Genomic DNA, 72089 nt, shown 5'->3' with positions numbered 1-72089 from the left:
GACTTTTAAAAATCTCATTTCTTCTAAATGAAGCAAGAACTCCTTTTAATAACTGGTGGCTGAAACAGTTGTTGTGGTTACTCGAATTAAAACTGTCATGCCACCATTCCTTCTGTAAATGTATGGAAGTGAATGTGTTATTCATTTCTAGTATTTAGTTTCCCACCATCACATAACTGGTTACTTAAAATATGGAAGCCTATATATGTGCTTGTGTATATATACATGCCTGCCCTCCATTCTCAGGCTCAAATTAGAACTTCAATGTATGTAATATATCGATTGTATCTATTACTCTACCTAACTATCCTCCTTATTCCTTAGCATTCCTTCCTAATGTGCCTCCACTGGGTGTGATGAGGGGGTAATTGAATGCGGTGGTAAGATGGGCATGATAACATACATTAATGTTTTTTTCTGTGCCAAATCTTTTGAAGTAGTCCCTGTCCTTGGCACTTCATCCACATATCAATGCCCCATTTTCTCTTTTAAGAAAAAACCCCAAAACTATTTTGTTTCATCACACGGCTACAAAACCAGTTATATTGTCACAGGTGAAGAGCGTGTTAAGTTTGGTAACAAATGTGTAAGAGGACGTAGAGCAGAAGGAGAAACGGGGGTTTCACTAGAACCATGACTGAAGAAAAGCAGAATATAAGCAACTGTGCTTCAAGAGTTATTACTTACAGGGAAATTGCTGTTTATTCAGAGTTGGGGGGGGGGGTGGGGGGGGAGAGAAGTCCTGAGGATCAGAATCACCTTTACAGTGTGACAAGACAGCAAATTGTGTATCAGTGCTATTGCTGGGGAGCTCGATGCCACTGATGGAAAGGTGAGGTCTGTAAACGAAATGCCCTTTGTGATGAGGTTGTGAAACAGCTCCTGACAAAGACACGCCGCCTGGTCAGGGCTGCTCTGGGTGCGACAAGCGAAAGAGCCACAGTCAGAAGTTGTTACGCGTGATTTGCGGTATTATTGCCAAAGTATCGATCGTCCGGGGGGGGTTGGCAGGAGGGAAAGGAGCTCTCCCGCTAGAAGCTGAGCAAGCTCGGTGAGAACACAAGCGGAAGAGTTTCCAGCGTGGGCACGAAACCCCCCGGCCCCCGTGGGCGCTGGGGCTGGCTGGTGGTCCTGGCGCGCCCCCTGCCGGAGCAGCGCCGCGCTCGCCTCCTGCCCGGGCCGCGCCCGCTCCGCGCCGCCCTGGGAACTGATGTAATTACCGCTTGTTCGGGCCTCGCCGGTAAGGAAGTAAAACCGGTTTGGCGTAGATGTTGTTCTTGCTGGTTTGTTTTTCTTTTCTCGTTATTGCTGGCGCGATTCGGCGAAGGTTTCAGTGCTTAACGTGCCTCGAACCTGCGGGGCTCGGTCTTCCTGCTCGGTTCTTTTGCGAGAAAGGGAAAAGAAACTAAAACTCTACTTTTATTGAAATGAGCGGGTCCCCACCCCACAAAAGAAAACAAACACACACCCCCCCAAAAAAAAACAAAACAAAACAAACCCCAACCCTCCACCCAAAACATGAAAAAACAAACGAACAAAAGAACACAAACAAAATCCCAAATCCCCACACAAACCAACCAAAAACCAAACTAAACCAAAACCTGGCCAAAACAAACACACATGCACACCCCACAATGCACACACACCCCCCTCCCCCCCCCCAAATAACAACAAGCCCCCCCAACAACAACAAAAAACCAAACCTAAACTTTGCTTTATTATGGTAGAGACTACAGGTAGGTGCAAAGTGTTTGCGACTGTCAGCAATATCTTCCATGTCAAACTAACAAGAGGGGAAGTCTGATAACCTCCAGGTAAAAGCCCTTTGATTTTTATTTTAAATTCTGATAAAATTTTAGAGGTCTTGTTTGAGGCAGGATTGTTTGTGGAATATGACATCTCTGTCTCTACTTTCTGTCTTAATGCCTTGTCATAGTTCTTGATGTCTGCCTGTCAGCACAGCAAGAGGGATTTTTTCATGTCTGAATAGTCACCTTAATGATAGCAGATGGAAACACCACAGGGGGTCCAAGCCCATCACACTGTCATTGTCACAGACTGCCCTGACCTGCTTCCACTCCGCTATTTTTTTGTCCCTTTTAAAAGGAGAAATGGATGGTAATTGAAAAGGATCTTAAGCAAGACTTACGAAGCTGCAGACAACATGATTCCCCGCTATCTCTCTCTGTTTTCACAAATAAAGTCTTAACCTCTTAAGCACCAATAAGAGTAGAAAGAAAGCTAAATTGGTAAAGCTTTATAAGGACTGGCCTACCAAAGCTTTTTCTTTCCCCTTCTCAGGAGCATCCAAGCTGTGTTACATCCTCATCATGGTTGGCGGGTGTTTAATTCCTTAGATACATTGGGTTTTGAATAGAATTATTGATCTCCTAATGAAAACTGTGCATGCGCTATTAATTCACGGCTGTGTGATGTGTTTTGATTGTTATAATACGAAGATATGATTATCAACAGGAAACTTCTAGACTCAAGTCTAAAACTAGTTGTGATGATTCAAATTCATTGTTGTTTGCATTGGCATTTTAGGGTTTTTTTTATTAAGATTCTCTAATATGACTTAAGAAAACTGCATTAAATCACAACCAGTTAGAAATTAGGTTTGGGTGTTCTGATAAATTTTGATTTAAAAACAAACTCTTAAAACCATTACAACTTTTTAGGAAGTGATATATCAATGGAATAGTGAAAGAGAATTTTAATTGTGTGTAGGCTTTTGTTTAATATCGCATAATACTTAAATATCCTTCATATCCATAGAGGGAAAATCAAAAGCTATCAGTATTACTGGGTCATAAATAACTTCAGAAAGTTAGGACTGTGGTGTTTTACAGTGAAAGTAGGAGTTCTGAAGTACCGACAGCTCATGGATTTGAATGTCCTTTCTGCTATATAGAAATAATATTATTCCAATTTTTGTTAGAATAGGTTTAAACTATTTTTTTTAGCACAAATACTTCTAATAATTCTATTTTCTTAAATTTTGGCTGGAATATAGAAAATACATTCTTAAGTCAGAATAGCATAATATACTAATTATCTCCATGTTACTTGGAAGCTATTAAATAAAAATGAAGAATAGGATGAAAGCTGGGTTAATTTCTTAAAATTGTGGATGATAACAGATTTAGGATGCAGAGGAAATAGTGAAGTAAGTTAAATAATTTTGTAGAGTATTCCATTTAAATCAAAGTGACACACTGACAATTAAATGCTTTTAGGTACTGAAAGGTGAGATCAGACACTTGCTGTGTTTGATTTGCTGTTTTTGTTTGTGGGTTTTTTGTGTATTTTTTAATTTTTTTAGAATTACCTTGAAATGCTCACATTTGACAAAATTTAGTGTATTAAGTGACTGTGCACTTTTGGAAAAGCTGCTGAGGCACCTGTCTAAATCCTTAGGCAATGAGTTACCTTTAAAAGCCTGGCTGTGATCTGGATGTTTGACTGCACCAGTGATCAAGTTAATTGATTTCTTTTTATTTATTTATTTATTTTAAACCAACGCTAAATCTATGTTCAGTAACATTCTAAGTAGTTTCAGAGTAAATTAAAATTGCAAAGTAAGTTTAAAAAAAAAAAACCATTAGTGGCAAATCTTCCTGTCATTGTTCAGAAAAGATTCTAACTGAAGCATTAATCTTTTTATTTTAGTTTACTCTTATAAGCCAATTTTAGTGTTTTATGCATTAGAAAGGGATTGCTTTGGCTATCATATCTATGTACAAATGGTTAAATTTAAACCAATAAAACATACTAATTCATAACTTAATGGAATTACATATTACATGACTATTAATAACGAATAGCAATAGTAGTCTGACTTCAAAAATAGTTTTACTCTTTTTTTCCCTGCCTGCCCCCATCAATCTAAGATTGATTTCCTTAAAAGTACAGTAATGTATTGTGTGAATAACTTATACATTATTGTATAGTTTTCTTAACATATTTTGGTGTGCATTTCTTTTTTTTTTTTTTTACTGCGTTAGGAAGTTGTATTTCAGTCCATTAAAGGGTTTTGATTATAAAGTTAAACTGACAAACAATACTGGCCGATTTCACCAGAATGAATCAAGCGGGTTTGTTTGTTTGTTTTGAGCTGCCTTGTCAATATCCCTGCAGTAAAACAGAACAATAAACCCAGGGGAAAAATAGGATTTAAAAACAAACAGCTCCCCAAAAAACCCCAAGAAGCCACCAAACCATTAACCTTGATTTTTGATTATCTGCCTGAAATACCTAAATAGACAACAGCAAGATAAATGCCGGTGTAGTGGAAACCATTTATGTGCAAAGTACTGTAAAGTGTACACAGTGGAAAATGTTTTCTAATTTATTTGAATAATACTTATCCTAGCTGTGACTTATATCTGAAAATAATGAATTTTTAACATGTGTCTTACCATATCCTTTATTAAAAAGAACATACTTTGTTGCTGTTTTTATTTTCTAACAGATTGAATGCTTTCAGATATATAACTGTGTAATAGGTCATCTGTCGGTAACAGTCTTTGATGGGTATGTAATCATTGTAGTTCAGGTAAATAATGTCAAAATAAGCATGATTTCCTAATATTTTATCTAAAGACATGTATAATGCTTGTAAATCATAAACAGTAACCAGCAACCACCTTTATCAGATACTTCAAATATCTTTCTTTTCAAGCAGTTCTGATTTGTGCTGTTATAAAAGCTAGCGCTAAGATACCGATTGCATTGGACTATTCCCTGTTAACTATATGTTAAAAAATGTAAAAAGCTGGCTGCTGAGAGAGTTTAGTATCTGAGTAGAAGCAGCTGAACTGATACCAGAAAGTGGCTGTTAGGTTGTTAGTTTTCTGTCCAGCGTATAAGAATGTAATATAGTTGTTAGTATTGCCTTTCTTGATCACTCTGCAGAACATCTATTGCTATGTTTTCTGCCAATGTGTATCTATAACCTCATTACTGGCTTTGCAGCAGTTTGATTTTTACTCAAAGATCAGCTTTGAGGTTATTTCTATTTCCAGGTCTCCCTTAAATTGTGTTCTGAGGTTGATGTTTGCCAGAGTGACCACAGCTGAAAACAGTGGTATTACAGTTTATTTAGAACACTTTTCTGGATTCTAATGTTTATCTGCTGTTTGGATGTGACAAGTGCGTTAATTCCTGCTTTGTCAAAGTTCTGGGAAATAGTAAAATAGTTGGGCTTAGAGTGGGAATAGAGACTTTAAAACAAACAAAACAACTTTGGAAAGCTGGCCTTGTGAATCTCCTTAGACGTGCTGATTGATAACAATGTAGTTCAACATTATCACCAGTTCTTTGTGGTTTCAATAGGTACAACAATTAATTTATTACATCTTTCTTATAACGAGATGTGTCCCATGACAAATGTGAATGCTATCTCCTTTCCTGCCTGCAAAAGTTTAAGAGGTTATTTCAGTTTGATCCTCACTGGAAATTGAAATAAAAAATAAAGAACACTTGTTTTGACATTTGCTGAAATGTATCATAGGTAAAAATTGTCAATATGCTAAACCAGAAGCTGTTTAGGTTTCTTAATGCCTTATGTGCCCTTTTGTCCGTTGTGTTATGTTGATCCTGTAAGGGCCTGCACATCCAAGTTCCCAGTGGTCAACGTGAAGTGTACAAGCAGCTTCGTTCAATTTAAGGAGAACACGTATGTGGTCAACACAGGCAGACATCTTTGCGTTTTGTAGAATTAAGATCTATTTTTTCATTATTGCATGTGTGCATTGATTTTTAAGTACTAACCAAGGAAGTCAGTCATCTACAACAATAGTAGTCTAAATTTGTCTTCCGGAAGTCTTTCATTGCTCTTGCTCACTGACTGGCTTTTTGAAGGATGGTAGAGGTTTGCACAAGCAAGCTCTGTGTGTTGTTCTTTTTATTATTATTATCATTATTTATTTAACGCAATGCTCATGTGCATCTCTAGCAAGTAGTCATGACACTTGCTTACATGTAGTTTTTCCTATTCCATTATCTCTCCCATGCCCAGTTTTCCCAAGGTGCCCTAGATAAGGTTTGCAGGACTTGGCTGTGAATGCCCACATTTGTCTCCAGGGCAACTCGTGTGTGGCTACAGAATCCAAGTTTATTCTCTAATGAAGGAAACCTCGGGAATATATCTGTCAGGATGAACTTTAATTTTGCTTCTATATTGGTATGGGATAAAATGAACTTTTCACAGGGAAAAAGTATCAGCTTCAGGAAATAGAACGTACACCAACTGATGTTGGTTACAGATGCTGGAGGCAAACCTGCCCATCAGTGAAGTTCATGGCAAAATTCCAAGCCTGCAGGAAACCTTGTATTCCCCTGGATATGTGGTGCCAGAAAACTGTTTCACTGTCATTATCTTCCTCTCTAGAGCTTTCAATTTGGAGCACATGTTAGAAGCTGAGAGAGAAAATATGTCTGGACATCACTATATTCATAATCCCTGGAGTCAGTATCGCTGTGGTTGTTTGGAATAGTTGAGTACTGTTTTATCCACCATCTGTGGTCAGCAAAATGGAATTAGATGATAATTTATTTCTTCTTTATTCCAGTTTAACTGGAAGGATGGCATGGAACTTGTCTGTTTTCTATGGTTTCAGTTTACTTCCGCTTTATGCTGATTACTGCTATGCTATTATAAAACACTAGTTATGTCTTATTGGTACACTTCATTCTTTTTTTTTCTGAAGAGTAATGAGGCCCAAATGGAAATCTCATAAGAGAAAACACTAGTTCAAGAAAAAACATCCTTGCCAAAGTTCTAAAAATCAATATTTTTGCTGTTGTTTACCCTGAGTTGAGACTCCCACCAAATGTCCAGTGTACAGACTGACATGCGTTTCAACAGCTTGACCAGGATTGGCATGAAAAGCTGTTATATCCAGTAGAATGTCAGTATATTAATTTTTGTTGCAACATAATAAAACTAATGTTACTTAAGAGTTATTTTATGTATCTGATTCTTGCTTCCTGCTTTTTTACAATCTAAGAGCTTAAGTTTTCCTTGTATGGCCTGTGGATCATCAGGATCCTGTTGCAGTTATGTTAGTTTTTACAAAAGTACCGTAAATTCACATCCTTCAAGGATTAAGGACTTTTTTTTTTTTGTTTTGTGTTCCTTTTTTTTTTTTTTTTTTTTTTACAGTATTTGTTTTCGTATCATGTTTGGCAGTGACTATCTATAGGAGAAGATACAGGAAGCATGTCTTTGTATTTATGTAAGATTATAGGATATTATTCTGAAACCATAATTTTCTTACATAAAGAGTCTCAATGCAGAAGTAATTAGCTTATGAAATCAAGTGTATTAATAACTGAATACTTAAGTATTTAGGTACAAATTAAACGTTTTACTCATGTGAAGTGAAGAGACAATTTATCCCAAAGAAGCAGGTACTGAACTAGGATTGATAACCCATGTGATATAAACTAGTTAGCTAGACTGCAGTTAATTCAGGTGAATACACATTTTTAAAGAGCTATTAATTTAATCGTGAAGTAAATTTCCAGACTTCCTGAATTACATCCCGTTGGTACTTATTTCTCATCATTGGCTGTGAAGCTGGATTGGCCCAGATGTAGCTATTGGAAGTGACCTGAGATGAACCTCATTTCTATGGCTATTCCTGACTCAGCAATGGACAAGTGTGTTGGCTTATTTTAGAAGAATTTCAATAGTTTTGGTTAGGAGGTCTTTACACAGCAGTTTGCCATAAGGATCACTGCAAAACAATGATTTTTGGATCAGTTCCGATCTGATTCCACTACTGTGTACAGCTCAGTAGGCAGCACTGGACCAGTTGGTTCCATTTCTTGATGGGACGCAAGAAGAGCACAGGCAAAAGAAGCAAGAATTAATGCTCCCCCAACTTGAGGACCTGAGTTTTGCTCAATTTCATTTTCACAACAGAACTGTAATATGCTTAGTATTTTTTTAAATAGTCTAATTAAACAGTGTTTATTTTTTATGCAGTCATTTTATATTTGATCAGCTCAGTAGTCTGTCTCTGAAAGCCGTTTTATGATCAGAAACATTTGGATATTCCCAGTTGAAATATATTATAAAATGAAAGAGGCAGCTAATGCAAACTTAAAATCAGAAATTCTGCTTATCTGTTGTGCCTTTTGATATTAGAAATCAGGATGAAAGAATTCTATAGTCAAACATCTGGAGTGAACGCTGTATTATAAATTGTAAGGTGGTAGCTTCAAAAGGGACCTTTAAACGCTAAATTCAGGGTAAAGGTGCCAGATACAGTATTCTTATTTTCAGAAGCTTATAATTCAGTGAGGTACAGAAAGCACTAAGAGGATTACACTAAGAGGAAAAAGACTCAAATGCATGTTCTGTATGTATATACTTCAAAAATGTCACCAGGTTTAGGTATTAGAGCAGAGCCCCTGGCTGTTAATCTTTTGTTGCCAGATAGAACCTCTCCAGCAGAGGAGAATTCAGGAGGTATAATCCTTGTGCGTAAACCTGGGATTGTAGCGAACCTTGGCAATTACAGCCTGTTGTTCTTTTATCACTGTTGAGAAAGATCATCTATAAACCAGCAAGTTGGGATAGACAACCATCAACTGACAGAATCTCGGCAATTTAGCAGCTGTTTGGGTTTTTTGGTGAGGGAGCTGGGAAGAGACTTGTTGGGGTTGTGTGTTTGTTGTTTGGTGGTATTTGTGTTTGGTGGGTTGGTTGGTTGTGTTTTTGACAAGGGCTGCCTTTGTAGTGTTCAACAGTCTGTTTTGGTGAAGAGTTATCCTGCCCCCTTCTGTGTTGATCTGTTGTAGAATGTGGAACAACTTAACTTTCTCTGTAAAGGTTACTCATTTATTTCATTCGTAGTGGGAAATTGTCAGTGTTTTATGCATTATTCAAGTCTGACTTTTTGTCATGCCATTGCATGTTTTACATTACCATCCAATTAAGGTATTTTTGGATGAAAGAAAGCATAGCAGGTGAAAATAATTGAGACCCATTTATGAATTAAACACCTTCAGCAGAGCTTTAGCACTTTGTCAAACAATAGTTATTAAAATAGATGTTTGTCATTATAAAAAAAGTATAAGAGGAAAAAGCTTGTGTTACCTACAGTATTGGTTTGCTGTACTGGCATTATTTATTGAAGTCTTTTTCTCCTCTAATATATATATTTTTTTTAATATTACAGACTTTCATTTAGCTGACTAATGAACAAACCCTTCTTATGATCCTATTTACACTTTTTGTTTTATTCTGTAGGCTGTTGTTAGATGTATTGTACTCTTGTATGTATTTCTAAGTTTTATAACTTTATTAAAGGAGAATTTAGGGATTTTTTTGTCTTAGGAATTTTCTTTAAGCATTCATAAGTGTGAAGAAGACACCCTGTGTAAAAAGTGTGATAGTTTTTTGTGCACAATGAATAATCAGTATAATTTTTCTTGCCGTTTGTAGACTTCACAAGCTCTTTCAACTTTGACTGTGATTGTTCTAGCTCAGCTAATTCCTCTGTAACTGATTGTCATGGGCTGGTAGTCTAGAACAAAATGTAAAATACATTGAAACAGTTTAAGTCCCTCAAAAGAAAGTTAATGGCCACTCATTCCTATAGATGTTCTTGCTTCTGCATTTTTAAACATTGAGGTGGTATAAGAAGAGCATGATGTTGACTCTTTATGTGCTGTCATAATGATGATGCTTCTTTGTATTCCTGGGAGTTGGTCTGTGATTTGCCACTAAATGAAATATTGGAAGGTTAAAGCCTTTAACCTAAAATTAATTCATTAATATTACTATGCCTCACAGATTTTTTTCTTCATACCCTATACAAATAGGCCATTTTATAACTTCTGTATTAAAAAAAGGTTATATGCACAGAAAGGTAGCTTTGCATTGTAAGTCCAAAGTGCAGTTTGTAATAATAGATGTACTGTGTTGTTAACAAATTGTGAGTGTAATAACATTAATTTATCTTGATAGGTTTAGGTGCTTTGTACCTTTGCCACAGAGAACGTGATGATGGCATTTCCCAGAGAAAATGCTCTTGGAAGCTATCAGTACTCTCGGCGTTCTGGCCAACGTATAGCTGATCTCTACATATAGTACCCATAGCCTGTGATGCTTTTGTGGCAACACGGAAAATCAGCCGTAAACAAACTCTGTGGGAATCTGAACTGGGCTCTGCAGTCTGGCCATCTAGCTGAAAACTTGTAATCTTTCCGTGAAAAAGGCTTGAAAATAATACTCATTGTCCTCATCAATATGCTGTAAATAACTCTAAGGAATAGGAAAAACAACTGAATATCAGATAATTCCTGAAAATCAGGAGGAAGCTTTCTGTTTGAAGTTGTTACCACTCCTATCTAATTTGAAATTTTATTTACTTAAAATACCTTTCCAATTATTTGGATGCTCTGGTGAACTGCTTGGTGTTGAGTAAGTTTACCTAGAGAAAGCATAATTCAGTGTGAAGTTCACTTGGTTCTAGGCTTTTATTCCGACTAACTCTTGTTCAAAATCAGATTTTTAGAAGTGAAATATAATAATCAAGTTTTTCCCTCTGTGATTCATCCCTATGTTCCTCTCATATTTCAGTGGAAAACACAATAAATGTTAGATTTTTTTACATTGTCACATCATTTAATAGAACTCTTTCTGATTTTCAGTCCAGAATTTTCCTAACTAGGAAAGTGATGTTTTGAAATTTCGGTAACAATAATTTGTTCTCAGCAGGAAACAAGTTATCTGTATGGTTTTAATCACACATTTTACAGCATTAAGATCAGCTAGTTAACAATAAATATTATGGACTTAAATGGAATTTTTTTATAAAAGCTTTAGAAAAATACGATAGAGGCTACATAGTTAACATTTGCTTCTTGCATATTGGATTTTTTTAGTGTATTTGTTTGTTTTGGTTTTTTGTTTCCTCCATATGTTTTCACTGCAGGGCTGTGTGGGACTTTTACTGTTCATAGGATTTTCTGTATATGCACTTACAGTACAAAAAAGACCAGTATAGGGGAGAAGTTGGTAAACTCGTGTGAGTCCAAATGGCCACAAAACTGGTCAGGGGGCTGGAGTGAGATGCTATGAAAAGCATCTGTGGGAAGTCAGCTTGTTTAGCCTGGACTAGGGGAGACTTGTGGAGACCTACTAGTAACCCTTTTACAGGTATTAGAAGGCTACTATTAAGATGAATCCAGGCTCTTTACAGAGGTCCATGGTGGGAGAATGAAAGAAAATGGTCGTAAGTTGAAAGAGGAGAGCTTTAATGATATAAGGGGGGGGAAAAAAGTTATCCTTTTAAGGATGGTTAAGCATTGAAACAAGGTGTCCAAAGCATTATAGAATCTCTATCTTTGGAGGTTTTCAAGACCCAAAAAAACCAAGCCCTGAACAACTAGGTTCAAATTCAGCGCTGACCCAGCTCTGAACAGGATTTTGGTATAGGTGAACCTCCTCAGGATCCTTTTCAACACGGATGATGCTGTAACTTAATCTTTTACTTGTCACCACAGCCTGACGAAAGCATTTTTTGATGAAAACGCTTCCTAGAAACAATGGAGCTGCTGTGATCCTGCATTTGACTGTGGTTCTCCTACTCTATTCCAACAATGTAAATTGTGCCATATCGTTAATAACTATACTGACTTCATAGGCAAGAATTATTTATCTTTTTCCCATTCTCTCAGCTGACAGCAGAGGGAGTGTATTCAAATGAGAGTTCCTACTCAAATTCTGGAGTGAAGGGTAGAGGCAGGATTTTTGATACAGCCAAAACCAAGTTATTGGCCAGCCCAGAGTTAAAACTTGGCAGGGATCCTGTCGGAGACAATGGCAACTGTGGGGGAAACTACCGCTCCTGTCCTATACTTGACTCACCCTCAATTAGCAATATGGCATAATTGGATACAATAAACTGCAACTGCTATGACTTCGGAACCAATTGCTGAAGAAAAGGTCAAAACTGCCATTTACCACATTATTGTGCACTTCGATTGAAAACAAAAATATCAAACCTTTTAGAAAGCTTTGAAAAGTCTTAGAATATGTGTTTGTGAAGATCGGTATAGCTTGGATTCAATAAAAGGCTGGAGTGTATTTAAAAATACTTCTATATGAAATATTGGTATAAAATATAAGCAGTTTTGTGATATACCTTTTTAAAAGTATATTGCATACCAGATATTATTAAAGCCTTGCATAGCCCACAGTCACATGTCAAAGACCTTTTATTGATGTATTGATTGCTTCCACTACATTATGTTTGTTGTGAAGCTTCACCTCCTGATGAACATAACCAGTTGCTGGATGACAAATTAATCCTACCAAGTTCAAGTCAAAGGGCTGGCAACAGAAGAACCTTTCCATATTCACCAAGTATCTCAGCATATTGCCAACTTTATTGCCAAATGTGAACTACTTCACTGCGCACATTTATCTGAAAGGTGATGGTGATACTGTAAGTAACTCATCATTCGGTCAGCAGAACAAGTATTTATCCAATTACTGGTTTAGCCTGGGATAGTGTTACACTAACTGATTATTTGAGTTTTGATTTCTGTCAAGAATTAAAAGGACAAATTATACAAGTAGCTCATTTTGGGGGTTTACGCTTTGTTATGTGTCTAAGCGATGTACAGAGTTTAACTAAACTCAAACTTATTTCTGTTATTCATAAGTTGGGTTTTTTTGGTGTGTGTTTGTTTTTTACTGATACACCTAGATGGAAGCCACAGGACTGTGACCATCCAAAGTTCATTCCTGAAATCTGTGTGTGTCTTTTCTGAATTTATTATTTGTAGTTTATGTTTTTAGTGTGGCTTATGGGAGAGATTAACGGTATCCTTGAAACAACAAAGATGATGGAGTGAAGCATCTTCCTTATGAGGAAAGGTTGAGGGAGCTGGGGCTCTTTAGCTTGGAGAAGAGGAGACTGAGACTGAGGGGTGACCTCATTCATGTTTACAAACATATAAAGGGTGAGTGTCAGGAGGATGGAGCCAGGCTCTTCTCGATGACAACCAATGGTAGGACAAAGGGTAATGGGTTCAAACTGGAACACAAGAGGTTCCACTTAAATTTGAGAAGAAATTTCTTCTCAGTGAGGGTAACAGACACTGGGCCAGGCTGCCCAGGGGGGTTGTGGAGTCTCCTTCTCTGCAGACATTCAAACCCGCCTGGACACCTTCCTGTGTAACCTCAGCTGGGTGTTCCTGCTCCGGCAGGGGGATTGGACTGGATGAGCTTTTGAGGTCCCTTACAATCCCTGACATTCTGTGATTCTGTGAAACATGTCAAACCATATCAGATTATTTTTGATAATCCTATCAAATCTGGATCTTGATAGACTTTTGAACTGACCTAAGCTCAATCTCTTCATTTTACTGCAAAGAAAGTAACATATATTGAAGTGTCTAATTCTGTTGTGTGGCAAACAATGAATTGAATGCATTTTAAGAGACTGTTTTTCTTCTCGTATAAATTTATCTGAGCAAGAGTGTCTGGTAATACAGGTCTTGTTATGGTTCCAAGATACATGATTAACAGCGTAGCATCTCAGTTGATTTTCCAGCTATATTATCTTTATCATATTTGAGTAAGGACCAGTGGTCTTTGTGTAATTAAAAATATCAATATTTGTGATTTAAAAGCTTTTTATTTTTTAATTCTTTCAAGACATGTCTCTCTTTACATCTAAATATTTGGCTTACTGATGTTCAACCTGTGCATGAAGTACATAACTGGAAGCCAAGATTGAACTTAAGACCCCCAGAAACCCAGTTAAGCCAGCACGGGGCAGCCTGAAAGCTCATTTGAATCCACCTGAAAATGCTTTGACATGGAAAGCTCACGATACCAGCGTTTCATGATTTCCAGTGTTTGCTGTTGCAGTCAAGCTGGCAATTCAAGAAAAACTCATCTCATAGTGTTTCCAGTTCTGGCCTTAGGTAGCAGAAGAAAATGCAAAACCAGTGAAAGTTCAGATACAAAGCTTTATCAGAACCTGTAAAATCATTCAGTGCAGTTTTTGGATATGTTGCTGAAACACTTATTTTCATGCTTAATTGAACCAAATAATGTTTTGCTGATATTCTGCAGTTCACAGGTAAACTTCAATTATTGTTTGTTTGTCTCTTGCTGTTCTGTAGCATAACATTGAAACATTTTGAGATATTCAGCTATATTCATATAGAAGGTTTTTCTTAGGAATGATAAACAATCTTTGCAAACTGATATTTTCTGTGAAGTTATCGCTTAATCAGTGGCTCAGAAGTATTATTTATGGTTGTACAGAAAGGTGTATAAGCAGAAAACCTTCATTGAAATACATGTAGAAAACCTATCAATATTCCTAATATAGAACAGCTATTAGGGGCATTTTCTGCTAGAACTTTTTGAGAAGGACTGAAATTTGTAACTGTGTCAGTCATTGTAACTGACACTATCATTTATAGAACAATTCTCTCTATTCCTAATTTTTTCTTACTCTATAGCCATTGTATTAAAATGTTGAAAGCAAAATAATGACTTTATTTTAAAATGGAGTTAACTGAAAAATATTTTGGAGCTGTTGATTTCTACCAAAGCTTCAAGTGATCTGCTTCTGTAGTAAATGCACACATTGGAAGCAAAAGCAGTTAGAATTGGACTTTAGGTCTGTTTAACCAGCATCATTTCAGACTTGGAATAAAACTTTATATTGGCTCATAGAGTATAGATTTGTTTCAATCTTTGCAGTTCACTGAACTTTTTTTTCTGTGCATACATATTTCAAGTAAACTCTGTAGTTATAAGTATAACAAGTGACACGTTATGGACCCTAAATCGTTGCACTGTGAAATATGCACAGAAAAAGGACAAATGAAGATATCAAGGGTCTGTTCCATTTCGCACTGAACTGTAAAATGCCACCCTTGTTGTACAGAAGATCACTGGTTCTGAGCAGGGCTCATTGACTGCTAAGTTGTGGATAGTGTTTCACTTTCTGCAACTGTTAATATCCTGGGTTATCCAGGCATAATGACCTCTCTGTTTGTGACACATTGTTGAATTTTCTGGTTCTTTTAACTTATTCAAACCTTCCCCCCCCCCCCCCCTTCTTCTTCTTTTCTCTCTCTCCATTCACTGGAAGGCTGGGAGCATTCTGAATTGAGCTGCAGGACAGAGCTGCCTTGCTGTTGGTCAGCCAGTTATAGTTGAAATTGGTGGTGGTGGCGGCACATCTGTAGATGAATATAAACCAAAGTATACAGGAAAGGTACTCTACATGTGAACAAGCTTTTCTGTATGTATATATATGTGCATATACTTTGGATAAAATTGGAATAACTGAAATACTGTTTGGTAGCTGTTAAATATGATATAGTAAATAATCATGCTATTATAATCCAGATTTGGCATTTGATATTTAAATTCTGTCTGGAAGTAAATTCCAGCTTTATAACTAGTCACTAGATTACAATTTAAGCATGATAACTTATCAATTAACTATTTTAAATGCTGAAAGATTTGTACTTTTTTAATAATGTTGCCACTTTAAAAATAGGAATTAAAAAAGGGGGTTACATGTAGTGTGCCAGCAGCTGGTTTCCAGGGCTGAATGCTTCCTCTGATCTTGTAAGGATCTGAAGTTAGTGGAAGTGTACCATCTTATCTCAGATTAGAACCCATGCCTATCATACTTTTCTTCTTTGTTCCTCGCCAAAAACAAAGTGTTTATTTGGTTTTTACTTTGCTGGTGTATTCTGGATAACTCCAGTTTACTCTGGCTCTATAAGTGAGTAAGCTGAATTTTGGAGTTTTAGCTGCCTCCAACCACAGGCAGAATGCATTTGTGTGTACCTGGGATATATCAGGTGTATGAATATTTTGCTTATCTTCAACATAGAAGAGGGACAACAATGTTTTCTATGACTCACTCCCTCATAAGATCTGTAAATCTTTCCAAACTATAATAACATAATAGAAAAAAATATTTGCTAACTTCAGAGGACTTTGAAACCAAGGTCCCATGTAGCAATTAATACAGTGGATCTAATATTCAATACCTAGGCCTTTTCTCCTTGTATCAATCTGTATTTTTGTCTCAGTCACTGAAATGTTCTGAAATTCTCTGTTGGTAAACTGAATCCTCTGTAATGTGTTGAGCTTATAGCAGAAAAAGCTATATGTTAGATTTAGATATTGATGATAGTCTTCCATATTCTTGAAGAACCTTAAAAGAAGCCACTCTTTCCTATGTGGCTTCTGTAAAAGCACCTTGCTGTAGCTGGGCCTAGGCCACCACAGAAGGATCAAGGGGAAAGTTCTCTTTATAGATTATACCTATAAACTTGTTCAGCATGAGAGCTTGTTTGCCAAGATGGAGATGTTCCCAGTGGCGTAGCTCTGAGGGTCACTGTGCCTTTTATGCCTGGACCTCACAGAAAAGAAACAACTGCATAGGATAGGGCAAATGTTTTACTAGACCATTGGGCACATTGATTTTTATTTTCATGGATATGTAGATCAAATTGAAATAACCTAAAGGGGCTGATGTGATACCCTGGGACTGTTAGAGATGTCAAGATTCATAGTAAGGCTGTATGTTTCTAATTCTTGGTACTCCCTGTAGAAAAATAGCATAGGGTGTCATTGAGATCTGTCACTCGCTGACACGTAGGGAAAAAATAACCCCTACCTCTGCCAGATGTTCCCAAGACATGTCCCAGATGAATAAGATTGTGTACTGAACCTAGTTTTGATTTATTTACATTTAAAGCAAGTGTTATGCAAGTCAGACTTGCGTGATCCTGGCTGGCTGATATATCCTTAAGCAACTGTCTAAATATTGGAATGCAAAGAATTCTCTCTTGCCTGATGTAGGATGTTACTCCAGAAATGTGTTTTTGTAAACACCCTGAAACTACAGAGCAGGAACAGCTTCTATTTCAAGACTGGATAAGATTGCATCTATTTTAGCAACCTCTGTTCAACTGTCATATTAAAAATAAACTATTTAGACCACTATAAAATGTCAAAATTAATAGTGAATGAAGAAATTTGGAAAACTGAATTTAAGAAAAACAAAACAGAAACTAAAAATTATTTGAAATTTGAGCTCCTGAATTGGCCAAGAATATTATGCTTTCAACAAGTTTAAATATTTTTAAATGAATTTTTAAGGCTTGAGGAAAAACAATGTTATATGAGATAATTAAATCTCCGAGAAAGTAGGAATATAAACTGTATTTTAAACATCAGGATCACTATATTTTTCAGTATGTGTGCAGTGCCTTTTTAGGTTTTTTGAAGCTTTTTTTTCAGTTCCAAAAAACTGTATCAAATGTAGACCAAGATGAAGTTTTCATTACAACATACAACTTTAGCAGGTTTACCTGTGGCAATTTAAGGTCAACTTCTATGATGATCTGATTTTTATTCAGTTAATATAGATAACATAATTTTAATTTTATCTAATGTGTAGAACTTGCCAGATTATCAGGGGAATCACACTTCTTGTCTTACAGGAACACAAACTTTTCCTTCTTCTTAGTGTGGTGTCATTCCCAGTTTGCATATCTGGCATACAAAAGTTGTTTAGAGTCTCTCTTGATATGTAAAGAAATGTTGATTGTGATGAAAAAGCATCCACAAGAAACTAGTTAGGGACAGTTGATTAATTTTACATAGTCTGAATCAGGAGATGATTATATTTTTTTTTCCAATCTGTAAATAACTAAATATTTGGACTGGCTTCAATAACCTTACTACAAAGGCTTTATATTCCAACATGTTAGCCTTCCAAAGCTCCATACTATGTTTTTGTAAACCCTTGGAAATGAAGGGAATTCTGAGGTTGAAAATCAGGTTTGGATTATTATTCCAGGGAGATATGGTACTTTCTGATGTATTAAGTAAGTATTAATCGAATGAAATAAAATCTTATATGTGCACATACAGATATATATCTTTGGATCTACGAGTAAAAAAAGATACATAAGTATATGTATTAACAAAATGAATGGGGCTGCCTCTGGCTGGTGACAGGTTGCCAGAGGTATTCCTGAAGGCTCAGTTCTAGGGCCAGTTTGTTGCAATATCTTTAGCAACAGTGTGGATGCAGGAGTTGAATGTACCATTAGCAAGCTTGATGTTGATACCAAACTGGGATGTGCTGTTCACGCTCTTGAGGGGCAAAAGACCTTGCAAGAGAAATTTAGATAGATTTGAGCACTGGGCTATGATTAATGGGATGAAATTTAACAAGTTGAAATGCCAGATTCTGCACTTAGGATGGAGTAATGCTAGACACAAAAACAAAATGGGAGAGGAGTAGCTGGAGACACAGATCAATCCTGGCGTGCATCAACACAGCATGACCAGCCATACTCAACGTTCTTGTGCCTCGCCTTGAGTGCTGTTTCTGGTGCTGTGCCCCACAATTCGAGAAGGATGTGAAGGTCCCTGAATGTGCCCAGAGGAGGACAACAAAGCTGATGAAAAGGCTGGAAGGGATATCCTATGAGGAGCAACTGAGGAATTTGCATTTGTCTATTATAGTTTGGGAAGGAGGCTGCTGGGTGATCTCATGGTTCCCCACAGCTTCTTGAGGAGGGAATGTGGAGAGAGAGGTACTGACCTTGTTTCACTGAGATCCAGTGATGGCATGTGTGGGCATGGTTCAAAGCTGTGCCAGAGGAGAGATAGATGGGACATCAGAAAGTGTTTCTTTGCCAGGAGGGTGTCGAAACACTGGAAGAGGCTTCCTGGAGAAGTGGTTGATGCTGCGGTCCTGTCAGCTTTGAAGTGGTATTTGGACAATGCCCTTGTCGATAAGCTTTATCTTTTGGGCAGCTCTGAAGTGGTCAGGCAGTTGGACTAGATAATAATTGTAGGTCCCTTCCAAATGGAATACTCTACTCTGGATAGAAAGAAAAAGGATTTTCAGAAATCTGTTTTTTTCTTAATATGTTTTATGTTCAAATTGTGTTAAATGCTAATGGGAAATGTAGTAATTTGGAACCCGATTATAAAATTCCAATGTCCTCGGTATCATGTAGAGCTAGGAAACTGTTCTGGTTGAGGTAGATTTTCTGATTTAGTTTGCATTATTATAAAAATAAATGAATTCCTTTTCATTTCAAAAAGTCTTAATGCATGACTTGTTTTGCATTCCTTTTATCCAATCCAATAAGCTGCAGAGAACTTTTTTCTCTTTCACATCTTTATTTACTGCATTAGATGCTTATTCATGGTGTTAGTTTCAGAAATCAAGTGTGTTTTTCCTTGCAAAATCATGCTATTTGAAGTGTAAATGCCATTTTCTCTGCTAATTTATTTTTGTGCTTTGATAAAATGAGATATAACTCTTTGAATTACTCATTTTGTAACAGGGACAAAAGCATCATCTATTAACAGTGGGTTTAAGAAATAATGGCTCCATCTACTGTAAATTATGGCATTTTATCTGCGTTTCCTGAATGCTGAATTTTAGAAGATTTTTTTGTTTTCTACAAGGTGTTCCCTTTTTCTATACAAAGCCCTCAACAAATGATGTTTGCTGTTTTGATGCTGTGATATCATTATGTTATTTCCTCTTCATGTTATTTTTATAAACATTTTCAATTTATTGTGTAAATAGAAACTGTATTTTATGAAAACATTTTTAAAGTTAATTGAACCAGTTCATTATTTTACTTGTGGATTTTGATTTTAATGCTTTGTTTCTTGAGTTGTAGTGTACATTTGATGAAATTATGTAGTAAAAATAGATCTTATTATTTAATCAGTATAGTAACCTGTGATAACTAGAAGTCAGTCTTTAGAAGAGAGGCAACTCTTTTAGAGTCTAAAGAGCAATCTGCATCTAAACTGAGCTGGATGCTTCACTGATTTTATATAAATTTGTTAACAGAGGCTTAAAATGCATTCTAGGATAGAAGTGAAGACCCTTAAGCTCAAGCTTGATAGCTACTAACACATTCCACTAACCTTTAACAAGCACGAAGTACAGATAATTCATTTACAGAACAAACATGGCAAAAACTTTAGTATATAATGAAATGTTCTTTGTATTTTTATTGTATATCACGCAACAACTTTGTGCAAAATTAATGTGCCGTGGGGAGAATTTTAAGATGCAGTCCTTGATGTTGTTATGGATGAATCTCAGTGAGTCTTTATAAAATCCTCTATCAAAACAGGTGTCTTAAAAACTAGCACTGAACAACTACAAATTCTTTTTCTCTTCAGGTCTAAGCAGACATGCCAAATTTAGAAATACCCCTTCCCCCAGTGAAGTAGAAAAAGTGATTGCAACAGAAGTTTTTTTCAAAATAATATCGAAGTATTGTTGCCTTTGCTTAATATTGCATAGATGAAGAAAATAGCCCCTTTAAAATAGTTGATTAAACCAAAAGGAATTTTCCTGGAAAAACATATTGCTGAGAGGTTATTTTATAGTAAGTTGGGTCAGATCAAACATTTGAATGACAACAACAATCTGGATGGTGCCAAGGGGTGACGGTCTTCAGCACACAGTGACAGAAGAGCTGTTCTTCATTGTGTCTGTTACGGGCAGGGATCTCGATCAGCAGCTTGTTTGAAGTCTCTTTTGTAGCTCAGGTGGTTTGTACAAGTTACTATCAGGATCCATGGACAGCAAGTGAAGTGTGGTAGAGTACTCACAGAAATGTGGTGTTATCCCCAACAGTCTTGTCCTTGTCAAATAAATAAGAGGTCTTTCATTAGCGCAGCAGTGGGTTATATCCACTGATTTGTGATGATTCTTTGAATTGGTGACATACTCAGAAAAAGGTACCTTTTGAAGACTTCCCCAGAAGTGTTTGGGACATTTGCAGTGCTGTTCATCTTAGAAAAATTGCAGAGAACCACTGTCCAGTAGGAAGTCAATACCAGAGGCTGCTCTAGCACCAACCCTCCTTTTTATCCTTTCACCTGGACATTAGATTAGATTCTGTTACTTACACAACTCCAAGACCCTGAAACGGATACCATGTTCCCCTTGCTTTCTCTCTTAGCTTGAATTATGCCACAACAATGGGTAATAACTATAATCTTACAGTGTTAATTTTAACTTAAGTCAGTTCTCTGCTTGTATTCATTGCATGGCTGCCACATGCTTTCTTCTGGCAGCAATAGTGGGGGTCAGGCAGAAAAGGTGAAAAATCGGAGGCAAAGAAACCAGAATCCCTTTCTTAGCAACAGTGGTGAATGTGAAGTACTTGTAGAGGAAGAATTTCTTGTTGAAAGAAACAGAATCTTAGCACGTTACCCATGCAGCCAAGTCTGAAGAATACATCAGAAATCTAAGTGTATTACATCAGAATTAAAATACAAGTGGAACTATGAAGCAGAAAAGTTTAATAATGTATTGTCTATACAAGGTGATCAACAGCAGGAGAGAGAGAATTATTGGTTGGCAAAGAGTTTTTTTCTCGGGAAATAAAAGCACACCCATGTTAGTAGTACTCTTACTGCTGAAGGGGTTTATTTTAAAGTAAATATAAATGGTGCTAAATTCAAAATATTGCACTGATTGGAAAAAAATCTGATGGAAGACTAAAGAAAAAGTGAGGCAACTGAAGGTAAAACCTGAGCTTTGTTGTTAGGAAGGTCTAGTAAAATGAAAACTTAAAACAACAAAAGATTTTTTGTAACATCATAAAGTATTCTCAAGATATGAGCAAAAAAGGTATAAGACCTTGAGGGTAGGTTTCACTTCTGGTATTCTGCTTTCTACTTGAGCTTAGAAGTTTCACTCAATCTGTGGGATGTCCGTACAGCATTGGCTTTGGAAAATATGCCCAAGTGCAAGATTATCTGCCTTACAAGTGAAATTGCTTATGTTTATTCACTAATGAGCGGTGGAATAGAAAAAGTTGGCTTTTCTTATACTCATGAGATGCTTTAATAGATTATTGATTTCAATTTGTTGAAGTGTTAACTGTCAAAGTATTTGAATAGCTCCTATTTTTGATCCAGTTTAGTGTAGTTTGTACCTATATACTTTCTAGTAAAAATAGTACAGGTGCTCACAGAACTTTAAACTACAATTTTCACTTTAAATAAATATTTCATATAAAGCCCATTTCATCATGAGGACAGTGGACTGACTATGCCTGAATTGAAATATCACCCAAGAAACTGTCATGCAGTTGTTTCACAGACTGAGCTAAAGAAATAAAATTGATCGTATTATTGTGGTACAAGTTCTAGGTATTATAAGGTTAAATAGCCAAGATGTTAATGTCTTGAATTCAACAGAATGTAATTATTAAATTGTGTGGTGTGTTTGTTTTTATTGGTTGTGTTTTTTTTTTTTTTTAAGGCATTTTGCCATGTAAGCAAAAATCAATGAAGGCAAATTGACTTCATTAATGAATTAAAGCATTAAAATTTTCTTCAGTTTCAAAATCATCAGGAAGGCTTTTTCGGTATGTGATGTGTTTTGATTTCAGAAGATGCTGTTTTAAATATTTTTTAATACATTACATTGAAATTCATACCTAAATGTCACCTATACTTAAATATTACCTAGAGACAGAGATACAAATTTGTCTTTCTTCCTATTCAAAAGAATTTTCACTTCAAGAGCTGTTGCTCTATTCTGCAACTGGTATATAACATTCAAATGTTTTGTATGTTTTTCACTTTGTTGCATACATAAAGGTCACTATCTTAGGCTGACTTTGAAAACTTTGTGAAATACAAAGTTATTTAAATGCAGCAACTTTAGTGACATTGCGTACACCAACCACCACTTTTCCCGTTGTTCCTGGTGTTTAGACTATTGTGATTCTGCTGATGTAGCTGATGTTTTCCTTCATTATTCCTCTGCCTTTGTCCTTTCCTACAGGCTTACCCTGAGTTTGTCCTGACCTACCTAGAGGAACTAAATGAAAGAGAGGAGGTGACCCAGACAGAAAACCGCATTCACCATGGGGCCTGGTCTGCAGCTCATCAGGAGATAGACAGCAGCTCAGCAGAAGAGGTCAGAGCATTAAGCCAGAGGCAGGTCAGAGACAGCCCTTTCAAAAACACGTTCTGAAAAGAGAAATATCAGTGTGGAAGTCAACTTCTTTCCTTAAATAAATAACTTCATTTGATTTCTTAATTTAATAAGATATTTATAAATTAGAGAAGTAATAGCTATATACAGGATTTTAATGGATTAAAAACTTATACACATTTGTGTCTCAGAGCAGTTTAAGCTTATAGCCCATGTAGAACAAATTTTTGAAATTTCATGTTTCCTAGATGGAAAAACCCAAGGAAGGGAAGGAAACCAACAAAAAAAGTCACTAGATTTCCAGATTTGTGCTTCTTGATGCATCTTGACATAGCTATTTGTATTTCTGACATTTTCTGCTAATCAACAGCCTTACTTGAAAAAGGAGACACACATTATTTTAATTAGCAATAGATAAATTACATGGTTGTACTTCCATTTCTTAGGTTCTGCAAAAAAAAAAAAATGTCAGCAACCCCAATCAGAAACAACTTTCAGGACCTTTGGACGCCTGTTTAATGCCTGCGGATCCCCTAGGGGAGACTCCACAGCTGACAGTGGCACTGGTGAGGAAACCAGAAGAGAAACATCCTAAGGCCTCAGCTCAAAGGTAAGCCACTGACAGAACTGATATTTATTGTTCAATGACATTAGATGTTTTCCTTCAGTTTCATGTAAGATTGATTTCCTGGATACTATTGAAATATCTCAGAAAGCCTCTGGCTGATAAGCAAACAGGGATTTTGACCAATAATAATGAAAAGGGGTGACATTTATGTGCTTTTTTTAATTTATTCTGGAGATTGATGTGGATGATGTTTGGTAGTAACTTTTTAATTTTTATCCACAGATCTCACATCATAAGAATTACATAAATAAATAGGACTTGTATCAACATTGTGAGACATTTTGTGCCACAAGACTTAAGTGTAAATGGTAAAGGTTCTGTTAGAACTCTGAAAGTCATGCTGAGCCAAAATATGAAGTGACATAGTCACTTTCACTATAGTAGTGTATTTTAATTTCAATTAAAAAATAGTGTTCTTAATGGAGCAGGCAAAAGACTTTGCCTTTCTTTAGATAACTGAAACTGTCTTTTACAAATGGCATATAGCCAGCAATTTTGGGGTATTTGGGTATTTTTAGGTCATTTTGAAAATGGATCTCTTGGATGAAAGACCATGAGACATCACTTGTTACTAGAATTAAACTTGACCTAGTTAATGATGTTGTTACCACTGGAGATAAGTCAATAACAGTAATATACTGGTAACTGCAAGCAACAACTGGATTTGGTTTATCTGTGTTATTGTAACTCTTCCCTAGGAAGTATCACCCTTACAGAACCCATAGATTTTTCTCCTCTGGTCCTCCTTCAAGGACAAGTAGTTCTGGTGGTTCATTTATGAAGTTATCTTGTAAATATTTAGACTTTAAGTATCCAAAATATTTCTCAAATGTGTCTGAAGACTATGACATGACTGAGGTATCTCTAGTTATTTGCTGTCAGAAGTTTTGGGGGAACTGCATAGGTAGGTTACCTGTAACTTTGTTTTTTAATGAATCAAAGAAATTTAAAGCTTTGTTAAACACATATGATTCGACTACTAGTAAGTACTGTTGCATTTTTGCAACATATAGTCAATATTAACTTTGTTATTTAGTTGATTGGCTCTTTCAAAATGTGCCTTCTGCAGTGTAAGGTGGAGGTTTATACAAGAACCTTTTCTCCACAGTGCTTTGAATACGAATTGTTACGCTTTAAATATGCAATATGATGTCAGGGTCACTGTAAAGTATTTAACTTGATTTAAGTACAACAGGATAAGTTCTTTACCTGGATGTTCGTACTTTTAGCCTCAGGTAACAGTGCATAAATATTAAGCTAAAAATCTCTCCTTGCAGAACACAGCCATTTGATTTAGAAAGCTGTCTACAGTCAAGATAGCCTTTAAGCAGTGAATGCTTGACTTTCTATGTCTTCGTGCATCTCTTCCCATCAAAAGTGGAGTTATGCAGTCCAAAGAATTATCCTGAACTGGAATTAAATCTAGAAAAAATACATTTCAATATTAAAATAACATTATTGTACTGTCAGAAACCTTTGCTATTAGATAGCAATGGTAACTAATTAAAAACTTCTGTATTGGGAGGTACTAAGTGATTTAAATTCTCTTTTGCTATTTTTTTTCACTATACTTTCATAAATACTAGTCTATTCCATTAAATAGCTGCCACATTCCAATCTGTAGTTTGTAGAATACTTTCAGTGCCTGAAAGGTGATATAAGGAATAAGAGACGGGGTTTTACATATCCTTTGTGATTTGAAAAGGTGATCGGTTTCCAAGTGGCAATAAAATTTGCCATATTTTACAAAATAACATGAAAACCATTATAAGTGCAAATAAGGCATGAATTCTCTGTTAGAGGAAATCATATCTGTGTCCTAGAAATTTTGTTTCAGGAATTGGTCCAGCTATATGGGTCAATAAAGTGAAGGTTATTATCACTGTTTCTACTGAGAAGATCAAATTGATTTTTCATAACTCTTTTTATTAACTGCCCTGCACAACGTATTTGTGGATTTTTGCAAAACTCTGGCATACTGAGAAAGCAAGGGAACTATCACTAAAAGGAGATTCAGCTGCCCAGACATAAGTGTTTAGAGCAATAGGTGTTGAAGAGTATATCACTAAGCTTTCAGCTGTTCCAGATTACTACAAGTCTCCTGCCAGTCCTGTGTTGTATCTATGAGAACATGCAGATCCTTTGGGTACATCAGCACATCAGTACATCTCAAATACCAGCAAGTGTCTATTTTTGAGCTGTTGAGACCTGACCTAAGAGCTTCCTTTTCCATCTTAGTGGTTTGGAGGGATATGCATTTCAGAGCTGTCATTCTTAGTGTTTTTTCTGGTTTGGATTCTGAGAAACAGTCACACATTAATGGTGAGCCACAACAGCATGAAGTTGCAAGAAAACCTATTCTATAGGACACTACTGTAGGAAGAGCCCTATGAAAAGGGCTGAGTTTCAAAGCATGTGGTTGATTAGGTTGCAATATTGTCTGTTTGCTGTGATTTTCATACAATTAGACTTTCTTATTTTTGCTGCTTGAAGGCTGCAGTCAGCACCTTTCTTACCTTCATGTCGTTTAGCCAGTTGCACATTACCCTGTGGTACATGATAGTAAAGACCACAAAGGGATGAGCTTGCTGGTTGTGGTGGTATTGGTTTCATTCTTGTTTTGTTTATGTTGTATTTGTGGTGGTGGTTGTGGTGTTTGATGTGTGTGTCACAGCAAGTCATTAATGTCTTTGGGGACATCTTATTCAGTGTTCTTTCCAATGTTTTTGCAATGCATCTGATACTTGTACCAATTCATGTGATATCCATAAGGTATGAAAACCTGAACATCATCTCTGATTTTCCTGACTGAATCCCTGAGTTTTTATGTGAAAAACTAATCCATTCCAGCAAACAATATTGCACAAAAAATCCTTTCTAAATGACAAGTATTGTCGCAAACAGACCAAAACGCAATCATAAGCCAGTTGCTAGGCAGGGAGAGTTTAAGTTGCCAAGATGATGTGGCCTTCAGGATGTGGCTGAGAGGTGGGCTGGATGGCTGGGATTTTTGTACTATCTGCAGTGCACAAGAACTAATGACTTAACTGAGTAACTAATGGCCACTAATTTCCTTCCCATCCTTATTCTCATCCTTGCTGTTCACGTATGGGAAAAAGCAAATCCCATTTTTTGTTGTTTGTTTGTTTTTGTGGCTGGTTTGTTTGTTTGGTTTTGTGGTTTTTTGTTTGTTTTTTTAATGGACACTTGTAGAAAGACATTACATAGTGTGGTCTTTGCCTGGATCAAAATAATAACTTACAGTTTTGGACGTTACCTTGTGGAACTGTAACCCTTGTAACTACTGACAGTATTTTAAGTTACTTCTCTCATTCTTATGATCTTACTTGTTAGGCCCAACTAGAGGAGTAAGAGAGTGTTCTTGTATCATCAGAGGTAACAGATTTGTATTGTCCTAGCAGAATCCTCAGTTTGTGAGTGTCCCCTTTAAAAGACAGTGGTCTCATTTATAAAATTAGTTGCCTGTTTTAATGCGGTTTTGGGTACGGGCCTTAGTGGATCAGTTTGCTTCCATAAGGAAGCTTGATTTAATGAGATTCTGAATATTTGGTTTCCAATCCAGAAATGCATTTCAGTATCCTCCAAGTACAGTACATGCTAGGTACAAGCATTCTTGGATCTGGGTCAGAATGCTTGTGACCTTGTCATATTCTATACTAAGACAGACACATCTGGGACAGTTGGTTTAATTTTAATTTCTCTGAATCAGGTGGACAAATTCAGTTACTGCATTTCTGTAAGACTTATTAGTGTAGAAAAATTATCAAGGAATACCCGTAAGGAGTTGGAAATTTTCTTCTGCTTCCATCAAGATATGACCGTGAACTATTACAGTTGTTTGTAACTGTTAAGCAAATGCTTGACCTTGATTCTTTATACACTGTTCATTCATTGCAAATTCCAAGTGGGCAAAACATGGGTAGAAGTCATATTCTGCATCTGTATTGTAAATTAGGATTACTCTATGAAGATGGATGGGAATGTAACAAATAAATTATCTTTAAAATATATTTATACATGTTCTATTAAAAAAAAAAAGAAAGCTTTAGACTGCATTTTCTGCATTTAAAATGTATGTATTGGTTTTAAGTACACCCTCAGATTTCTATTTGTGAAAATCACCCCTATGAGAAAAACATCTTTTCACTGAGTTGCAATGATTTTCTATGATGTATATCTGCCATACAAGTGTTCTAAAGGTTAAAGCTTTGAATTGGTGGCAAATTAGCTTTCATTATCTGCTTTAGTTGCATCTTGACAAAATTATTCTAATAGCTGTGTCTGCTACAGATACAGATCCACTCCTCTGCTCATCACAGAGAGAAAACGTGATATATCCTTCTGAAAATGAAAGGAAGGTATAATAAACATTAAATTCCCATTTTCAGAAAGCATTTGAAGATATTTGTTTACATTAGTATACCAATTTGAGCAGCTTACCTTTATTTAAATGGAATAAGAACTGGGGAGTGGAGGGGGGGTGGGGAAGACTGTAGCAGCCGACAAAGCATGGTGACCCAGCTTGTCACCCAGTGACCTGTGAGAAGGAAATAATGAACTGTGAGTAGCTGTCATCTTAACTGTTTCTGACAGTTTGGCTATGGGCACATCTGTGTTAGTTGCATGGAAAGGCCTTTGTTGTTTTCCCACTAGTGACTTTGCAGACCGCTGTGGGGTTTGCTGGCTGCCCTGCTCTTACACTTCCCCTCCTTTTTTAGTAGTAAGAGCAGCTGCCACTGATAGAGCTGACATTTCTTTTAATGATTTACTTGGCATTTATACCACTACAAAAAATAAATTACATCAAAATGGAATTTTTGGTTATTATAAATGAAAATATTTGCTGTATGCATCTAACATCCGATGTAAGCACACCTATAAACATTGTCATATCTCTGTAACTTGCAGCAGTCTTCAATGTTTGTTGGTACCCTTCCTTCATATCTTGTCATACTTAACTATTTTGAGTGAGTTATTGAGTCTACTCATAATAACACTTTACATAATCCAGTGTACAATGCAACTAGGCAGCTTTTCATGGTTAAATGACATATTACGAAACAAACACACACACACTCCCCGCTTATTTAGCATTATAGGAAGCAATTACTTCCTTTTGCAGATTGACTGAATGATGCATGACTTTTCTGGTACAGTACTGCTAAATCTTGGATAACTTTTCACACTCTATTATCAGCATTTTCAGCTAGGAGACTGTTAAATATAGGCATGCCTGCTCTCATAATAGAGTTGTTAGTTAAGAAAAACATGACTTATGGAAATTGAATGGCTAACAGAAGTTTAGAGTTATTTTAACAAAATGTTAATATTTTACATTGTTGATATACCTTATTGCTTTTATGTTATAATATGCTTGGAGTAGGTTACTACAAATTGCTTTGCAGGAGTTGAATATGAAAGACTTCGAGCATTAAACTGAAAGTACAGCATGCTGAAGCTGAAGTTCTGTGTCTTAGGGACCTTAAAGTTATCTTCTTATATTAATGCATTTTTTTTTTGCTTAGTTTCTTTAGCCATTTCTTGTTCCAAGTTTGAGCCGCACTCAACAGCGTTCACATGCAAGGGAAAAGAAATCTGTACTTCAACTCTGAGGACACAGATTCATGAGTTAGTTCCTTTGGGGGCTGTAGTACAGCATATGCAACATGATCTAGAATACAGGTCACAGCCTCTTGCCTAACTAGGTGGTGATGGAGTCATTAGACATACATAATACTGGGTCCCATTGCTCTGTTTCTGCTCTGTTACTAGTGCAACCCTCTGCCCTTGTTTAAAAGTGGTTCAGAGATATTGTGATGAACAGGAGGTGTGCAATTACAGCATGATTCTCTATTGTGTGATATAGAATTTAGAGAGGGATTGTTGGTGTCTTCTGAATCTGTTTTCATGTGTGTGTAACGTGAAATAAGTAATAAAAAAAAAAAAAAAGGCAGAAAAACTCCCAAATTTTATTGAATGATGATGCTATTCTAATCACAATGAGATCTTGCTTTCCTGAGGATGTGGAAAAAGATTGTGCATCCTCTGAGTAGATTTGCAGCCTATTTATATACATAAACCAAACAAGGGTTAGTGAGAGGATGCCTGCATAAGAAGAGGAGGTGACCTGCCTGGGTTTGTTTGGCAGCCACTGGCAGAGTCGGGGAGCACTGAAGGGGATGACCTGGTTCCCTGTCCAGTACCTGCTGGACCCCAATGGATCTCAGCTGTTAAAAAACCTTGTGTACCTCCTGAGTATGAAGAAAGGGCTTGTATATCTTGTACCCCACTGCAGTTGTCTCCTCACCATGGTAGCACATTTCACCAACTGGGCAGTGCAGCAACAATTGCAGCTACACTAATGGTTTAACAACTCTTTTTTTTTGTCATGGTTAGGTAAATATGAAGGCTAGGCCATAGAAGACTTGCAATTTATGTTTTTTCTCTATATTGTATGAAGCAGTGAATCAGTTCCACACCTCTGCATTGGGCTATTCAGCTCTAAAAGTGTTTGTGAAAGGAAGGTGAATGTATTAACAAAAACTCGAAATTATAGATTACTTTCTCCTGGTGGAAGTAAATGAGAGCTGTGACACCAAGAGCTTTTTTTTCAAGATCATTGAAGTCTGTTATTTGTCTTAACAAATGTTAATGTCATGGAGAAACTTTAAATATTGTTTGAAGCCATAGAGTTGCATAGAAACATCCATGAGTTTCTATAGCTTGCTTATTCTTTGCAGAGTTATTGCCCTACTATCATATTTATATTTATATGTGTGCATTTAACATAGGTTTGCTAGGTTAAAGGCATTATTATTCTCACTAAACTGTTGTTGAAAAATAACAATTGTATGTTAATACATATTACGAAGTTGTAGAGATGGCGCTCCTCAACTTTTTTTGAGAAAATGTTCCGAGTTTTATTTGTACAACTTGCAAAATAAAAATACATAATCTTAGGATTCTAGCCTGAGACCTTTGGGGATTCAAATACCTCACCAGACAAGTGACTAATTTGGGATCTTTAATTGGAGAAAAGGGTTTCCAATTCATTAGTCCTCTGGGTATATTCATCCTGCACAGAAAGATTTAAGGAGAAGCAGTTAAGAATAAGAGTATCCCCTATGGGTTGTTTCCTCTTTTAAGGTAAAATTAATAACTAATTTGCTAGGTAGTTTGCAGTATCTTGTTTAGGGTGTCTTGTTTAGTACAATCTGTTACTTGGTTGCACATTTTTGTTTTCTCTGGTTCTGATGAATTGCTAAACTTGACCTTGGGGAGAACATTGCCGCATAAAGTACACTGATTGAACCCGAGGAGGGACATGGCCTGTCTCTTTATAACTCCCATTGGGTTTGAGCATGATCACTATTTTTCTTGCCATTTAAAGCCAAGGAGGTGTGTTAAAGTTGTGATATGTGTTCATCAAAAAAATTACTGCAGCAAGGAGTTGAATAGCAGATGCACAATTTCACTTAAAAGCCATATCCCTTATTTTCAGAACTTCTAAATATTTGGGTTGCAGGACTTATCACAGAAACAAAGTATTTTAATACAATGTCTTAATATGAGCAAATATACGTGAGTTTGAAAGGAAAATGAGTGGAACTCTTATTTGCTGGTTAATTGGACACTTGCTCAACTTTGTTACTTGCAACCACCATCTTAACAAAACACCCATGATTAACCACTAGTCGTAAAATATCCACTGTTTGAACAGTGGTAATAGATCTTAAATTCCCAAGTGCGACTACTACTTCTTTTGACAGAGCCTGTGAACTATTTAATCTGATATTAGTGGAAGAAGCTATAATTAATCAGTCTTGAAGGTTTTAAAGAAAATGAAAGCTTTCAATAAAAAAATGATACACTTATTTTTCAGAAAAATTGCACAAATTTATAGATGTACATACATTTTTTCATACAAAATGCTAGCCTTATGTTTGCTTTGTATATCAAAGTAAATGATGAATAAAGAAGAATCTGAGCTGCTATAAAAAGCTGGAGGCTGAAATCACACAAGAAACAAAATGGAGTGTCTTGCTAGGCAGTTCATCATATTTTTACAGGATCCGATTTACCCATAGATAAGTGCTTAAGCCTACATAAACCAAAATATGACTTCATTGGTATACTTTTATCTAAGTAAAAACTCAGTTTTTGACCTTCAAAATGTTTTCTGTCACATTTTTGTAGAGCTCAGTCATGTTCATAATTGCTAGTTAACAGCCTACTGAAATGGTATGAAGTATTCTTTTTTCAGGTTAGCTTAAAACAGGCAAACAAATCCTTAAAAAAAAAAAAAACCCTCACCTTTTATATGTGCATTATATTTACACTATCTTTATCCAGGTTCATGTATTTATCAAGTGCTTATTATTAACTTGTTATCAAGAAAAACAAACTGAATGAATTAATGAACTTGAATAATCAAGACCACAGCAGGAACTGAGTCACTGACAGCATAACTGGTTAGCAAAGGTTGCTGCTTTTTTAGTGCTTAACATCCTGCAATAGGAGACAGAAGGAATAAAAAGGTTTCTTAAACAGCCAACATGTGTCAAGTATAAATCAAGCAACTCTTGTAATCCTTACTGATTTGTCAAAATTGAAAGGGACATGCTATTTTTCTTTTTATTATGGAATAGAAATAAGCTCATAAACAATCTAACTGTGGTCTTGTCTTATGTGAGTTACAACCTCTTAGCCCATGCCAGCCAGGTTTCATGATTTTGGTTTTCTTTCCTCATCCTGTTCTTGGATTTGAGACACTTCATTAAGCAATAGCAGCAATATCAAGTTATTTAGTTGTATTTAAATGAATCCTGCTTTTCAAAAATACCACCAAACCAGCAAACAAAATCTCAACCTCTTCCGACAATATAGAGAGGGCATAGAAAATACTGGAGAATTTAATTATGAAGAAAGATGGTATGCACAGGATAGAAAAGAACTAAATAAATAGTAAACTCCTGAGGGAGGTGCACACACACTCTCCTGAGGTTTTATTTTATGTCACAATAAGTGGTTTCAGAGTGTGTTTTTTTTTTTTTTCTGTGGGGCTGTTTTGTGGATTGTTATTCTGGTTTGGGGGGTGAGGGTGGTGTTTGGGGTATTCTGGGGTGTTGTGGTGGTTTGTTGTGGTTGGTTGGTTTGTTTTTTCCTTCCCCAAGATGTAACTTTGTTTCTGAATGATACACAAGAGTGAAGAGAGAAAGGGAAATGTGTTTCTTCTTAGTTTATATTTTGAAGCAATCCAAATCATAATCCAAATATAATTTAATTAATGAAGGCAAAAATTGAGATTTTATCCTAAATTACAGGGAAGCATAATTGATACTGGGTTGAATAATAGTTGCATAATCCTTGTTTCTTGCTAAAAATAAGTAAATCTGGAAGTCATTGTGAAACTGTATTTGAGGAACTGGGCTGAATTTCTATTGAGATCAGCTTTTAAATGTGACAGATGGGGTGGTGTGGGGTTTGGTGTTTTGGTTGTGGTGGGGTTCTGGTTGTGTTTTGTTTCGTAATAGTATGTGGAAGTCTTGAGCCTCAAAGTTAGGAAAGGTTAGAAAATGTGTCAGTGGCTCTGAAATTGAGAGAATCTGATAGATTTGTTATACGGTATGTGACAAAAGAATTTTAAAAGAAAGCTTTATGCCAGTAATCCTCATGTCAGTGAAAAGTCTTAGGACATTAAAATTGAGAAATGCTGTTTTACTTAGTCACTTATCTCATTACACTGAGCATACATCCCCCCGGACAAAGATACAACTGACAAAATGCAACCACCTTCCCACTATCAAGAAAAGACAAGCAAATTAGCTCTATGTGGTGTTGGAGCTTCTGCAATAATAATAGAGATTAATTTGTAATTGTGTGTTTTCCACTACTCCTCCAGCCACCTGTAGGTGATGGAAATGGTTATGAATGGCAAGAAACAGGGAGGAAAACCAATGGCAGAGATTTCCCTCCTTGCTGTCCGTAGGCTATTCTCTTCCATTCATATTCATAAAATGACAGAAATTAGAGATGAGAAAAATTTAATAGGTCATATTAAAAAAGTCTTTCAATGAGGACAGGGTAGTTTCCTACAGTATCTTGTGCTTTACCTGGTTCAATTTTAAAAGACTGAAGGAATGAGACTTCTATCACTTCCCTTGGAGGGGTGACTTTTCTACACTATAACAGCCGTCCTTTCTGTTACAAATATTTTTTTCTGACTTTCAGCCGAAAAATATAATCTGCTCAATTTAGTCCCACAATCCTTTTGTACTGCACAGGTTTGCACCTTTCCCATATTTTTGGTATTAATTTTATCCCACTTGATTTGACAGAGAAGTTTAGTTAAGCCATACACTAGTCCATTAAAACAAGAAATGCATCTTGCTAGATTTGTCACATTACTTTGACTCACCTCAGTTCTAGGGGAAACTTACACTTCATTGCAATGGTGCTTACCAGGAAAATGTGTTTCTGAAGTATTGTAACCATTACTTTTTCTGCAGGCTGACTCGCATGCCTTTCTTTATACTATTTTACACTGTAACCCCAATTGAGAGGTGATTCTGGCATTTAAGAGCCTTAACAGGAAGTGGGTTTTTGTTAAGCTTACATTCAATTTTCCAAATGTGTTTGGAAAATGTAGGATACAAAATATAGTGTTCAGAAGTCGCTTTGACACTTTTGTGCATAGCTTTAATGAGCTTTCAAGAGGGCAAATATAAGGTCTTATTTGTTTATATCATGTTCAAAGCAAAAAGTAGAAGGTAAGCATTGGCAAATCCTTGCATCATCTCAGCTTTTGGTCTGAAAGTTTTTTTCAAACTGTTGGACTTCTGATTTTTGACTTCTTCACTGTAAGATCAGTTTTACTTAATCTCTCTAACTACAGGTATTTTTAATAGGACTGGGCAAGTATATTGTTTTTCTAATGCAGTTTCTTAATTATGTCTTTATGTAAATAGAAAAAAAAATCAGTTAATCTGAAGTTTGTTCTAAACATCTTATTTATCTATTAATATTGCTTCATGTGAAAGTACTGTACCATACCAAGAGGGACAATATTCCTAATCCAAACACATTTATATCAACTAACTTAACTTTGTGTCAAAGTAGTAGTCCCTTTTTCTTTCCCCCAGTAAAAAGTTAGACTGGTAAAAGCATATTTTCTGTTCTAATTTCAGTGTTGTTGTGTTTGTTTATCAAAGATCCTTGCCTTTCTTATTTTTGAGTGATTGACTATGGCTGGTGGAACTTTGTTGTGTAGATGTGGTCTTAAGTTCACGGGGATCACTGTTCTTGGTCCAGCAGACAGAGAGGTCTAAGCACCATGATCACATATTGAGTCATGCTATTATATTACTCATACAGTTTTTTTCACATGAAGACACTCAAATTAGAAAGTCAATGGATAGCTTTTTCGATAGTTTTGTTTTTCAGAACTCTACAAATTTACCTCTACTATGTGGAATGGAATTGAAAATAAAACTGAGTTCCTTTTACTTCTATAAAATATTTTCATCAACTTTCTTTAGGGATTCAACATTTTTGTTGACTGACATAATTACTACTGTTTATAAATGTATTAAAGAGTGCATGTGAAAGCAACATTTAACCTTACTTGACTGTTACAATATGGAATTATATTTAAAAGTTAGTGAGGTATTTTTGGAAATAAAAGCAATCTAAAAACCCAATGTTAAACGATTTGCCCATTTACAAAGTTAGCTATTAAAGTATGTATGTGTATGTGTTGGTATTTCTGGGTATGTGGATGTGTGTGCTTATATAAAGATGCCAGGCCTGTAAACATTTGTCGCCATAGGTGGCTTGATGGAGAAGGGACTAAGGGATGACCCCCAAAACCAACCAACCAGAAACCAAAACAGCCACAAAAAAAATCGCAAAACAACAATAAAAACTGATGAACCAAAAAACTCCACAAATAAAAAAAACCCTATCAAAAGCCTGTGGAGATGCTCAGCATCCTGCAGGATCTGGTCCTCCAGCTGCTGTTTCCCCATATGCTGTCACTTTGGTGTCAGTAGCACAGGGACCAGATTTTGCAAGTCTGTACAAAAGGAATGTGCATCTACAGACTCTGACAACTTCATAAGCAAGCAAGGATTTGTGAATTTAAATTATCGTCTTCTAATCCAGATTTTTCAATCCGGGTACTCCATTCCAAGGTTTTCTGGGATGTATGGACAAGTCCCATTTCACAAGGCATAACTTCTATGTCTGAAACATTTTCTGATTAAAAAATTTGAGATGTCTCGTTAAAGGCAGCCAGTAGGGCATTTTCAAAATATAATGGCACCTGAAGATTACTAAACTTTTCAGGAAAACATGGAAAATACAGGTTTGAATTATACAAGGTGTTTTCCCTTGCAACTGGTATATATCTTAGTTCAGGCAGAAGATGCAGAAGATAAAAAGTTAACAGGAAAAAAGTCAGAAAAAATTCATCTATCATGTGCTGGTCCTTCTTCCGTCTGCTGCATATCTTTCCCAAAATATAACAGCAAGAATGATTACTGATATATTTCCTATTTTTAATGTATTTCATCAATCTTTTTTCTTCTTTTAGCCTGACAGTATGGTCTCCGAAATAATGATAGTTGTTTGCTTTCAGATAAGTTTTGTTCCTAATTTAGTGCTTACTGAATTAATTCATTTTTAGATGTCTTTCACCACATTTTAAGAACGGTTTTCCTACAAACTGGAAGACGTGTTCCCTAATAATGCACTGCCAACATGAAGACAGTAAGTTAAAGATTTTAACATGTGATGACTAAGAGTACCTTCTAATTTGGTTCCAAAAGAGCAGAAGTAAAAGTTACTTAATTTTTACTGAATTATAAACCTTGATTTGTGTTAAACAAAGCCATGTGACTTTCAATAAGATGCAGATTTTGTTTTACTTATTCTAATGTGAATTGATAATGACACTTGAAACCAATAACAGAAATATTTTATTTTGCCAAAGCTCCAAAAAATCTTAAAGGTGGGCTTAAAGCTCATTTTTATTAGCTAGATAACTAAACTATCAGAACTTCAGCTTTCTTTATGAACTCTATGGCAGTCATTTTCAAAATACATTTCTCACAGTGGAGCTTTTATTCCTTTTTCATTTGACTTTGCCAGTAGGGACCTCTGTTCAGTGTTTCATCCAAAGAAGACACCTTTGACAGTGTGGTTGCTCTTCCCCTACGAGCGCTGTGCCTCCATGTCATCACTGAATTAGAGCCTAAGTTTTTATGTTGTCCTTCAACCCCTGACCTTCTGGCCTGAAGGCAAGAATATCACTGGCACAGCTATGCTGAGCAAAAAGCAGGGAGCATTGAAAGATGAAACAGTGGAACCGGTAAAAACTAACCATTTCTGTACGTTTTCCTTTTTTTATTTAAAAAAAAAGAAAAAGGCAAAATCCTGTTTCTTTTCTCTTGAAGCTTGAGTCTGACTTTAGGCAGCTTTGGCTTGTTCACTGACCCAGGAACAAGTACCATCATCCTATTAGTACCCTGAATGTGAGATAACCATACCATGTCAGTCGCTTGAACTGCAGTGAGTACATATGTTTTGAGGCAGATGAAGATAATGTATTTGGGTTTTTGAGGGGGCAATGGTGTTTCCTCATGGTGACAATTATGATTATGCCAGTCTGTTAAAAGTTTTTTTTAAAAAAAACTTAGGTGGTGTACATGATGAATCCACAATAGAAATAATTTAAAATAATATTATTACAGTATTGTGTGTCGGAACATATATGTTCCAATGTGCTTCATATTGTTGAAATGAACCATTTCAAGGATTTATCAGCATAATGAAGGAAGCATGGACTTCTAAAAGCCCAAGAAAACTTTTAATCTGTGACTCTGTTCAAAAAGTATATAATGATGTAGCTTCTAAAGTATTATGTCAAGTTATTCCATAGATTAATTGCATTTGTTAAGAAGTGTTCGTTTCTTCTGAAACCTGTAACGACTTGCTCATCTGATGACCTCCTACTTCTTATACTGACATAGATGGTGAACAGTTAGGCAGTCATCCCTTAGTCCCTTCTCCATCGATTTCCATCGTACTCCCTGCCTCAAATCATATTCTACTCTGTTGTTCTTTGCTTATAAACCACTACACACCTCTGATCATACTTGTTTCACCTCTTAGCTTTCCTCTACATCCTTTTCTGATGGAAGGAACCAGAACTACTCATGCTTTTAGAAGTTGCTGATTCTTCATGGATTTAACAGTGGCATAGGGATATTTTCGTTTTTGTTCTATGTTCTTTTTCTGCTTAAAACGTGATCTGCTGTCCTGATACTGATCTGCTGTGCAGATGAAATTTCCATAGGGCTTTCTTGCAATATCTTGTTCTTCAGCAGAAAGCTGGGGTTAAATAATTACAAAAGCTGTAGAGAACACAGCAAGGTAGTATTCTACAGAAGCATAAGCCTTAGCAAAGAGCAGATTTGGTCTAATAAGGAAAATAAAGTTTGGTAAACACTGCAGAAGTAGTATCTCTGCATTATTATAGTTAAACTAAAACTGCGATGACTGTGATATGCAGAGGGGTGATATCAGACATTCCTGTATTCCTCTTGATTTGTGGCCTCTCAGGCTGCTCCAATGCTTAGTGTTTTGGAAATACTGCAGCCAGATGAGCAGTAGCAGATTTACGGGATATGTAAATTAAGGAAGTAGTATTTAAGTAATCAAAATGTCCAGACTAAACTTTTCATGGGTGTCTTTCAACTGACTGGGAAGTGTTTTTTCTTCGTAGAAATGAATAAGTTTAAAATCAGTTACATAAAACAAAAGAAGTAAAGGTTGGAATTTGGATTCAGCCTTAGTATACTAACTGCTAAATGTTTAATCATGTGGCTTTATTTTTCCAAAGTATTAATTTTTCATAGATTGTCAATGGCACTTTACATCCACATGTTAATCTTGCAATAATTAAGTGTTACTTAATAAAACCCCAAGACCTCAGTTTGTCTTTCTGCTGTAGCCTAGTCTGGTACTGTGAAATGATTGTAAAGCTGCATATTTGGTTCCTGGGGGCTCCCAGTGTCACTGGGACATTGGACCCTTGTATCAAGACTGCTCTGGCACTTCACTTTGCTCTGTGATACAGAGTGACTGAATTAAAGGAACTGGGTGTAATTCTTGATTGAAATTGGAAAGCAGCAGTGAGGTGGGGAAGGTTGAAACCCTTTTTAATTTTAATTCTAACTCTTTGTGTCTCCCTTTCAGCACAAAGCAACAGTAAGCAAGCTAATAATATAGATGCTTAAACGCTCCCTATTGCTTTAAGTTAGGCTTAATGTAACAAGACATGTTTTATTCTTCCAGACCCTTAGGAAAGATTCGATTCCTTGGGCATTCTCTTCCTCCTTCCCTGATTCTGGTATCAAGCGAACTTATTTTGGCCTTCGCCAAAATTATTTGTAACATAACCAGTTTTTTTTTCTAAGAATGCTTATTTCGTAGTCTAAAAGAATTTTTACTCATCTTCCCTCTAATTCCATCAGTTGGGAGAATGGGATATTGGGATGGAAGAGAGCAGGGGAAGGGAGGAGCCTGTTTCTTAAGGTCTTAGTTCTCAATATAGAGAACTATATTGAGACAAGAAAAAAATGATTCCTTGCTAGATTATGTAATTTCAAAACTGACATCCATCAGTCATTTAATAAAGACATTTATCAAATACTTTATTAAGAATTGCTGGTATTTAAATGCAAAAGAACACAATAACAGGAAGATTATAAATTTATATAGTATAGATCAGAACACTGTAACTATCTGAGGAAGAAAAGCAATATATTTGGTTTCTCGGTAGTTTTGTACCTAGGTACGCATGTTTGCAGTAAATAGCGTCATTTATTCAAATTCCAAATTATTATTAATTTCTAAAACTTCTGAAAACACAATCATTGCACACTTTGCTTAAATGTACTTTTTAAAATCCTGTATCTATGTTAGAAAAAATCAAATATGATCCAAAGGAACACTGAAGTCTAGGCTCTGCATAGATACAGCACTGGTATGTATAATTAAAATGAAACAGTGTTTTAAAATTACTTCTAAGACAATAAAAAAAAAATCTAATCCTTAATTGTTTTTTAACTGTTTTTTTCAACTGTAGTGCTTTTTTCATTCAGACAGATAATTTCCTGGAATGTTGCAGTACCTTGCACAGATTCTGTCTGATCAGTTAAAAATGAAAATTCTGTGTATCATATAATCTTCTTGTTTAAAATGTTGATGGAAATGGTTTGCTCAACTGTTATGACCTTTATCCTTATGAAATGTATAGTGTCTAAATGATTAATCTGAAGCCACATCCATTCTGCATATTTTCTACTGTACATTGTGGCAACATAAGTGCCTGAAGAGATATGAGCATTCCTCTACCAATCACCATTTTTAATGTAAAATAGATCACATGCATGCTGAAGTATTATTTTTAATGCATTTAGTCTGTATATATGCATTTTTCTAGGGAAAAAATATGAAGAGGTAGGTTCCTTATTGTATTGTCCTTAAAAACCTCAGCAACACCTTATTACTTTGGAGCTTAGTTGGAAATAATGTGTAGCCAACAAATACAGACTTTGGTTTTATGGGTAACAGAAAAATAGAATAGACTAAAGGAACATTACCTAGGAAATACTACACATTCATTTTGTTCCAGTGTAGTTGAATATTTAGATTACAATGATCGTTTAGGATTTAATGGCAACTTTATAGAAATAATTGTATAAATAGATTGGATTCTAGGAAACTACTTTTTTTACTATGTGCAAGGTAATATTGAATCTGAAAACAATCTTACTAGCCTTAATATTGATCTGTGGGATTTACCTTGCAAGATTCTCAGCTATTTTTTTCCCAAATATAGTAAAGCCTTTATGCATCTGGTTAACTGAACAGTATTAGTGTTTAATTTTTAGGGAGACTTTTCAGATGCACAGGTTTGCTTTACTTAACGATGCCTATTTTGCTCAATATCAATCACTTCTGTGTAGGATTACTATGTCTGATTTGTCAGAGTACAGAACTATGATGCAGGAGATGACTCAAAATACAGGGAACTTTGAACTGCAGAAAACAGTGTCTGGATCTAATTCTTTTCTCCTTCATTTGTCCTTCATTTGTCTAATTTATAAACCAGAGCTACCCAGGTTCCTACCTCTGTTATACTGTTAATATTACGGAATTATGGAATATCAGGGGTCTTGGATCACCCTTCTGCATACTCAGTATTTGTGTCTCTGCTAATTAACCAAGTTTTTAGACATTTATGTTGGATGATTGGTGGATTTAAATCTATGTTCATAGCACTGTCAGTAGAATGTCTACTGTAGGACTGAAATTATCCTAACTTTTGATTTGCAAGAGAAGGCTTAAAACCTGCCTTTTTCCTAAGTACTGGTAGAACGGAAATAGTTTTTAATGTGTCCATAAGAGAGCTAAATAAACCTTTTCTATTAACGCATGAAAATACAATCAGTAATTCTTTTACAAAAGAGATGATGTCCCAGTATTTTCCTTATTCGTAATGGGCCTCTTGGTATGCCAAATGAATATAGAAGTGGGAAGGAGGGAGTTGCATTTACGCTTTTAATACATAATACATCATCATACTGTGTTATAATTTTGTTTTGCTTAAGCTCATAAGAACCCAGGTAAAAATAACCGTGTTCAGAAGTAGTTTCCTCTGTTTAACAGACTCCAAGGGAGGAATCTCTAAATTAGTTTCTTCCCCCCCGCTCAAGCAAACGCACAGCCCTTCCCGTTAGTCCCATTAACGCTCGGTAATAAGTTTAGTCTTCAAATATCAATAAGACGATGCGGTCCTGATGGAAGTTAAATGTCCCTAAATCCCATGAATTGATCTGCGGGAGCTGTTTTTCCGCCTGAGCGGCGCGGGCGCCCAGCCGTACATCCGCAGAGCGGCGGAGGTCACGGGGAGGAAGGAGGAGCGGGCTGGGCGGCGCGGCCGCGCTCTGCTCCCGACGGTGGCTTCGCTTCGGCAAAGGCAAGTGAAGCGCGTAGCCCATGCTCAGTGGCATTTCCAAATGCAGCTCAGCTGGGGGCCTCTGCTTATTGCATCAGTGGCACATACTGAGGGGAGAAGGAAAAAAAAGGAAATACATAATTTTGTGAAAGTAGTAGATCACAATCTCCCCCCCTTCTCCTTCAAAATCGTCACCGGCACACACTAATAGCTCTAATAGATACAGATTTTATGCATATTTCAGTCACAGCAGTATTTCTAATGCATATGTGAAAGGGTCCTTAATTTATGTCTACCAACTGTGTGGTGCCCTTCTTTTGGGTAATGTCACCGTCCTAATGGTGTTTCTATTATACTCAAAGGTAGCAAATGAGGCTTATTGCGGGAAGGTAATTGATTTTCACTGAGTGAAAATGTAAATAGCCATAAGAAATCCTATGAAAGACAAGCAGTTCAGAATTGCTGGAAAAAAATTATTCATATACATTACTTATTGGTGTTAGTACCTGTAAAATGTTTCTTATTATAAGAAACCCCCAATGACTGTATTTCACATTAGTTTATTTCAAATTGAAGTAAAAATTGGAGAGTGTAGATGATTTTTGCCTCTGCCAGTTTGACTGTGCATTTTATGAAAATTACCATCCTGTTCAGTAAGGGTGCTTCATTTTGTCAGGTTTCTCTCAAGTGAATAAAATTCCTGATATAGACGTGTAAAGAAAAATGGTTCTTTGGGATTTCAGTAGTAAGAGGTATTCATTTAATGCCCCCTTTTCGTGGATTGTCAGTGTGAGCTTTCCTTTGCATCTTGAAGGGTTATTGAGGCTGCTGTGTTTTACTCAGACCTTAGGATTCCAGAAGAATGCATGAGTTAAAAAGAAAACATGCCCTTCGTGTTCTGGCTGCATCACAGCCACCGTTTTAGGGAATTGTTTTAGGTCAGCAAAAATAGCCACCTGTGGTTACAGTCTTTCTGTGTATTTTGCAAAGTGTGTCGGGTTTGTTGTGGTGGGTTTTTTCCGCTCAGAATATTGTCTTCCCGTTATTTTTGCTATCCACAGTGTGCTCCTGATTGCTAAAGTGATACCTGCTATGAAGGGCAAAGCTGATTAGATGCACATTTATCTCCTTTCAATATTGCACTGGGAGTTTAAAGTTCTGGGTGTTTTATGATCAAGGACTAATGGGTTATTTTTCTCCCATGAATAAACTTATTTTCGAATCTTCCAGTGAGGAAATGACAAGAAATCCTGCACACTTTCATCCCTGCTGACTCCATCCATTATCTCCAAAGTCAGTTTTGTCCCAGCATAGTTGGTTGGAGGTTTTTGTCATGTAATTATTATTTTCATAACTAAAACTCACTCTACAAATAATTCATTTTGTTTAGATTTGGAACACTTTTGGCTTCATAACTAATGAGGATTTATCCTTCTGCAGTTTGCTTGGAGGAAAATAAAAAGCCCAACAGAGATTTTACTTAAACTAAGAAGTTGAGAATGCTCCGAATTTTAACATGGAATAAAAATACTGGTATTAAAGATGAATGCAAAAGGTCTCATATTCAAAAGGTCTTAGAAAGCTACAGATGAAATTGTTATTGGTATAATTGACGTCTATGCTTAGTATTTTTCTGTACATTTATTTTGTATGTTCTGTCTCATATATATAAGCTTAGTTCAAGGTTTGGAATGTGTGGAAGTGCAAAGCAGATGAGAAAGCTCTAACTATACAATAAGGCAAAAATTCTAAGAGTTTCTTTTATGTCAAGTACCTGTCTCCAGTTTTATGCAGCCTACTGCTTGACTCTTTTTAAAACCTCTGGGTTTTTTAAAAATAAATCCTTTATTCTTAAAAACAACTTTTCACTTTTAATAAAAAAAAAAATTGCATCTTGACTTTCAGAAATGTTGTATAGTTAGCAGTATTGCTAACTCTAAACAGATGCAAACTTTAGTTTAACATCTTAGATGTACAGAGTACCTGTCTGTTATTCCCTGTTTCAATTCATGATTGTTGTTTACATCTTCATATGTGGTGTTACCAAAGCAGTGGGTCTGGTGCTTTTTAGAAGTGTTTCTACAGTAAGCCTGTTTTTGTCTCTGAAAGAAATCTGCAGATAGTCTGATACACTTGTTAATGATGCACTTGATAGTCTTTTAATTTGTAGGTCATCAGATTAGAAAGTAAAAAAGCTTTTTACAAAAATAAATAGAAGGACTCAGGGAAACAAATCTGAACTGCATGTGTTGTCTCTATAGTTTTGGTAGCGTGGCCTATTCAGGCAGGTCTCTGCTAATAAAACTATGGAGGGATTGAATACAAAACAGAAGGAAATCTTCTGTGCAGAAACATTCCACTGTCCACCAGAGAGAACCTGCTTAGATAAGAAAATACTTGGCAAAACGTTAAATCTGTCCAGTCATTACATGAATATATGGCTGTATTATATAGCCATAGGTTCCATTGCTCTAATTATTACAATCTAACAGCGAAGTCTAACATCCCGTGTATTTTTTTGTAAAACTAAAAGAGTAGCTGGCAGTGTGTAATTCTGTAGGAGAGATTTGAATCTGGAAAGTTGAACACTGGTTAATTGAGAGTATTTGAAACTTGAATCCAAATGCTTTTAAAAACTCATGCCATTTTGTTGTTTGACACTAATTTTCTACACAGCATGTATTAGCAATGACTGAAATTAGCTCCCAGTGAATTGTAGTTAAGCTATTTTACTCATCTGCAAGGAGTTTCTGATGGCAGCACTATCTGATTTTTTCTTTTTTCTTTAATAATTGAATTCTCTGAGAATTTAGAGCTCATGGAAAGTGAAGTTGACAGCCTTGTAGGCTCCCAGCTTCACAATACCAATACAGCATCATTAGTGGAGTTTCCACCACCACAGGTCTTAGCCCTGACCTAGAGATGCAGATTTAGACTCTAACCCAGTACCAATTCTTACAGTTCCACTGAACTTGACTAATTCAATGAACTGGCAGTTTACACCAGGTGAGGATTTGACCACTACTTCAAAGTGACAGTGGCTTTACGGGGTCATGGGTGAAATCATAACCAGACCAAGATCAATGTGGGTTAGTTAGCCTTTGACTTTTGTGGGACCAGGACTTCACCCCTCGCAACCTTCCTGCTGAACTGTTCTTGTTACCAAGAATGTCAGTGGTGCCAGGTCTGATGGCAGGTTTTCAGATACAAGTCTTCACTAGAAGTTACATTGAATCTATTTATCTCCCCAAACCTATTCTTTCTATTTGGCTGACTGGTCTCAGGTAGTATCAAAGTACTTCTCGAGTATTAAAGAGTACATGAAAAAAAGAACCAGAACTAGGTTGGTAGCGGTGTGCTTACCTTCTGTAATGTTTTCTTTTTTAGCCTTAGGCTTCAGAAATTTAACATTTCCATAAAATCCACATGCACTATATTATTATATACTAGCACATGCTTTGAACCATGTTGCATACTGTGATCTGGTAATTATCTAATGGATGTGGAAAATATCCATATCTCCTGGAAAAGAGGGATGATTCTTTGAGCTTTGGACATGCTGGATTTTATTTTGGGAATTTGAATCTGAAACAGTATAGCGTAAAATTAGAAAAGTTGTGTGCTTTCAGATCAGGACCTTTAACAGGCGAACAGATTTGCAGTGGTAAGGCAAAGGCAGTATTTGACCTTCTTCACCATTCTCCACCCCTTACAAAGAAAATAAATTATGATGGCTAGTTAGTATTCGTAAGAAGTCACCAAAGAGAGGATTTGCCTTATTTATTATGATTGAATTAGAAATGCATAGTACTGATACCCTGACCTCAAGTAAATGGGTTCCCTGTTTATAAAAATGTACTGAGATAGACTTCTCTGTTAGTCTGTTAATTGTCTCTGTCTGTTAAGTTTGTAATTCAATTCCAAACTTAATTTAAAGGTTCTATGTAGGAAGGTATGAGGGGAATGGCTGTTCATTCAGACTTTTGCAGAAACTAATCAGAATACTCTGAAAATTTATATATAATCTGCATTTTAAAATAGGAAATGTGTCTGCTTTTTGTAGAGTAGATCTATTATTTTTAGGACCTTAATTAAAAAATGATTGTAAATTGCTTTAAACTTTTGTAAGGAATTAATGTTAAGCTTTGGAGATGCTGTTTCTTTAATATTGTTCTGCAGTTAACATTTCTGAGCTCTGAAGCGACTGATAAAGTAGTTGAAGTAAGTAAATAAGTAATAAAAAGCACATCAAAGTAGTTACGATGAGACAGCCAGATGGCAGAGAATTGCAGTTCTTGCTGTAATTTTATCAAAATTACTATTGTCATGGCATGTTAGTTTTCATAAGAATTTGTACAGTCACTGATCTTATACAGACAAATTAATTTCAGGTTCTCTCATGTGTAGTCACATAACAGCTATACTTGAGCATGCACAAAGGAAAATTAAATAATCATAGTCACATAAACTTGAAAAGCGGCACAATTTAAGTTTACTATTCCATAACGTCTTGGGATCAGTGATCATTTTTCTTGTGGTAGACTCAATTTGATCTACAGCAGTTCTGCCATTATATAGTTTCTGCTGCATTTAATCTTCATTATGAAAAGATATAGTATCATCTAATAGGGTGGAATTAGTAGTAATGCGCAAGCATTGTAATAATTCCTAGGAGTTATATCATTTCAGGGAGTTTCATACTTTTTCCCCTCTCGTAAAGCTACTCGGATGAAAATAACCATTAATTGAACCATTTAAGTTTCATAAATATGTTATCATTACGTGTTCCTTTCTTCGGTAAAGGATACCCTGTGTATTATAAATGCTTGCAGAGGGGAAAAGATTGAGAATTACATACAGTGAAGACATAATCCTATTTTGATCCAAATCCCGGGTAGAATAATGGCAGGTTTGAACCCCCTTTTCTTCCCCACCACCATGCAGCCCAAGGGAGGCAGCCCCATGGCAAACCCTAAGGGGGTTCCTCTCCTGAAACCGGGCTTTCTAGGCAACTGGTTTTTCCTACTTTTTCTGTTGTTACATGATTCTGTGTGAATCCTCCTCCATTAAGAAATGATGGGTAAAATAGATATGTAGGCATAGAGCATTTAATCTCGTTTTAAAGATTGCTGTAGTAGATGTCTTTTGTGTCCTTAGCTGATTTAAGGCAATGTAAGACCACCATTTTTTGGAGTTGCTAGTCCTGAAGCTTTGGGACTAGCTTTTTATAGACTCATATTTCTCCGTGTTGCAACATGATTTCCTAAATAAAACAAATAAATAAGAATCATAATTTTAAAAAAAAAGCTGAAAAACCTAATGGGGAAATTATCAGGCCAATAGTGATAGACCTTCATGGTGCTGGAAGCTTGTCACCTTCCTTAGTAATGCTAAGAAAAACAATACAAGTAGAGGAAACCAAAAAGTTACATTTTCACTTCGCTGAAATTTTATAGACTTCAATTATTCCTAAGTTTAAAATCAACTATCTAAAATACAGTCTTACTGTAGTGAAATTACTAAATTTAGACTCTTTTAGAGTTACTTTAAACATCTGAGCCCAAGTTAGATTTTTATGCACATACTCCTTATTTTTATCGCTTTCTAACAAGTACAAAAACATCTCAGTTCAAGAATCCATTTGTTCAATGTGATGGTTGTAGCATTTGGCCCACAAGGTAGTGCTGATGAATTAAAATTAAGGGTGTCTCAGTATTGATGATGGTATGCTGATCGTATGAAGGTATATATGAAATCCACATTGTATTTGTGATTTGTGCTGGCTTTTTTAGTGTATTTTTTGACTGACTCCTTTTCAGACACATTCTTTATATACAGAGATTATTGGTGGGGTTTATTTAGGTTGCACATTACAAAGGGAAATGATTGAGAGCATCAGCAGGTCTCTTAGAGAATGATTTAAAAAACAAACAAACAAACAAAACAACACTCCAAGCAAATGTGAAATAATAACTAAAACAAAATTGTGATTATGACCAGATTACTCCTCATGATATTAACATTGGAAATGTAGAAATATCTCTATGTAATTGCATACAAATTTGAAGTCATAAGAACATATACATATATATAGAGACCTTGAAAATCTTTATTTGAGAATGAGAGAAATTAATGCTGTTTTTTAAGTGTAAAATCAGCATAAGGAAGCAAACTTAGTGCTGTTCTGAGTTTATTTTTCATCCCTCTGTAGCTCCCCATTTATAAAAACAGTCAAATTAAGTTCTGAGAATTGTGCCTGTGGTTCTCATTGATATCAAAATACTTATGATATTTTAATCACTGAAATTTGTTAAATTCTAGTGGCTGTTTAGTGAATATCTAATGACAAGAATGTGGCAAAATACCATGGAAGCATATTGGAAAATCAGATTATGTCTCCATAAACAGTTATTGACACATCTGAGAGAGTACATTTGGCATGAGAAATAATTATTAATAGAATTCTAAGAGCAATTTGCAATTTGGTGGGGAGGTTGTTTGAGTTTAGTCCATGACCGACTTCTGTTGCTTGGACAGTTTTACAATTGAAGTTCTGCTGGGCTGCTATAGTACTGCAGAGCTGGACATTATTGCTCCATAGGGTACCAAACTGATGGATGTTAGCATAAGTAAGCTTAGACTGAAACTAAAGAATTGGCTCCTGAATGGCTTTTCCTACTGTTACAGGATGAAATAGCTGTTATGGAAAGCAGCCTTATTTATCCTGTACCTTGTGCTGTTTTCACGCGTTCTGTTTGTGGCGTTTACTTCATGTGAATGTGGTTTCCAGTCTGCAAATCACCCGCAACAGACATGTGCAGGGAGAGAAAAATTCTTTGCTACCATTTTTAAAGGCCACAAGCAAACTCGGAATGAGAGTGAATGTTAATGTAGTAATTCTTCTCGGATATAAATTCCAACAATATATTGATTTTGATGAGCTGATGGTATGTTTTCTTGAGATTGTAAGCAACAAATAGAAAGCTGAAATTATACTGTAAAGTGAGGCTGTGTTCAGCCACACATCAATCTCATGTATATTTACGCAAAAAAAAAAAATCACTCAAACTGGAATAACAACGATCTGATAAGATGATTTTAATTTAAAATAGCAACAATAAATACACAAACCTACCAACATTATGGAAACAAATTCTACTTGAGAAATCTATTGCAAAATAGAACAGTTGAAAACTAGCATTGAAACACCTGGAGGGAGGGAAGATTGAAAGACAAAAGGAAAAATTAAGCAAGTAATAATATGAGCAGCTGGAGACAAAAAAGAGGAAAAAAATAGCAGTTGATGGGAGAGAGGGAAAAAAAAAGGAACATTTTGTTGAAAACCTATTATTACCAAGAAACAATTTGCAATGTGGTTAAAAATCATGTTTAACAACAAAACCAAGACTTAATTCATTAAATACCCAAAAGCCATGAGCCAGATTACTTGGAGGTTAGTGAAAATAGTTTTAATCCTGTACTTTTTTCCTGTTGTGTGAAATTGAAATAACATTTATTTTAAACAAAGGCTTACATTTCTCTGTTGTTCAAAGGGTAAGATATTTGTAACAATGGAAAAGAAACAACAGTGAGCAAATCATCTTAGTGTATGGGACAGAGTGTCCCCAACAGGCTCCTGGATACTGATTCAACAAGCTTATACTTGTATGGTAAGAAAAACAAACAACCAACTCTATTAATTTAGCTATATTTTTAGCTAATAATTGAGCTCATAAATATATACTTAAAAAAAGACGACATTAGACATAGGATCTGTAATGTGACTGATTTTTATCTTGTCCCCAAGAATACTGAAGCAGTCAAGGTAGATCCATGTTTGAACAGCAGTTCACCCACAGGACACGGGTTGCAAGATTATGGTTTACATCTGCTCCATTTGTATTGGTGTAAATGTTTAGTACTTTGAATAGCCTGGTAATATTACTTTTACATTCTACTTATCTCCTCTGTTCTCTATGTTGCCATGCTGTTGCTCTGAGAGTGAACGTATGTATGGTTTTGCCTTTCTATTTAAAATTGGTTAAAACTAAATTAGGAATAGAATAGAGCATATTTGATGTGCTTCAGGAGACATGAAGTAGACATTTCCTGCTCTGTCCTATTAAGTGATTCCTCATGGAGAATCCATGTCCAGTTTTGAAGACTTGTCAGGGAAATCTCTTGGTGATTCTTCTTATTGATCTTGAAAAAAGAATTTTCAATCACTTTTCTGTGCTTTCTCTCTTTGATTTAATAGTAACTATGCGTCCTAAGTATAGCTCAGGGTGAGTGGAATGTATCTTGTGGCATTGAAATGCCTTTCAGCAGCTCTATTTGTTAGCTTATAATGTGGGATTTTTGGTTTAGTGTCTCCTGAATATGTAAGGAAGTCTGGATTATTGCAAATACCTAACTAGGCGCTGTCTGAGTATAGGAAAATTTCTCCTATAAAATATCTAGTTTAAATAGGGAGAGCTGTTCTAAAATGTACATTTAAAAAACAACTTGCAAATGCAAAAAACAAAATGCGAACAAACAAAACACAAAACCAGAAACCAAAACAACAACCACCAAAACCCCAAAACTCAAACAAAAAAGAAACCCCAACCAAAACCAGTCACAAGGTAAATCTAATGAATTTCTAACAAAATCAATTAAAGTGCAAAATGAATCATAAACAGGCAGGTGTTCTCATAGAGAAGTGTTAATTCTGCGATGTTACTCTGCTCATCTAGAGAGGTGGATTTGTGGCCATGGTGTGTGGATCTGGCCCAGCGTCTGCAGTTGTCTGCCCTCAGCTCTTCCTCCTGGCGCTTTTGGGAGCAGCCGGGCAACTGTCAATGATGATCAAACTTTATTTGGGAGGGGCCACGTAGAGAATCTTGTGTTTGTAAAAGGACCCGCTGCCGATGGACGATGCCCTGAAGGAGAACATGGGCAGGAGCAACAAAGAATGTCAGTGAGAAGGAAGCCAGGGAAACTGTGGAAGGTATGGTTTAACAATACTGCTTTTTGGTATGTTCTGCACCAAAAAAGTGTATAGGCGGTTATCTTATACACTTATGTGTGGTTTTTTACCTTTTATATACAGATATGTATTTCTCTTCACCATGTTGAGAGCTAAAGAAATACTTTTATTTTTTTAAAAGGAAATTATTTAGGAAAAAAGTCAGGTTAAATAGCTTTTAAATGTCAAAATGACTACTACTTTGTCTAGATATATACAGTAATAGTACCCAACAGTGATTATTAATTACTGGAATAACCGGTTCCCCATGTGGCAGAGCTTAAAGTGAGACCCAGAGATCATGGCAATGGACAGTGAGATGCAGAGACACAATCTTCGCTGTCTCTGTGCATTATACCTTATTGGCCTCACGGCCAGATAGAGAGTGCCCGCTTGCTGTTCCTGGGGGAAAAATATTTTTAGATATGCTAAATGAAGCATGCTAGTGTTGTTTATTTTTTTAAAGGACCAGGAGTACACATAGCACTTTACAAATGTGTACCAAAGCAAAGTTCCTGCCCTTGAAAGCACCTGATGCACAAAATGAACTTTAATTGTATGGACTAACAAGCAACAGCTACCTGGAAACAGCAGAGAGAGGGAAAAAATCCTCTTTCATTAGCTATGCTAAAATTAATACATAAGTAGTGTGATAAATACATAATGGAATTATCTGCAGCAGGGCCAAAAGACTCTCTTCTGGCCCTTGTGCTTTTTGTGCTCACCCCTCTCAACTCGCCCTTCCTTCCATTGCCTCCCCCACAAAAACAAAACAAACAAAACAAAAAAAACCCCACAAACATCACCCAGAACAGCAACAACACAAACAAAAACAACACACTTTCCCAAGAGAAACAAAAAAAAGCCAACCAACCAACAAAACCCAAACACCAAACCTTTGAATTGAATTGAATTCCTTGCAACTAGGCTTTACCACCAAATGGAGACAATTTATGTATATTTTCATCTGCAGAGGCAACACCCTGAGTGAAAAATTTATGAGGAGGCACATCCCATTCTCAAATAAGAACTTAATGCACAGATATTCACTATAGAGTGCATATAGAGTAGGCTTTTAAATTTTATTTTAGGCTGTCGTGATTACCTATGCTGACCCACTTGTGTTGCTTTATTGCTTGTGTGACAACATGACTTCTTGGCCCTTAGGCAATCCAGAGATAGAATTCAGACAGCTGTTTATCCTTAATTCACTGACAACAGGGTCTGTTTCTTAAGAAGTACTCAATTGGTTGTTTAGGTACTCAGATTCTTAAGTTTAGCATTTCTAACTTTAAAAGTATGATGTGTGTTTTTTTTTGAAAGTGCCAGAGGCATGTTAACTTCTGAGTAGAACACTCCTTGATGTGCAATGTCCTCCTCATTTGGAGTCATGAGATAGCTACAACAAAGCACTTCTCCTGCTGTGATGGCGTGCAGTCATGACAATTTCTAAGGCATCTTGCAGAAATCTTTAGGTCATACTAAAATCTATTTATCTGCATGTTTTCACATCGTTTATTTAGTAGTTCATTGTTTTCATAAACTAATCATGCTTTGCTAATAGAAGGTACTTGCTCTCCTTTGCAATGCTTTCTTATTGAATTTGCAGTGAACACTAATTGTTCAATCAGATGTTTTAGTTAAGAAAAGAAAGTGTGTGACTACTTTTGGAAAATCTATAGAATTTAGTATAAACAGATTCTAAAAAGTTTATCTTATACCTTTTAGCTCTTCTGAGTCAACAAAATAGACAAAAGATCAAGGAAGCAGAGAAACATTAATGTCAGAATATCCTTTAAGTAGGTAGAAGTTTATGAAGACACAAAAGAGTGGTGATAAGGCTACAGCTTCTGAAGTATTTTAGTAGTGATTCTTAACTATTTCTGTGTGCATGTTCATCTAGTAAATGGGATATTCCTGCCAGGCCTAACCTATTAACTCTTTTTCTTGGTAAAAAAAGTTAGAGCCAGTAAGTAATTTCTTGGTATTCTTCTATTTCTGTATTGCAGTGAAACAGAAGTATATTTTCAAATATACATCTCCCTCTCAGTGGTATCTCTTAAAATTCACAAAGTAATAAATAGATATCCTTTGTAGTATATTTGTATACTGAAAGTAGGTTTTGAAGATATACTTTACAATGAAAATTCTTTTCAAGCTTCTTAACAACTTCTGTCTGTCACAACATGAGGACAGAGAAGGTTGCTCTTGGAGATTGGTCTTGGATGTCTTGATTTGGATTTTGTGGTTTGGAGAATTGAAGTTGGTGGAGTGTTGTGCTTTAATCCCAGCTGGCAACTAAGCACCACGCAGCCGCTCGGTTACTCTCCCCTGGGTGGGATGGGGGAGAGACTAAGAAGAGCAAAAGTGAGAAAACTCGTGGGTTGAGATACAGGTGGGTTAACAGGTAAAGCAAAAGCCACAAGCAAATCAAAACAATGAATTAATTCGCTGCTTCCCATTGGCAGGCAGGTGTTTGGCCATCTCCAGGAAAGCAGAGCTCTACCGTGTGTGACGCTTACTTGGGAAGGCAAACATCAGAATTCCAAACATACCCCTTTTCTTTTTCTTCTCCCAGATTATATACTGAGTATGATATTGTATGGTATGGAAAAGATACCTTTGGCCAGTTGGGGTCAACTGTCCTGGCTGTGCCCCCTCACAGGTTCTTCTGCTCCTGGCACAGTGTGAAGAACTGAAAAGTCCTTGACTACTTAGCAACAACTAAAACATCAGTGTCTTATCAACATTATTGTCATTCTAAATCCAAAACACAGTACTATACCAGCTTCTCAGAAGAAAACCAACTTTATCCCAGTCAAAACCAGGACACAGAAGAGTCTGTGGAGCTAATGAACATAACACAGAGCCTAGAGTAACCTGCTGTCCTTTCATTGAAAACTTCTAAGTCTATAGGGACTGCAATCAGTGAACATTAAGAAACTTGTCAGGTAGAGGTATTTATGTAATACTACTATTTTCTTCAGATAAATAGCAGTCTGGGTTTTGGTGAGCCCCAGTACTGACAGACTTCTCTAGGGGAAAGTCCTCTCTGTGTAGAAGCCCTGATCTGTACCTGCCTTTTTGCAGCCAAAGAAAGGAATAATCAGATGGGAACATTTTTCTTCCTGCTTTTCTTATGAGAACACAGCTGTCATTAATAAACTGTTTAAGTTTTTCTCATGTTTGATAAAGGCCAGTTGTCTGCTTCTCTTACCGGTTAGATACAATGCTCAGCTTTTACAAAATGTTTCCAAATTTGCAGAGACTCTCTCAAATCCAGAAGGACTTGCCTGTGTACAACTTCCCAAATGCTTCTTAAAACAGCTGGTCCTATGCCTAAGAAGAGATGGACCAATATATCTTGTTCCAAGGATCAAGATGAAAAAGTGGAAAAGGAGCTAGTGTTTGAAGCAGATTTCTCATCCTACCGTATGTCTGGAGTAACCTTAGAGTAACTGAGTCACTGGCCTATATTAGTCATTTATTTTGTAATTTCTTTGTAATCTTCACTTCTGGTAATTTTCATCCCTCTGTGAACATTGCCTTCCTGGCTAGTCACATTAATCAAAAGCTCATGATGTTCAGGCACTTGTGATTTCACAGAGACCAGGCAGCTCATTTGATTATAGAAAGAGCTTATTATTATTATTATTATTTAGTAAGTCATCCAACCATTCATCTAATCTGAAAGGTCCAAAGCCTTCGCACTCTCAAGTTCAAGGTCTGGCTGGATGAATTAAACCATATATGAAGTTTGAGGTACCAGAGTTCTGGAATCATCAAGATTTTGTTTAATTGTTTTTTATGTGTGATTTTTCTTGTTCACTGTCTCTTAATACAAAAGCTGTAGCTTTTGCTCTTCCCAGTCCTTTACTTTTCAGATCACTTGTTAATTTCTCTACCAGAGATCCAAAGAGTTTGTCAGAAGAAATAGGGAAATAACTTGGCAGAATATATTGCTGTTGCAAATGATGCTCTTTCTCTTTTCAGTTCTTCAGAATTCTTTTAAAGAAAGAGAAGGGGGCTGTAAGTCTTTCATTACCTCAGACAGGACACACAAATCTACACATGATGTGCATGACTGTCCCCAAAGTCTAACCACTTTTAAATTGTTCATAAAGTGTATGACACCACTGTTACTGTATTAGTGAGCAGAGGCATTAATTTTGAAGGAGTTGGCGAAAGCAGCTATGGTATGATAAACCTCCATATAGTAAGCCCGTCTTGCTAAATAGAATTTTAAGGAGAAATTATTACTTCTAACAGGGAGTTGGATTTTCTATAAAATACTTTAGCTTAGAACAGGAAGGCATTCCAACAATAAAAATTAATTTTTCTGTGTGTTATGAAATCTAATAAACCAAATTTATTGTAGAACTATGTAATTGGGACTACTATAGTTCTAATAGCTCTAATGCCTAGAAGTATCTATCACAGACTGTTCTGAAAATTAAGCAATTTAGAAAATTATGTAAGTTATAGCATTGTTCCACTGTGGCAACTATTACATCCCAAGCCACATAAATTTAATTATTACTAAAGCAAATATCCTACACAAAAATCAGTGTGCTACACGGTAGGAAATGCTATAAAATCAACTGACTCCAACAAGATGACACTTAACTATATTTTCAGTATTCTATGCCACTAGTTTTCTAGCATAATATCATGTGAAGTGTTGCAATAGTCATTTTAATAATGATAAAGGTAGAGATCAATGCTGCAAATCCACAATGTTAAGCAAACATTAATGTCTTTCCTAAAAATCTTAGAGGGAAGAATGGAAAGGAAATCTGGACTCTAAAAAAAATGTAACACAGGGTGAATATGCTCTCTCTGTAATATTTGATACTTTTTTTACTTGCTTCCCTCTTTAGTTTTCTCTCTCTTCTCTGTGGTAATTATCAGTGTGTATATCCCATTCTGCTGAAAAGACTACTTAGAAATGAATGCCTCATTCACCTTTAGTGTCTTAATAATACTACGGGGTAAGCAAGCATGCTCCACATTCTGCATTTTATTTTTAAGGTTGGAAAACACTGGTCTTCAGCAAAAGAAAGTGGTATTTGTGATGTTAGTCAGTAAAGCCCTAAAACTTCCCTGGGGGTTTTTACGGGCCATTGGGAGCAAACGCCCAGCTTGCAGGTCAAAATTCACAGCACTGCTAGAACCTATGTACATAAAATCTGATGTGCTCCATTGAACACTATATTTCTCCTGTCTTGTTCTGACATTACTCACAGTGAAACAACCAAAACCATCTAGATCAATTCAGTCCTTTCTGGGTGGAAAGCAAGGAAACCGTTCAAATCTGTTACTTTGTAGAGATTTGCAACACTTTAAAATATGCATGTTTTCCTTTTTACTTGGAGATCGTGGTTACTGTGGAGGAAGGGCAAAAATTCTGTTTCAAAGCTAATAACCAAATTTTCTGCTAGTATTCAGTGGGTACATTTCCTAGTAAACTATTTGTCTTGCAGTAGAAACAATATTGGCAATTATAACCAGGTCTTATCTTTTTGTTAACTTCCCCTTTTTTAGGGTGATGCAACTTCTCTTAAGTTTCCACATAGTCTTGTGAAGTCTCTTTGTGTTACAATTATGTTTTGTGAAAGTGACACTTCACATCAATGGACAAGTTGGAAGAGTTTAGGAAACAAAGAATAGTTAGAAAAACGTGGGGCAATCTCCTGCTACCCCGTAGATAAGTAGCTGAGGTTTCCTAATACCTCCAAAGGGAAAACAAGCATAGAAGAACTTGCTAACCATTGTGCATTGAGCTGTCACCTTCAATGTACCTTTGAAATTCCGGCTGTTTCTTAAAGGGGAAGATGGGAAACAGAAAGTGTATAGTTTCATTCGCGTAGACTTTGTCAGAAAGTGCGGCTGTGATATGATTTCTGTCAGAAACAATCTGCTTGAAATTTTTCTGTCTTTACTTTTGAACATGGAGTTGCTTGTCTGTATTCTAACCCTAGGTGATGGGATCTGCTGCCTTGTCAGATAACATTTGAGTTCACTCACTACCTGCTTGTTGACTAGCGCATAGACTCACTGTGGTGGCAGGGAAAGCCTTAAGGCTACTCAGCATCTGTCTCTTCTTGTAATTAGTTGCAGCCTTGTGTACAGGGCAAAACAGAGAATTTTTTTTTTTTTTTTTTATATTTTTTTTTTCCTGTGGAAGAGTAATGTGCACAGACAGGAGTTTTCAAACTGCAAAAGAGTTTGCTAGTGTTTGTCATTCTTCTTTTTCAAGATGGAATAGCTTTTTACCTACTGAGAATGAAGAATGAAGTGTTGACATCCTTTTTTTTTTATTTTTTTTTCAGATTACACCAAGGACATAGATTTTTGGGAAAGCTAAGCCCAATATTTCTGTTCTTACATCTGATGGAGCCCATTTTTGTGGGAGATCGGTGATTATGCTTCCTCAGACTCGTGCTCAAGCGATTTTGTTGCTCTGTGTGAATATCCCTTGCTAGCAGGCTGAGGATTTGCATGTTTTAAGTAACCAGCACGTGTTGTCATCACTGAATGCTACTTAGAGAAGCCTTCATAAATCAAACTTCAAGAAAAAAAAATAGATCAAAATAGCAGTTTTGAATATTTGAATGCCTGTTTCACATATTAACACAACAATTCTATATAGTTAGCAAGTAAATATGTATTCATGGGATCGACTTTAATCTTCATATAGAATCACAATAAATTCCTTACAGAGCTGCTACTTGTGGTAGTTTGGTGTGAGAGCTGGAAACATAATCTGGATTTTTAGAAAGAATTTATCTATTGCTGTGGATTTGAATATCTTGCAGTATTACATTTTCTTTATTTAATGAAAAAAGTCAAGAAAAAAGCTGTGCATCGATATAATGCTTAAAATTTATAAAATAGGGGAGTAGTATATTGGTGTAACACACATAAATCATCACTCAATATGTAAACTAAGCCTAACTAATATAGATGGGAGCAAACTTTCTGAAGAGGCAAATCATTATTTAGTTGGTTGTAGCTGAATTCCTTCTGTAGAAGCCACCATCAATGGTGGGACTTGATGGATCGGAGTGTTACTATGGCAGTCACTAAATATTAGAGTTTTAAAGACCTTATCATCATCATCATTCAGAGTAATGAGGTTTATGATGTGAAATAGAAAATAATATTTCTTCCATATTGCACTTTTTCCATTTTCCAGCTTAATCTGACCTGGACCATAATTTGGGTACTTTATCTTCCCATTTTTATTTGAATGGGCACAATGCATAACTAATGCAAAAGTAAAGGCATTATTTTTACAATATGTTCTCAGGATTAAAACATGTTATTTAGATGTTTCTATTTTAGGGTATTCTTTTTTATATCTGAGGAGTGGACTGAGCTGAGCTAGACTTTTCACTCAGAATTTTCTGGTGAGTTAAGATACACTTTTCACGTGCTGCAGCGAAGACAAACATATATCTCTAGAAGGCACTATGTAGATATCATTTAAATAATTAATTATATCAGAATAATAACATGAAGAAGTTTGGTGTCCATTTAAGGAAGTAGATGACATTTACTAAGTTCCTTAGAACTTAATGAGTGTTTTGAAAGAGTGGCTTGGGCACGTGGGAGCCAAGACTCATCTCAAGTCAGTGGGAAACTCTGGAGAGTTTAACCTTACTGACTTCTTACTGTGTTCTGACTTGTGGCACTGGTGGCAGACTGGTCACCAGTGGTGTTCCCCAGGGCTCAATACTGGAGCCAGTTTTGTTTAATCTCTTTATTAATGATGTGGATGAGGGGATTGAGTGCACCTTCAGTGAGTTTGCAGACAACACCAAGTTGGGTGCAAGTGTTGATCTGCTGGAGTGTAGGAAGGTTCTACAGAGGGATCTGGACCCACTGGGTCATTGGGCTGAGGCCAATTGTATGAGGTTCAACAAAGCCAAGTGTTGGTTTCTACACTTGGGTCACAACAACCCCAGGCAGTGCTATAGGTTTGGAAGAGTGACTGGAAAGTGCCTGGTGGAAAAGGACCTGGGGGTGTTGGTCGACAGCCAGCTGAACATAAACCAGTGTGTGCCCAGGTGGCCAGAAAGGCCAATGGCATCCTGGCTTGTATCAGGAGCAGTGTTGTCAGCAGGACTAGGGCAGTGACTGCTCCTTGTACTTGACACTGGTGAGGTCGCACCTCAAATACTGTGTTCAGTTTTGAGTCCCTCACTACAAGAAAGCCATTGAGGTGCTGGAGAGAGTTCAGAGAAGGGTGGTGAAGCTGGTGAGGGGTCTGGAGAGCAAGTCTGACGAGGAGCAGCCGAGGGAACTGGGGCTGTTCAGCCTGGAGAGAAAGGAGCCTGAGGGGAGACCTTAGTGCTGTCTACAACTACCTGAAAGGAGGTCAGAGCGTGCAGGGTGTTGGTCTCTTCTCCCAGGTAGCAAGGATAAAAGGAAATGGACTCATGTTGCACCAGAGAAGTTTTTGATTGTATATTAGGAAAAATTTCTTCACTGAAAGTGTTGCCAAGCATTGGAGCAGGCTGCCATAGAGCTCTTTGTTATGTATTAGCATCTGACTCCCTCTTTTCAAAGAAAATATTTGTCATATTATGAATATTAATTTTATCTTTCTGTTATTTTGACAGTAATACTTAGCTTTCAATAGAATTTTTCACTTACGATTGCAAGGAACTTTACAAATCAAGATAGTATTTTCTTTTTAGAGAGAGGAAAACTGAGGCATGGATACATTAAATGATTTGTCAAAGGCTAGCAGGAAACAGAATCCATGTTTCTTAACTTGGAACCTAGTAGTGTCTACTGATGTCTGTGTAGAGAAGTCTGTATTTTGATTAGAATGAATTTATCTTTCTAATATATTAATATATCAAATTGTCTTTATTGTACATTTATTTTTCCAAAACTGTTTTGATTATAATATGGACTCCCAGAATATACGCTGCATGACTTTCGTTGCTAAGATCATGAATGGACTGGAGCATCCCTTCTATAAGGAGGGGCTGGGAGAACTGGGGCTGTGCAGCCTGGAGAGAAGACTGAGAGGGGGATCTCACTGTGTACAAATATTTCAAGGGATGATGTAAAGGAGATGGAGCCAGGCTCTCTTCAGTCATGCCCAGTGACAGGGCAAGAGGCAATGGGCACAAACCAAAACACAGGAGGTTACTCCTGAATGTAAGGAAACCTTCTCTTACTGTGGGGATGATCGAGCACCAGCACACGTTGCCCAGAGAAGTTGTAGAGTCTCCATCTTTGGCGACGTTCAAAAGCCACCTGGACACATTCCTGGGAAACTGTTTCTAGGTGGCCCTGCTTGGACAAGGTGACCTCCACAAGTCCCTTCCAACCTCAGACATTGTTGTTCTTGTTTCATGGTCAATAGTAAAGAAATGAGGAATGATATTCTTCTCAGTCAGTTATCAATAAACATTTTCAGCAGTAAACACTTTCTTCCCCTGTTACTTTACCCCTCTGTTTTTTTTTTTAATTCTTGGATCTATGCTTTTTGCAGGATAAGAAAACTTTATAATCCTTTAAAATATCCTTATCAATAGTATGTAAGGAAAATGAAGAGTACTGACCTATGTTCAGTGACATCACTTTGAGCTTGAACTGACTGTGCGCTTTGAGAGAATCCAGAGAACTTGGCAAAACACTATCACAAAAGAAATTGTGGAAAGATTGTTATCAGGAGTACAAAGCTCAGATCAGATGAAGTTCAGTTAACTAACATGAACTATATTTGGGTTCCAGATGTATCTAAAAATCATAATTATTTAGCTTATGGTAGTCTGTGCGCTAGTCTGTGCAACATGCTAGTTGCATCCATTTGGGTGTCCTTCAATGACAGGTCTCCCCTAAAGTTTAGGGATGACATGGTGGTAGAGGCAACATGTGAATTATGCAGTTATAGAAACAGAGGCTACCAGCATAATAATTTTGTGCTGTGAGTACTAAAGTCACTTGCACCGTACAAAAGTACTCCAACAAGTCTGTTCTTCTAGCAACAACAGCCATACCTCATGACTTTTACCTTGTTGTCTTGGCTGTGCCCATGATAATGTCTGCATATGCAAAATCTGTCAAATATTAAGAAGTCCACCAAAATAAACATTTAAGATTCCAGGTAGCAGCAATTGGAGTTCAGGAAAAGGTATGAAAGGAACAAATGAGAAATAATTTGTCAAATATCTATCTCAGTAAGAATTTTTGTCCATATTCATAAAGTTCCATTTCCATGTTATTTCCATTTATTTTCTCTAATAAAAATTGTGCCTTAGTTCCAGAATATTTCCTTTCCGTGACACCTGTATTTTTTTTTGGAGTGTATAACCTCAGTAAAAGATAATTTATTTTTTTTTTTAGCATCCACCTGGTAAAAGATATTTTAAGGACATTTAAGTTTGATTCTCTGCTTCTGGGTCACTACGCTCATAACCGGAAAGGAAAGTCTGTTGTTGTCTTCCATGCAGCACTTCCCTCTGAGCCTTGTGCTTTCAGTACATGGGCATGATGCCAAAAGTTGGTACCTCACCAGCGAAAATGGAACAACTTGCCACTTGACTTCTGAAAGGAGGGATGTGTCACAGTGGCAGTATTGCTTTCATAATTTCCTTTTCTTCTCTCTTTTTAATTACTTTTCATCATACCTCTGTCTTTTTGCACTGTTGGAATATTTTTGTATTTTTCAAAGCCTGGTCCCTGTGCTTGGGGTCCAGCTCTTCCCTTGTGCCCATTGCCAGTTGAGAGCATAACTCTGGGTTGAAGGGGTTCGGGTGTAGCACTGTGAGGGACACACTGGGTCTACCTTGGTGGTGATTATCTTCAACTTCAAACTGCGACTGAACCTGTCAAAATCACTTCAACTGACAGCCCTGAGGAAGCCAACAATGTGCCTCAACATATCTGCTAAAAGTTCCTCATCCACTTCCCAGATTGACAAAAAAACAGACCTTGCAATCCATATGTGTGTGTATAGGAAATCCATTTATACATATATATATATAATCCCTTCTAGATATATTACTCTCTTGGTTTTAATTAAAGGATGTATATGGACTTCTTTTTTTAGGCTGAAATATACCGACAATATTTTTGCTCCTTTCTGTTCTCCACATTTTAACTGGGAATACAGGCCTTCCTTTTACATAAATGCTTATTTTTGTTTGGTTTTGCAGTAGTTTTACAATACCATGGCAAATGAGGTACCAGCAAATGTTCTTTGAGAAGAGAGATATGCATACATTGTGTTTTTTAATGTTTCCACTCCTTGCCTTAAAATGTATGCAGTATGATCATGTGCTGTTAAACAACTGGTATTTTCCATCCTGGAATGTTTGCCAGTGGCTGGTAAAATAATCTCTTTATGCCTGTCTCATATCCCATGAGATTATAGTGGTAAGTATTTGGAATTAAACACCAGGATATCACTTTTAACATTTTCAGTTGATTCAGAACCCTCAATGTATGCTGGTACACTGTACTTTTTCATATATTACTTATTATAATAGCGGAACTATTCCAGTAGAACATTATGACTACAGCTTAAAAGAAATAATATGGGTATCTGTGACACAGAGTAATATTTAGAAACCCGTCATATATGGAAGGTGGACTTGGTAGATATCTTGTTGCATTTATGTATTAATGCAGTCAGAGGATGTTTTCTATAGAGGATGCTAAAGCTTTAACAGAAAGATGGTGAATGGTAACTATTTTAAGCTTGGTTAAATTTTACAGCATTCTAAATAGGGCAATTGATCTTGTAATATTTTAAACAGGTTTTGCTCTTCATAACCTGGTCTTCTCTGATATTTTTTTAAGGCAAAACAGTCTCTTTTTTGGTTTGTTTTTTTTTTTTTTTTTTTTTAAAAAAAAGTAGCTATGTTCATTCCTAATGTTTTAGGTTTCAAAATTCTTTTTCTGACTAGCTGAATTGTATGATTTATATGGTCAACCTGTTAGATAGGATGCAGACTCAGTGCAGTAGTCTTTTTCAAAACTCATAACTACAGGGATTGAATATATGAACATTAAAAACAATGGGTCACATATTGTTGGATGTGTTTAAGAGCATCAGTTGCGGCATTCTTGGCTGGAGGCTGGCCGGAGGTCCGGATTTATGGAGAAGGGTATCAGGACTCTTGTTGGCTTTGCCACAGTGATGATCTCAGCTGTTATGTTGGTAGTTTATTAAGTGACATGGGACTTGCAGGATTTAAGGAGAGGGTCTGAGCATAAAAATGATCATGACTGCATGCGTGTGAAATGATCGTGACTGCATGGATATGAAATGACATCCATTCAGCAGTATAATTTAATGAAAAGGAGCTCATTAAATTGTGGGTTAATAAAACCTATGAAATAACAGCTTTCATATGTGTAATATATGAAGGGACATCATTTGCTCTGGTGCTATAAGGTTTAAACATGGGTGCCTTTTTTTGAAAGTCTAACTGATAAAGACCATCTTTTCTCCATTACACATCACATTTACTCCTCTGAGATTAGCTTTAGGGATATTGATTTGTGGGAAAACTTGTAAAATGAGTCTCTGAATTGATATTACATATTATATTTTTCAGAACATGGTTCTGAAGAACAGCTTCTCAAAATTCAGCTGCTTTATGAGAGATCACTTTTCATGAGAACACATTCTTGCACCTGGATACAAATTTCAGGTGCAATTTAGAGGGACAAGTGTTCATATTTCTGATCACTATTTATTTTACAGCTATAAAATTTAAAGTTGTGGTTGATGATATTGCCTTCTTCCTTAGCGCCATAGAGAAACACTTTTGTTGCTTTCCTACAGGAAGATAAATTTGTTTGAAAAGAAATAACAAGATCAGTTTTTCACACTTATACTCTTCAATATTAGTATAAACAATTATATAATGTCCATTAGTGTAACCTGCTAAAAACCTGTTGTCTAGCAAATTCTTAATTTTCAAATTTGATAGCCAGATGCATACATACAGACGTATATAGAGATATGTACAATATGGCAGAATGTATTCATTTGTAAACAGAAGTTATGTATTTGTGTGTGTTAACAGCTTTTACTCTGTGTTATAAGATTGTTTATGTAAAGCCTTTTCCACTATAGTATACCACTGGATGATTTCTTGAATTCCATCTAAAAATGTAAATAAATTAGGTACTCTAAGTATGCTAACAAATGCATTTTTTTTTCTTCACTAAGCAACATATTTTTGCAAGTGCATTTGGTTTTATTCTGAAATTGGAAAAATCTCCTTATGCCACTTTGCCATCATCAAATGTTTACAAGGGCATAAGGAATATAAAACAAAAAAACAATTTTTAGAATTTTGTTAAGATTCATGTTTATCACAGTGTGGACAAAAATGCAAAAAGAAGCATTTTCTTTTCTATTCCTGTTACATTAGAAAAGTTCATGCCCTGCTCTTAGCATTTTCCAACACAGCTGTAGAGTAGTTTAAAGCCTATTTTTTAAATAAGTGATGCTCAATTTGTCTTTGATGATCCGCATGATTCAGGTGAGATGGGAGCACGGTCGGGCCCTTATTTGCATAAAAATTAATCACAGAAAAATGTAAATTGATAAAATTTTGCCTGGCTTTTCCCCCCTATTCGAGAACCCATGGATGGCTCCCAGAAGCAATCATCTCAGTATGGTGCCGCGTTGGATGCTACACAAATGATCACATTTGTGTTGAATACTCACTCATTTAAATGTCAGCACTGACGGGGCGGTACATCACTAGAAAAAAATGAAAAATAAATACACAGCAGCTGAAGACCATCAAATCTCTGAGAACTCTTTAGAGATATATGATCTAATGTGAAAAAATTGTAGATTAATTATCCTTTTTCAAAATGGTAATTGTTTTAGTATCACATCAGAAAAAACGCGCAATTTATTTGGAATCAAACAAAAAACGGTAATGCTAAATACGTCATTACATCATTGTGTTTATTAGAAGGCTACAATTAATTCCTGAGGCTCCTTTGGTCTCCAGAACTGCATAAAATGAAACAAAAGAGCATTGCTATTAATCTTCAAACACATTCTAATCCTGCAAATAATTTACCCAACACAAATGAAGTAGTAACCATTCCAAATTACAAACTTTGTATTTTTATCTGCGAAATGTTTTATTTTTCTAAACTATATACTTGTGTGACATTGCTGTCATACAATAGCATGTCTTAAACCTTAATGAATTTTTCATGTTTTCAAAGGAAGGAAGTAATTTTCCTTATTTCATTTATATATAACTGAAGCACAGGTATTGTAGAAAAATTGCAGAAGCTCCTGAAATTCAGCAGTACAAAATCCAGCCCCTTCTGTAATTTTATATGAGAACTAAACTTACTTCTGCTTCCTTATGGTGTAATTTTTGTATGAGTGTGTAAATAAATGTGGTGTCCTGGTTATGGCTCCAAACTAGCATTTCAAACTGAGTTAAATCCAGCACAGACAGAAAAAATAGTAGTTTGCACTTTTTTTTCCCCACCTTCTGACTTTAAGATGCAATCTCTAGAAAATTATAGCAACATGAGGACTTCTTAATTTATAACCATCTGTAATAGGTCGGCCACAGTGCATTAAATTAGTGTGTTAGATCTTCAGGAGCTGGAATGCAACATTTCAATAATGCAGCCTGAGACTGAACTGAGAGGACAAATTTAAAGAAAAGCCCATTGATTATGCCCACATGGAGAGTTTTGAATATTAATATAATAAACATTGTAGGCTATTTTTTTTTTCCTCCTTAGTATTTTTTTATTTGGAGGGATCTGGCAGTAGTTGCATGTGTGGATTATCAGAGATGTTCTCACACTTTAATTCACATGCCTCACCTTCCATACCATTTATTGTGCTAGTATATAAAATGTGTCTAATGTACACACAAAAAAACCCACCTTTACCATCATTTCACAGAACTAAATTTGATTTTTTGCAGCTATATTAAGTGCAGAGCAATAGTTCCACTTATAGATAGACAAAAGCCACAAAATACATCATCCTTTTGTTGTTGGAATGGATGATTCAAATCCTGGCTGCACTGAAATCAATGGGAGTTTTGCCAGTGGTTTCAGTTCAGCAAGAATTTAACTAAGGATATATATTTACTTTATGAAAATGTAAAGTGGTTGTAGTTTTGCATGGAAGCAATTATATTTGTATTGTGTGGGAAGAGAACATATGCCTGATGAAGAAGGCTTTGACAGTATCTGATAGGTGAGAATGCTGACTTAGTGCCTTTTGTTGTTGTTTAATGGTTTATCGGCATATTATGGGTGGGAATTTAACCCCATACTGTAGGGCTGGGGAATGTTTTAGATTACTGTCCTTCACCTTGTTCATGTATATCAGTGTCAGTGCTGCTACTGTTGTGTCCTTGTTTTTCATCCGTTCTGGCTGAGCATTTAAACTGCTTTTGGCTGGCCTATTGGGCGCACAGATACTTCTCTTATACTCCACTGTAAACCAACCACTGTTCCTGTGACCTCATGCCTACTTATTGCCTCATTGTGTTTCTGTTCCTTTCTGTGTTCCTGCTATACGTTTAAATGTTAAATATTCATGCTAGATGGTGCCTACCTATATAGTCTGGAAATAATCTGCAAGAAAAACAATTAGGCTGTACATGGAACATGAAGGAATAAGTGTGTGTGGAGGGACATTGTGACCAGGAGTGGGAATGTGACCGCATGAGAAAGATGCGTTAATATGTAAGTGATAGCAGATGTTCACTTGAGAGTATCTGCACCATAGATAGCTACTTCACATTCTGCATACTGGGTTTGTTTTCCAAAATTTGCCAGCTCTCAGTGATTGATACCTGCTTTAAATCTTGTAGAAGCGGGTGTGTCATCAGCTCTTTGGGTCACCTCCCCACCCCAGCCTTCTCAGTGAGGGTAAGAAGTCCACACAGGAGGCTTTTCTGCCTTCTGCAGAAGTGCTGATCCCGTTGTCCCCATAGATGCTTGGAGAGCTGTACCCTTCAGGGTAGGATTGTAGATGCCACACATCACTCCAGATCAGCAAACTGATGCAGCATCTCTCCCTCAGCTACACTGGACTTCTCTAGCGGAGGTTGGCTCATAGCTAAGGCAAGCAGCATTAATAAAAGGAAGATCTCAAAAAGCAATGGCCTTTCCTAAAGTTTTTTCTTTTTATAGGTAAAAGGGAAAGGATTTTTTTTCTTTCCCTCTCCCTAAACCCCTGTATGTGGAGTCCAGAATACCTTACTTGGTCAAGTATATTTGGAAAGTAGTGTATATATATGTGTATATAAGTAGTATAATACTGATATGTAAAGAATACATGACTTACAAGTGGAAGGGAAGTGTTAGTTTCCATCAGATTTCCTGAAACTATCTTTTATAAATGCTAAGCATAGAATATAATTTTGACAAATAGGTTAATTTTAGCTTAGATTTCTTAAAGTCTATATTTTCAAGCCTAACACAAAGAGTAACTGGATTTTTCCAAGGCACGTACAGTTTCTGCTGACTTCTAGGCTCCTCACTAAAGTCTTTGAAAATCTCTTTACTCTTCACAGCAGAATTCAGAGTGCAATTTTAAATGCCAAGGTTTGACAACTGTAGTCTATATTAAAGAACAAGGAAATTAGAAAAAGAAAAAAATGTGTACTTGTATGTGTAAGCTGAATAACTGAAGAAAAACATTTGTCCTTGGCAATAACAGAATCCTGATCTGTTAATTTTTTTCATATCTTTTTTTGTTAAAGACATGCGGATTAGGCTACTTGGGGTTCACCAAAGTAATTATTATGTACAGTATCATATTCAAATTATATACTGTGCTGCAGTTTACCTCATTGCAGTGTTAGAAAGGATATAATTGTTTGATGGAAAGGTCCTCTCTTTATACCTGAAACTTTTATTTTTAATCCTTTATTTCATGTCTATCTTTCCATGCAAGAAGAAATTCATGTTACTGTCCCCATGTAATGCAAGCCTTCTGAGAAAATATGGGAGAGAAGAGTTTTGATTGGGGTTAGTTGGTTTGTTTTGAGTGAGGTTTGTTTTGTTTTAAGTTATTTTATTGCTGGCTTTAAAAGAGTTCATTCTACCAAACAGGCATATCTACATCTTACTCTCTTACTCAGAGCCCTTAAACTCAAATTACCAAGGGGAAAAACACTGCTCTGAAATTCACTCCATCATCACCAAAATCAAGTGCAAGGGATGTGGTTACCCTGTTACTTTTCATATCCCATTATGGATTCTCTGATGGCCTTTTATCCCTGCTTTCCTCTGGTGGTTGTGAATGCACAGACCCAGCATGGCTTGTGGAAGATTTTTATTATCAGGATGACAGACTGTGTGTAATTACCTCCTCCTCTTTGGGAAAGAAGTAAAGGAAGGGACTGCGAGTGCATCAGGAATAGCCGTAATTCAGAAAAGGGCTGAAAAAAGGCGAACACAAACCGCCTGGTCTAACAGGGACTCTGGCGATGCGAAATCACTGCAAATTATAAATAAACACCATAGTTGTTTGAAGATAACAAACCGCTGAGTACATGTGGATGGCTGAATAGATACCTATTTGTTTCCCCAAGCTACTTGGTCTGTAACATTTCCCCTAGAAAAGTAGAACTAGATTCAAGTTTTGGTAGCAATAAACAGTCCAGTTATATGAAATACAGAATATGTGTGAATCATTGAAAGAAATGGAACAGAGAGAAAAAGCTAGACTATTACTGTCATTGTTGTTCATCTGCCAAGCGCTGAAGAATGAAATACGCTGCTGGTAAAATATTCTGAAAGGACAGCCTGGATTATTTTCAGCATGGATCACAAACTATGCACACAAATCCTCCATGCCTTGGCTAGGACAGAAATTCTCACTGATCCATTTCATTTAAGCAGGTAGGCTTTTTTTTGTTTCGGGGTAGATGTCAGTACTGAATAGTACTGACCTAAAGACAACAAAAAAATATCGTTAAAACTTCTCATTTCCATAATAGTCAGAAAAAACTCATAATCTTGATTAAGATATGAGATGGAATCAGGTGGAAGCACATATTGATGATTTAAGTTCCTTGCTTCCATATTACGGATAAATTTGGTGAGTGATTACCAGGGAGGTCAATGTATGTTAACTAAACTCAGCCATTGACTTTCTGACCCTCAAGCAGCCTGCCCAGCTCTTTTTTTTTTGTTTCTTAATTTTAATTTTTCTTCCCCCCCTCCCCTTGATACTGATTAAAAATCTGTAGGACAGCACAGACCACATCATCATGTTCTCTTGGAAGCATTATCTGCTTGAAAAATAACCCTACACTTTCTTAGCTTGGGTGTGCTATTTGTCATATCAATCAGCAAATTTTAGTACATTCACTTCTTAGAGAGAACTGGATACCTTGAGGAGGACTCAGGTGAAGCCAATTAATCTTTCTCACTCTTGAACAAAAGTCGTGAATGGCTTCTACTAGCACAGTAATAATAGATACTTCTCTTCCTTTTCTCTTTGAAAGATGCAATAGTGCAAATGAACCTAAAGAAATCAGCGCAGGCTGTATTAATTCCAGCCTGTTTGTGATCAAACATCAGCAGTCTGCTAGTGTAATCTGGCAAACACCTACTATGGCTCTGCAACCACAAGCAGATGTTTTCAAGGGATCCTCTTGGATGTGTTGCCCGACGTGGCTGCATACACTGCAGTGAGCTACAGCTAGGGTCAGCCAAATAAAAACAATGAAGTTTGTTCGCCATTGGGAAATCAGCCCTGACTTCAATTCCATGTGTTTAAATGATTTTTAAGTCAAAACACCATCACTGCCAGGGGGTCCCATCTTTCAGGCAATAGGGAGATACACACAAGCACAAGAACCCCAGATGCTTTTATCTTAAACAGCAGCCTAAATAATAGGATTTACTATATGCCTGATTTTTAACTTTATATAATTCAAATGTGTCAGATTTCCACACTGTATCATGTAGTTACTTTCTGCTAATTACGTACTATCTCACTCCGATGTCACTTTCTTAAATCACTAGCCACCTCTTACATTTTAACCCAAAATACCTGCAAAGTGATGTCCTGGCAGTTGTTTAGCTGCATGCAATTATCTTTCGCTGTTGGCTTTTCTCTTTTAGTGTCTCTTAACTGTTCAAAACCTGTTCATGTGAAGTTAAAGAGAGCAAATGTGTGATATCTGTCCTTGTTCCTGACTGATGCATGAGAACCCTCTCTAGCTGCTAAGTGGGAGATTGTTCTGCGGTAAGCACAACTAAATACATCATGGTAGGCTCAATATACTGACTTCATGTGGGGAGAGTGAACTAAAGCGTATGGATTTATTTTTGTTTATTTCTAGGAGTTTAAAAATAATCCTTAATTTCACAAATGCTTGATTTAATCAAGCATGATAATGTGTTTTCTACTTTAAAAAAGTAAATTTCAAAACATTGGTAAGGATTTTTTTTGTGGCTTACATAAAAATATAATCAGGAGTTACCATTGCTAAGTAAATATCACACATATTAAGCCTGGAAACTAAATTCTGGTACTTTGCTTATAGTTTGCCTTGAGTTTCGTGAGCTACATATGCATATATGTGGGTGACAGAGATGAAGATTTGCTAGCTACTCAAAGCATGAATTAGCTGTCTCAACGAAAATAAAACTACGAAACAAACAAACCAACCCCAAAAATACCCTACAAACAAAAACCACACACAAAATAAACCCCACAAAAACAAAACAAAGAAAGAAAACCAATCGCAACCCTGCAATCTGTAATGAACTGGATACAAAGATCAGGTACGTTTAGCTGGCAGTTCCTGTGGTTCAGCAGCTAGAAAAGGGTGTCAGGAGGAGTTGTGTGAATCACTGTCTCCACCTAGTGCTGGCTGCAAGAAATTAGACTTGTAAACCCTCAAAGGAAGACGACACTACAAACATATGAGATTCTATAATGATATGCATTTTTTTTGCATATATAGTTACTATAATTGTAGTCATCAATCCATTGTAGTTTAAAATATATCACCTTTTCAGTTGTAATACACGAGGTTTATAAATTGCCTATAAAAATTCACCAGGTGTTGAAATTTGCCAGCCTCGTGGGGTTTTTTGCAAAGACCTTTTGTTATAAACTGTGTTTATTAATAATAATACAGAAAACTTGGCAGAAACTTCACAGAACAATGAAGTACAGTCATTGCTATTGAGCATCTTGTTTAAAGGCCTTTTTTAGTACTATTAGTAACAGAACAAATCTAAAGATAAGGACTAATTTCCAGCTGGCAAGGTATACACATTAAAAACTGGCCAATACATTGTAGGCAGTGCTCTGAGTCAGGAGAAAAGAGACGGGGGCAGCGCACAACTTGGTTCAAGGAGTTGAAACTGACACAATTACACTACAACAGCTTCCTAACAGTGAAACAAATATATTCTATTTAGAGTAAGAGAGGACTGGGAGCTGCTCTAAAATGTTATAGTGCTATAAAAACCTCAAAACCTGACTGAACTACTTGGGTTTTTTTGGTGGGTATATTGTAATTTATATTTTTTTTCAATTGTGAAAATCACAACAATAAGCAAAATTCACCATTGTAATTTTAATCTAACCCACTTTTATCTCTTTGAATAATTTTAAACCCATTTTTTTCTGATTATGAATACTAAGTGATTTATCTGGTCTTGCTCAAATTAGATACTGGCACAACTCACCGGTTTTGTAGGACATCTTCTAAACTTGTGTATGATCAATTTACATTCAAGATAAAGATTATAAATCTTTGCTTTGAGCTACACTAGGTAGGTTAAATAAGGCAAGACGAGAACAGTAATGAATTGCTTTTACTCATTTAAATCAGACTTTAAGAATCATTTATATCAAGTTTTACTACTTACTATACAAAACATATGTATTAAGTGGAAAGATTTTTGTCCTTATCCAGATATTGGAGACAAAAAATGGGGGTAACTGTTTTATCGACTCTGAGCTGTGACCATCAGGAATGTGGAACATAAACCTCTGAGTGTTGTGTGATGTACTTTCCTGTATCTTCCACCTGAGGACAAATAGGACGGTAAAAACAATTAGCTATTAAAATGAACATAAACTAAAACTTGACATTATAGTTTCAAATAATTAAAATAATTTTCAAGGTGAATTGAAATTGTCAGGTTTCACTATACCGTCATGCGGACCTTTGGATTTCTCCAAGACATGAGCACTAGTGCTGTCAGGTGATGCTACATGGGTCAGTCTTCACTTTGGGCCAAGGGTGCAGGTGTTTAGTCCTATTGCAATTCGTGCACATCTCCTGGAATGAGACAAGTAGGTCAGAGACACTTATATTCATCTTTCTGGGATTTGAAGAAAGTACAAATTATTTTCCACAGTCT

The sequence above is a fragment of the Patagioenas fasciata genome, chromosome 5, assembly GCF_037038585.1.
Source record: "Patagioenas fasciata isolate bPatFas1 chromosome 5, bPatFas1.hap1, whole genome shotgun sequence".
Taxonomy (NCBI): domain Eukaryota; kingdom Metazoa; phylum Chordata; class Aves; order Columbiformes; family Columbidae; genus Patagioenas; species Patagioenas fasciata.
This window is presented reverse-complemented; position numbering follows the sequence as displayed.